Source organism: Periophthalmus magnuspinnatus, chromosome 1 (assembly GCF_009829125.3).
Source record: "Periophthalmus magnuspinnatus isolate fPerMag1 chromosome 1, fPerMag1.2.pri, whole genome shotgun sequence".
NCBI lineage: Eukaryota > Metazoa > Chordata > Actinopteri > Gobiiformes > Gobiidae > Periophthalmus > Periophthalmus magnuspinnatus.
This window is the reverse complement of record NC_047126.1, coordinates 16277758-16349393: the sequence shown is the minus strand read 5'-3', so window position 1 is coordinate 16349393 and position 71636 is coordinate 16277758. Positions and strand designations below refer to the sequence as shown.

At 37.9% G+C, this 71636-nt stretch overlaps 6 protein-coding genes across 8 annotated transcripts in view; 4 read left to right on the top strand and 2 right to left on the bottom strand.

Annotated features, from left to right (window-relative positions):
- LOC117375792 (insulin-like growth factor-binding protein 4) overlaps window positions 1-8065 on the bottom strand; it is a 23615-nt gene extending 15550 nt beyond the window's left edge. Inside the window, exon 1 of the mRNA XM_033972117.2 lies at window positions 7252-8065. Coding sequence (XP_033828008.1) covers window positions 7252-7597 — 346 coding nt within the window. The 5' untranslated portion in view covers window positions 7598-8065. The remainder of the gene's footprint in view (window positions 1-7251) is intronic.
- Window positions 8066-8623: 558 nt separating this feature from the next.
- Window positions 8624-23289, top strand: LOC117378064 (zinc finger protein Aiolos-like). Its single transcript, XM_033974605.2, has 9 exons — window positions 8624-8667; window positions 12503-12567; window positions 13378-13438; window positions 13601-13675; window positions 16527-16913; window positions 18918-19085; window positions 19802-19918; window positions 21526-21636; window positions 22420-23289. The coding sequence occupies exons 1-9, from the start codon at window positions 8661-8663 to the stop codon at window positions 23001-23003; spliced, it is 1575 nt and encodes a 524-aa protein (XP_033830496.2). The 5' UTR covers window positions 8624-8660; the 3' UTR covers window positions 23004-23289.
- Window positions 23290-26113: 2824 nt separating this feature from the next.
- On the top strand, window positions 26114-55312 carry LOC117371764 (protein AF-17-like). Its single transcript, XM_033967424.2, has 20 exons — window positions 26114-26566; window positions 27359-27438; window positions 27538-27592; window positions 29058-29167; window positions 34226-34329; window positions 35731-35824; window positions 35904-36014; window positions 36663-36758; window positions 36825-36969; window positions 37844-38632; window positions 40027-40292; window positions 41087-41204; window positions 44497-44563; window positions 45238-45386; window positions 47373-47579; window positions 48415-48491; window positions 49151-49521; window positions 51152-51248; window positions 52151-52339; window positions 53004-55312. The coding sequence occupies exons 1-20, from the start codon at window positions 26458-26460 to the stop codon at window positions 53037-53039; spliced, it is 3270 nt and encodes a 1089-aa protein (XP_033823315.1). The 5' UTR covers window positions 26114-26457; the 3' UTR covers window positions 53040-55312.
- Window positions 55313-55942: 630 nt separating this feature from the next.
- On the top strand, window positions 55943-61696 carry LOC117373258 (CDGSH iron-sulfur domain-containing protein 3, mitochondrial-like). 3 transcript variants are annotated; one of them, XM_055221226.1, is made up of 3 exons: window positions 55943-56193; window positions 57835-57951; window positions 60899-61313. In XM_055221226.1, the coding sequence occupies exons 1-3, from the start codon at window positions 56107-56109 to the stop codon at window positions 61082-61084; spliced, it is 390 nt and encodes a 129-aa protein (XP_055077201.1). In that variant the 5' UTR covers window positions 55943-56106; the 3' UTR covers window positions 61085-61313. The 3 variants fall into 3 exon arrangements, with proteins under 3 accessions (XP_055077201.1, XP_033825094.1, XP_055077204.1); XM_033969203.2 differs by lacking the exon at window positions 60899-61313 and adding an exon at window positions 58898-59406 and having other exon boundaries at window positions 55952-56193; XM_055221229.1 differs by lacking the exons at window positions 55943-56193; window positions 57835-57951 and adding exons at window positions 60138-60289; window positions 60714-60824 and having other exon boundaries at window positions 60899-61696.
- Window positions 61697-62059: 363 nt separating this feature from the next.
- On the bottom strand, window positions 62060-67410 carry LOC117375683 (polycomb complex protein BMI-1-A-like). The gene is made up of 9 exons (XM_033971999.2): window positions 67017-67410; window positions 66315-66442; window positions 66072-66168; window positions 65880-65935; window positions 65669-65798; window positions 65497-65536; window positions 65194-65292; window positions 64508-64588; window positions 62060-63195 (listed from the first exon to the last, which is right to left on the bottom strand). The coding sequence occupies exons 2-9, from the start codon at window positions 66430-66432 to the stop codon at window positions 62803-62805; spliced, it is 1014 nt and encodes a 337-aa protein (XP_033827890.1). The 5' UTR covers window positions 66433-66442; window positions 67017-67410; the 3' UTR covers window positions 62060-62802.
- A 622-nt stretch (window positions 67411-68032) lies between these two features.
- LOC117370773 (phosphatidylinositol 5-phosphate 4-kinase type-2 beta) overlaps window positions 68033-71636 on the top strand; it is a 17181-nt gene continuing 13577 nt past the window's right edge. The window contains exon 1 of the mRNA XM_033966309.2: window positions 68033-68637. Coding sequence (XP_033822200.1) covers window positions 68494-68637 — 144 coding nt within the window. The 5' untranslated portion in view covers window positions 68033-68493. The remainder of the gene's footprint in view (window positions 68638-71636) is intronic.

Here is a 71636-nt window from a genome sequence, read left to right as displayed (position 1 = left end):
TGTTTTGGGTCAAGCATGGTTCAGCTGGACGAAAACAAAGCTTGTTTTGGAAAATAAAGTGTAACATGATACCCTCTCCCCTGAACTTTAGAGTTTAGGAGAATTTCTCAAATCAATACAGTATGGTTGTTGTAGCTCTTAAACATGCTTTGATCACACAGTACACGGACACTGAGTCTAAACAGAAGTCTTTCCAAATATGCACAGAACTACACAATTACAGATTTATTGTCTGTAGTAATTGGGGAAATTCTGGCACTGACAAACAATGGCTCAAGATCAATCACTTTGTTAGTTTCTACAAAGAGAGGGGTAAATTGGAGCATGTTATTGGAAGCTATTCATTTATCAAGAAGTAGAAACATGCTGTCTATATTCTCTGATTAACGACGATTTCAGTTAAATATTGATAAGGTGCTGATGCTATTGCTGACCCGTTTGTTTTTGTGGGTCACAATCAAGCAAAAAGTTTAAATTTGTTTTTTTAAACTTTGTGCCAAATGCACAATTAACTCATTTGTTTTGTGGTTTTGAAAGCATAAATACTGCAAAATTATGTGTTGAGGGCATGAATAATATGGTAAGAGGCACAAGCACATACATCTTAAGCATTTCTAAAAGTACTTTTACTATTGGCTAAATGTAAACTAGGGAATTTTGATGAATTCTCATAGAAAAGTCAGTTATTGGGTTAACAATTGACTACAGAAAAAAATATAAGAATTGCAGAATTTGGATTACCATTATATTGTGACAGAGGGACAGATATGCCTACTACTTTCACATGGGTTAGTGATATTGTTCTATTATACAACAATCAGTTTGGACACCTGTTTTGTTTATGCACAAAAATGTGTTGTACTACAATTGGTCTTTCACTTTGCATTTTAAACCTTAGATTGGATGTCTGATTTTACATATGTCAGTTTTCCATATCATCTGAGCTTCTTGTTGATCAAAATAATAATTTTTGAGCTCTTTTTTCTCAGTATATAGATTTGATGACTTTATTGAAAACTAAATTCCAATGATGTTCAATGTACAATTTTTCTTGCTTGTTTTATTTTAGGAAATGGGTCAATCCCAGAGTTCCTGGTTTAACTGTACTGCTTATGGAGGGATGATGTTTGGCTGTTTTGTGTCTTTCTAAGCTCCAGCTTTAGAAAGGGTCTCTCACAAAGGACAGCAATTAGCTAATCACATTATCTCGTGCAGCAGAGGCCCAGCTGAACAAATGCAGCTCTGCATCCAATGTAAGCAAACAGACAACAGTGGTACATCTGTGCACTGTGTTTTAGGAAACTCCTCTCTAAGAATTAACAGGAGGCCGTGTCTTTAACCTCAAATGTAATGAGGTTTGCATTAGGGCTCAGTTTTATTTTTTTCAGCTTACGTTTTTTCTCAAATAGTTAAATTTCAATTTTCGATTTGATTTGTTTTGAATGCAGTGAATGCTTTTTCTAAAGCACAAGAAATTTCCATTTATTTGTTTTTAAAATGTTGGTATTTTTATAGACTCTAGATTCCTTTATAAAATAAAGGGAAAGACGCTACTTACCACTTAGTCCCTTTGCTCACTCTGATATTTCTCCATGACAGAAAAACAAGGATCGTCACATACAGACAGTTGGGTTTTTTTGCATAAGTATTTGCCTCCGATTACGCCATTGATTGGGAAAAAAAAAAAAAAAAATTCTGCCAGTTGTTTCTATATGGTTCTCATTCAACAAAATACCTTCTAAAATATTGGTATCTTCCATCAGTGTATTTCTTATGTAAAGGACATTTTTGAACTAGAAGAAATTAAAGTCCGCTACAGTCTCTTTAATATGTACACTCTATACTTAGACATTGTATTGGCAAAGTTGGCTCTTTATATGTTCCACTGTTTATGCAGTGAATGTGATATCAGACATCTGAATCAGTTTGTAAATAATATCATGAATCAGGAAGGAGGAAGAAGCCCATGAACTTGACACCGGGCCGGATGCAGACGGAACCAAAAACATGCGCTACTTTTTTATTCCCAGAACCGAAACGAAGAAAGATTCAGTGAATGGGAAGCATAGACATAGACAGCATAGACAGAGAGATCAGTATTACTGTGGAAATAAATTCCAAAGTTGAAAGAGGCCAAGTGAGTGCAGATCAAGTTTAGACCTGGTTTCAGCTTGTTTAATACAAGTACTGGCTTAGTCTTGGGGTAGAACTCACTTGATCCTGGTTTAGAGCTAGTTTGGTGCTTGTTTGATACACTATTTCATTTAATCTCATTCAGTAATCATTCTTTTAGGTTGTTTAGTTTAGATCTGTGTTAGTCATACCATTGTTTAGACCTGATTTTGCATAGGTTCCATTCAAGTTTTAGTAATAATAATAATGCATGTTTTATATAATGCTTTTCCAGACACTCAAAATCACTTTACAATACTGTGGTGGTAAACTACTATTGTAGCCACAGCTGCCCTGGTGCAGACTGACAGAAACAAGGCTGCTAATCTGCGGCAGCATCAGTTACTCACTCAAAGATTAATATACCTTCATCTGTGGGTGAACAGTATGCACTATAGAGCCACTGCTGCTCCACTCATATGGCACCTGGTATTTCCAGCGGTCTCCCATCAAAGCACTAACCAGGCCCAAATTGGTAGTATTGTTTAGTCCTTGTTTCAATCTACTTTGGTCCTCTATATATCATTTTATTTAGTCATAGTTTGCAATGGACAGATTTGTGTTCCTGGTTCCTGGCTGTATTCAACTTTTGGACTGCTGAGTTTCTGCTTTATTCTCTTGATTTTTATAGTTTAGACTCTCATAGGTTGTACGTACTGTGAAAAGTTTTAGAAATATACTTTTATCTCTTTTTAATGACTTTTGCTTGTGAAAATTTTATTTCACCAACCCACATTCAAATTCACCATTTCAAATTCTCCTTCTCCATGCTTTTCTCTGTCTTTTTCATTACGAATTCTGTTGGTTTTAAGAAACACTCTTTCTATTTTTATTCCCGTTCGCTCACTGTTGCTAGGAGTGGGGCAGTGTGTATTCAGGAGGTGCACCCCCTTGTTTAATAATGCATAAGTACTGGTGAAATGTGCCACAAAGGAAATCTAGTGCTTCAGACCGGAGTTTCTCCCCTATCCCCAGAGCCATTCTGATTGTCTACAGCCTATGCACATTATATTAGTTTACATTGGTTTATACTGGTTTACATTCTTATACAGTGCTGCCCAGAAGAATACATTTACAGTGTGATTTAATAGGCAGAGCTCCTTGTTTTGTTATGACAGACTACACTGGATGAGAAGCAGCATTGAGGTCAACAAACCCAGCACTCTGGTTTTGTATTTTTAACACACCTCATGAACCCAAAAAGTGCACAATATCCAAGCTATAAATCAGTAAGAAAAGTGATTTAATTATAACTTCACTTATTTACAATTTGGATGCTAAATTTATTTTTAAGTTAGGATATTCATAATGTCCATAAAAAATAATGTTCTAGCAAGAAACAGCTTGATCCAGGCATATTGTGTCAAAATACTTGGCAAATAGGTAACCGATGTTCATGCATTTGTACTTAGAGCTAATTTGCAACCCCCATCCCTGGTTAGGCTTTTAAGTTTATAGACAACAACAGGTCTAAAACATCAGAAAATGATGGCAGAACAGGCTAATAGACTGCTGAAAGCTTAAAGAAAGTATGGCCAAAATGTTAAACATAAGCAACTTGTGTCTTTGGGGAAGATGCTTGACTTCACCCATCTTGTCATTGTATAAATGTGTGTGTGTCTGAGTGGCAGTGGTTGGAGGGGCCATTGTCAGAGACTAATTGCCATACTTCTGTCAGTCCATCCCTGGGCAGCTGTGGATACATACTTACCACTGCAAAGTGTTGTGTGAATAATGCTAAATAAGCTGCATTGAGTATCATGAAAGGCTCTAGAGCAGGGGTGTCAAACACATTTTCACTGAGGGCCACATTAGTAAAATGGCTGCCCTCAAAAGGCCAGATGTACTTCTTTTTTAATTTGTTAATTAACTGTTTCTATATTTATTACTTATTCAAATTACAAATATTGCATATGCATTTGCGTAGATGTAAAAAATATGGCTGTGTAACTGCGTATCTCCTGATAAAATGACATTTTAAGATCATCATACCTTTTAATTTACCCTGTCGAGGGCCACATAAAAGGATGTAGAGGGCCACATTTGGCTCGAGGGCCTTGAGTTTGACACATGTGCTCTAGAGTGTATCTCCAAAGTAATATCATTATTATTATATTTACAGCAATATCAATTATTAGCTTAACTTAAGCCCCAGTAAATGAAGAGGTGACTAACTATAGCCAAAAAAATTGTCTCAAACATTTTAGGATGTTATCTTGCTAACTAGCACACATAGCCTTTCCATTTATAGCAATTTCTAATACCACACTGTAACATTGTAATGAATAGTTGCATTGAAACCAATTACATATGAGACCTTTAACTCAAAACTCTTATGTTAACTGAAGAAGCGTGAATTTACAAAGCTGAGCCAAGTGCGCCCAGCCTTTAGTTTTTATCAGTCTCTAAACAGCTTTCCTCTTCTTTCTGATTCCATTTAGTCACGCTATGTGCCGGCCGAACCTACCCCGGCCCTGTGCACGGACCAGAAGGCTCTCATTTCAACTCTGGCAGTGAGAGTGGCGATGAGCTCATCCTTTTCAATGGGCTGGACCATGTTGTAAGGCTTGTTAGTTAGGGCTAGTGTTGTTGGGATGGGTGGGGGTGAGGAGAGTGAGAAGGGGGTGGATCCATAAGCCAGAGGGGAACAGATGCTACACTGGAGATGAGCGCCCTGGGACCTTTATATGGCACGAGCTTAGCCAAACCTTTGGTGTTCTTGTGTTGCCGAGGGATAGCCCCAAAACCATTAGCAAGTGTGTGGGAGAGCACTAACTAGATTATATGGGAGATATGAAAGAGACATCTTTGCAGGAAACACATTCAACTATTGACGTATTGTGTTTAATGGAAGTCAGATTGTAAATTATAGAGTGAATAATACTTTTGATGGTTCATATATATATATGGTATTGAACTCATTTGTCTCCACAGAAACAATAGGCATCCCACCAGGGCGGAAGTTACAAGTCAGGTCTGTGGAGAAGCCACTCTGTTGACAAATGAATGCCATATATTTCAGGCAAAGCAATTACATCTCCATAGAGACAAGCAGGTGGTTGCCCCCTCACCAGAAAACATACATAGTTACATAGTGCACCTTTAAAGGTCATAGACTATAGACCCAGGTGTCCAAACTATAGCCCTTAGACCAATTTTTATTAGCCCTCAGGCCTTCTGCTAAACTGGCCCACCTGATCATAAGCAATAACTTTTACAGCAAAATGTATGTGTTTGTACAACTATAACCTCAAAAACAGAAATTGGTGATTCAAGCCTTATTACAAGTATGGTGGTTCTGTCGAAACCTGAACAATCGACTGTATTGACAACCAGCCTGTGGTCAAAGATTATACTGGCTTCAGTGAAGTTCTGCAACTTCATTAAATTCAGATGAGACACTCCACAGTGGAAAATATAGAAACCTTTGCAAGAAGAGGAATTTTGTAATGCAGAACTGGCCTTGAATAGAGTCGATAATGAAGATATGACATGGGATTATGAGTTGGACATGTGCAGTAACAGCTAAGAGAGGGAGAAAGAGACAGAGGGGGAGAGAGGAATGAGAAAAAGAAGAGTGGAGAAAAAGGGAGGAAGAGAAAGAAAAAGAGGAGAAGGGAGAGGGAGTAACACAGCGTTGGTGAAGGAGCACAAGTGAATTACTGATTGCAGAGAGCTCTAATAGCCCCAGACTGGCCACACTCCATTACAGCCATTTCATAGGGCAGCTTTTATTACCCTCTCCCATTACCAACACACACACACAACCTCATACTTCTACCACAATGCCTCTACCTGCACATAAAGTTCAAAGGGGTTATTAACCAAATACACACTCGTTATTAAAATGTATACACTCATAAAGTTTCATTACATATTAAAATACAAGGGCGTCCACAGCTGTCGGCAAAGCCAGTACTGTTTTACATGGCCCCCTCTCATAGTGGTTATAAGGCTCAGAGCTGACCTACCATTATAGGGGCTGGAGTGTGTTCACGCTCTGTTTAGGAGCTAAGCTGTGATTAGGGTAAACAAGCAAGACATTGTCACACCCCCTGAACTTTGACCCCTAAGTGCTGCAGGTAAAAGCCATATAGAGTAAAGGCAGGAAAAACAGCTGAGAGCAGAGATGTGGATATGTAGTTTGTTTGTTTGTTTGTTTTGGAGTTATTTTCATTGTAAATATACTTTTAATAGCTCTACTTAGCCTCATCATGCCTGCACCCAATGTTTTGATTATGATGGTGTTTTAAATAGCATAATAATTGGATTCTGAATTACAAATACAGCTTGAATACAAATTTACCTCACTGAAATATTTTAGATGTTTTCAAATTGGGTAAATTTTGAACAAGCCAAACATATAAGAAGGGCATTTTCTAACCAAGGGTTCATAGATAGTGTACAAACAATGACTGTCTATTAAGACAATTGAGAATAGCAAAACACATACTTGTATTTTGTAACTGTTTAATCCACATAATAAACTGAAGCATGTCGTGATGGTAATCTAAAGTACACATGACAGGTTACACCAACAATTTCATTAAAACTTTTCCTACTTTGACAATTTTGGTGAGGTTTATAATTTGACTTCCTGGTTGGAAAAGGCCAGCACCATGGGTAGGGGTGATTCCATAACTGTTACCTATACGGTAAACAATGGCCAAAGCTTGTCTCATTTGTACAATAGTTACTATTTGATTAACAAAAATATATGAAATATATGGCATCATATTAATATTGGTAGGTGAAAGTTTAGACTGCCAGAGAAATTTGTTCCTTGCCCATAACTTTCACCTGACTTGTAAGGATGTCATTTTGTTCTATTTGGATGTAGTACCTCTATGCATCAATATAACACGCCACTATGTAATGTAATTTAAACGTTTGGTTTTTTTTTGGTTTTTTTTTTCAAACTTTCCTTCAAAAACAACCACTTGACCGGTGAAAAATAGGAAACATTGAACAGTTATGTTCCAACCAAATTAAGTAATTATTAGAAAAACATAAAAACCCAGTATATGAACTTCAAGTCTCTAATACAACTAAACTATTTATTATCTGAATGTGTCTCACCTGAGTTGTCCTCCAACTCCCTTTCGTCCGTGCACACCCCCTGACCGTGCATGAGCAAGTGCAGCGGTCTCTCCACTCCTCGGGGTGGGTAACAGCGGAGCCCTGTGCCACACCGGGGAGAGTACACCCCGCAATGCGCCCCTTTGGGCAGGGCACAGGTGGGGCAGCACCCGCACCCAGGCTCCCTCACTGTCTCCTCGCACCCGTCTGGCAGGCGACAGGTGGCTAGCTTCTCCTCTGTGCAGATGGGACAGCGTATAGCCTGGTCCGAAAAACCCAGAGCGGCAAGGGACAGCGCAAACCAAAGTGTCCCTAAGCTCCAGCAGGACGGAGCTCCACGCGTCATGGCAGCCCCTCACCTGCGCTCAAGCTTAAGATAAGGTGAAGTAGATCTTCTTTTCCTCCTTCTTCAATAGTCACTGATTCTTGCACCAAAAACGATTAAAATACAGTTTAAAAGAGCACTGCTTTGTCTCTGATATTTTCTGAAGGTCTCAATTACAGGGACACAATGCCACAGCTGTGCTGCCACTTTTGCTCCTCTGATTCAGTTTCACAATTGAAATTGAACCCGACGCTTGGTCAGACTTCGCTGGTGAGTACAGGTGACACCAGCTTCTTTAATCTTGTCATGGGCAGTTGCAGAGTGGTTATCCTATCCGGCATGCACAGGCTAGTCTTGCTTTAGAAGTCAGCTTTTTGCAGAAATCAAAGTCCAGTTGTTAATGTTGCAATAGCTGTGGGTGAGTTATCTTGCTGGTCTGTGCAGAGCAAAGGACTGGCTCAATGTGAGTGACTCTGCTTGGACTTTATACTGGTCTAAGGACACACCCCTTTTGTATGAAGTGAGAGAGCAGAGGCAGTCTATTCCCTCTACCTCTCTTCTGTCTCACTGCTGTAAGAGAAAAAAACACTTGTTCACATGCATAACCATCTAACCATGAATTTTATTATTTTTTCAAACCTCAGATGTCTTTTTAATGATTGCTCTAAGCTTTCAGATTAATTCTGGAAAAATAGCATGTCATTAGCAACAACAAAATTCCTCCTCCTTTAATCAAGTCCAACTGGCTCACACATGTACTGTAATTGCCTGCGGGGGCAAAAACCTCGTCAAGTGATCAACCCCTTTTAAAAACCACATCCCCCCACCACCTATTCTCATTACATTGTCTCTCAGATAGCTCCTCTGCCTTTTTCTTTCTCTCTGTCGCTTTCTTTATTTTTCTTTGTCTCTCTGTCTTTCTCTCTCTTTTTCTGTCCTTCCCTCTCTCTGTATCTTTCTCTCTTTTCCTCTCGTGCTCTGTCTCTATATATTCCTTACTTTCTCTCTCTCCCTCTTCCTTTCTCTTTCTCTCTTCTCTTCTCTTCTCTCACAACTACCATGAGCATGCAGCTATAAAAGGGAAATGGATGGTGAGTATACCCCCCTTCTTCCTTAACTCTCTACCTCCTAAATAGCCTCTAAAAAGAATAGCTGTATAGTATTTTTTTCTGCAGATTTTAATATGTGTGCACACTTGAGATCATGAAAGACTGTGTAAATCCTTGCTCTACTTTGTTCTGCCTGTGCTAAGACCTCCGCCCCGGCCTTCAGAGTCCCAAATCATAAGCTTTTATTGGGCTCTCTCTCCTCTGTTCCTTTGCCTGCACTTTGCCATGGAAACCCAGCATGCATTGTAATGCTTTTGTGAGGGTGCTTTCTCTCTCTCTCAGGCTTTCTTCTTTCTTCTTGAAGCTGATGGCCGGTTGCCATAGGCGGATCATGGGCCGAAGCCAGGAGAGAGAAATTGAGAGAGAGAGAGGTAAGAGGGGGGGGGGCTGGTTGTTCGCACAGGTGGGTGCAACAATGCGAGGTAATGACACAGCACCCACAGTTAGGTCTTCCATGGATCAGCAAATGAAGTAAGAAAACAAAACATTTTAATGATTTATAAAAAAAAAAGGATGAGATTTCAATGAGGTTTCAATCGTTGTATTATGTACTAAACCAGTGTTTCTCAACCTGTGGTATGGGTTCCTCTAGCAGTTGTGGTCTTATTTTTGACCCGACCTTGGCCAGTGAAAAACCTTATTCATATTTGCAGTTGCTTGGAAAGTCATTAACTTAATATTTTATATGTTTTATGTCATCCTTCTTTCTACCCTCATTTATAGTTGCTATATCCCATTTAAGGTTGGTTTAGTCCTAGTGTAGACCTGATTTAGTCATGTTTTAAAACAAATTCAGATTTGGTTGTTCTTGGTAATCCATTCTGTTTTTTTTAAGGGGATATTTGGTGGTACACATTTGAGAACCAATGAGGTTTATTTTCTATTTTAGATCAAGTTTGATGAAGGAGGCAGGAGTACTAAAAACACTTTTCAAGTACTTAACTGTGAGGTAGGTTTTCAAAACAATGATCTGTTTTGTCAAGTTGCAACATCCAACCAAATGTTCCTTGTTGTTGACTTGTTGTGGCATGTCTGCAGTGGCTGCATTTGTGAACATAAATCACCACAAACTCTTTAGACCTGCCTATTGCTTCAAACTTGGACTGTGCTGATAATGACCTCCTGTGGGAAATTTAATCATCCTTAAGTGTTTCATAAGCCTTTTTCACAGTATATATAAGATTATGGACAAAAATGTGTAGGAATAAGGCAGATGGTCATTAATTCCTTAACTAAAAACCTGCAATAAGTAAATACCACAAAAACACTTTTTATGTTTAACTATATTGAGACATGGATGTGTTAAAGATGCGCTATGTACATTACATTTTCTGGTGGAAGGCCTGCCACCCGTCCATGGAGATCAGGCCGGTCACACATTTTGAAGCATGATATATTGTTACAGAGAAATATTGTGATATACGATAATAATGAAACTACTTTATGCCATTGACATGAAGCAGGGTAATCCCAGTAAACTAATTTTTAAATATACTGTATCATTAAACTGCCTGAGCTGTAATACTTAAATAGCAGAATTACAAAATAATTGGCCACAGCTCAAATCTACGTTATTACATAAAAATGGCCCACTTTTGCACAGAAACTGTATACACAATAAACCTTGATCCCCGAAATATACTGGTCCAAGGTTCACATATTGAACTATAAATTGATATAGTAATTACAGGCCTAATGGAGATGCTTTTGCTTTGTATAGAATGTTCTACAGTATGGCTTTAAACATACATATTTTGCAATTATTCAATTTACAGATATTTTGATTACTAAAAATTACTTTGTAAAACTTTGCACGGGGTCACCTCTCCGCTGATCTGACATGTAATCTGTCCTAGTTTGATACCATACTATTTAACATTCTAGGCAAGGAATAACAAGCAGGTGGCAAACCTTCCACCATAAAAGTTACATAGTGTACCATTCATAATTTGACTCCCTAAAGATCTCCTGTTAACGTAAATTACAAAAAAATGACAAAAGTTACTGCAATTATAAACAAAAGTACATACAATATATAAGTGAACATAGTATTTTTTGTGACAGCTCTACCAGAAAACATTGACTTATATCCAGGCAGTTTTCGGTAAATGGCCTTAATGAGACTGTAGAGTGAGTGTACAGGATTTGTGGTAGTTAGTGGACAGCCCACTGTTTTGGGGGCTGGAGCGGAGTAGTTTATTGGTGAACTTTATGAGGTGTCTCCGTCTGTGTGAGTGTGTTTTTGGGGCAGAGGGGGGCTCTGCAGGGGACTCAGAGGGGATCACTCCAGGGTTAACAAGGGGTAATAATGTAGAGTTTTACATTGGTTTGATAATGAGCTTGTTTTGCTGGTTCAGTGGTTATAGTAAAGCATGTTAGTTAAAGATGGTACATTCATATATAAAATAACTACATTTGGTTATCCAAATATGTACACCGCTCGCTTGTCTCCATGGAGACAATATTGCTTTGATTATAATGTTCCATAGTATGGCTTTAAACATATCTATCTCCATGGAAACAAGAAGGTGTCGCTACCAGGTTAAGTTACAGGTCAGATCTGTGGAGAGGAGAACACGCTCACAGTAAGAATGTGAGTAAGTTTTTACAAGGTATTTTGAGTTACAAAATCATCATCTGCAATGAAAAGACTCTTAATATATACAGCAGAGGTGTCCAACCTATGGCTTGCGGGCCTCAGACCAGTTTTTATTGGTCATCAGGCCTTCTGCTGAACCGGCCCATTTGATCATAAGCAGTACTTTTTACATAAACTTAAACTACCACTATAACCTCAAACATCACATTGCAGTGATACAGACCTAAAATGTATGTGTTTTAAACCTTATTAATACACAGCGGCTCTGTCAAAGCTGTGTATAAAGCACCGCAACGCATTGATCACTGGCCTGTGGCCCTCTGCTTCAAATATGTTTTGAGATGTAGCTCTCGTTACAAAAATTATGGGCACCTCTGATATACAGAGATACTATTAAAAAAAACTTAGTCAAAATATGACAAATCTAAGGTGAAGGTAAGCAATGAAGAATAATTGTTACATACAATCACTCTAGTGAACTTTGTTTAAAATAAACTCAAATGACTTGAGTAAATGTTGAAAATCTGTAAATGAAACAAATATGTACAGTATTTAAACTGGTGGAAAGTAGTTTGTAGAAATGGACAGTTTACTTTTTCTGTAAATTGTTATTTATAGTAATAGCTTGGCAAAGTGACACATTTACAGTAGATATATTAGTGGTGATGGTAATATGGGCTTCAGCTTTGTGATATAAGTGACATTTTGAGGACTTTTCACCATTCAAATGATATAATACTTAGTCTAGTTAATTGAACGGTTGATTTTTCATCATACTGAAATCCATTGTTATTTAGTAAGAGTTGTGTAGCCATTATAGTGGTAGTAGTACATAGCACTAATGTTTGCAAAGGCAATTCAAAACATTTACATGATAAGAAATATTTCGTACTTCAGACAAGTTCATGTTCAGCCACAAGATGGAGGTGTAGCTCCTTCTGCAACTCTAACAGATCAGCATCATGTAAAACATTTATATGAAACTATGCATCTAATTACTTGTTTTACATTGAATACACAGTTTCTAACTTTTCATTGCAATGTTTTCAGAAAGTTATAAAAAAAAAACTATGAAACAAAATAGTATACAGAGTACCATGCAGTTGTATTGTAAAGTGTTAACTGTTGTTGCTCCACCTTGTTCTAAACCAGTTCCTGTTCCTTTAAGGGATTTCTCCAAAATTCAACTGAGTGATGTTTCTTTTATTCCATATTCAGATCACGTCCATTCGAGGAGCGAGGAATCTATATCGACTTATACAGACACCTGCTCACCTGTGAAGGTAAAATTTTAAAAGTTGAAAATTCCACAGTTATATTATAGTTCATGATATGATACTATTACATGTTAGTACAAATAACATATAAAGTTACATTAATTAAGTCTGTTTAAGATTTTGTGGGAGTGGATTTTCTTACTAATTCCATTGGTCCATGCAATATAGCTTAAAGTTTTCACAATCTGACATAGCCTTAGAATTATTTGTTGTCTCTATATGTAGAATTATTGTACATTTCTAACTTCAATAACTGTAAATTAAATATCTATATCTATATAATTTATGTGAATACAATTTGGCTGATGTTATCTTTATCCATTGACACAAATTGCACATAACATGTTCATATGTTTTCATTATTGTTTCATTAAACTTTGCCTGTAAGTTTTAGCGTTGGAGATGTGAATAGCTGTTAGCATATGAAGCTCTTTTCTCTCCTATCTTCAGAGGTGGCAGGAAATGCAAGAGCGGTGAATAGCATTTTTTTCTCACTCCGCTAAATGTAGAGACAAGGTCGAGCAGCTAACCATGGGCTTCTACTTTAAAAACACATTTCTATATCTGGTCTTAACAGGAACAGTGTAGTCTGCAATGGGTTGTGTGTATTTGTAGGCATGCTTTTTGCAGACAGATCTTTACAGAAATAGGGTAAAGGACATTATACTAAGTTGTGTGTCAAAAAGCACAACCACAATCCCACCTTTTCTTATTGTCGGTCTCTTAGTTTTGTTCTTACTTAGTTATATAATACATTAAGAAAAATACTTATGCTGCTAAATACTTCAGATAATATTGTAATTTATCTTCTTTTAGACAATCTCTATAATGAATACAGACAAGCATGAAGTTAACCCCCAAGAGGAAGATGGGATGGGTAAGTCAATGTCCACAGTTAAAACCAACCAAACAATACTATAATTCATAATAGATTTCATTCACCAACATTGTAGAAACTGAGCACAGAATACAGAATGGTAGTATGTTTTATGTTTTGCATCTACATTTTTAAAGGACTGTAATCTTTGCTACTTTATAGAAACCTGTGATGAGGGTGCAGACATGAAGGCAGACATGAAAGTCGAGAATGAAGAGGAGAAACCGGATCCTGTTGGTAAGAACATATATATATATATATATATATATATATATATATATATATATATATATATATATATATATATATATATACACACATGCATATATACATACATACATATATTTTATTTTTTTTAATATACATACATACATACATGCATACATACATACATAAATACATACATACATACATGCTTACAACTTACAGTACATACTAGAGCTAAATCAAATGACTTGAGGGTATTATCAAACGTTTGGCATAAACAACTATTTTACATAGATTTCTCTCTTTTTTAACCACATCCTTTATAGCTAACATATTTTGAAATATTAAAGTTCCTGTTACCCCAAAGCAACCTACTTTTGGGTCTTCTCCACCATCTGGCAACCACCAACTTAAAGCACAACAGTTTTTGAGATTTTTTTTCTGATTTGCTGTCAATACACTGTCTACCTTACATTATATTAGAGGTATGTACAATAATGTTGATTTCACAAGATGCTTGTTCTCAGGAGGTAAAGTACTCATCAATTAGGGTTTCATTTTGGAATATACAGTTAACTAAACACATTTGGTAATATTTCTTAAAGTTTTAGTCTTTGTATATGCATCATTTATATTGAATCACATCATATGCCCTTAGTGTATAAGTTTTGAAATAATGCAGTGCAGCCAAAGGCGGTTTGCGGTTCAGTTCTGAATTGACTCTGTACACTTAGTGGTTCTTCACACATAAAAATTCACACATATTTTCCACCTGTCTATTTATAACAGGAGTTTACAAGGTCTAATCTAGGACCCCACAATGGACTACACAATATATTTCTGAATGGATGACCAAGGAGAACATAGACATACTAGAACTGCAGAGGCTCTAGGTATAATGAGGTGCTGGTTATACCTGTACCACAGTTCAGACAGTTTTGAGAAACACACAATCAATTAAAGTTATGTCAACTTTAAGACAAAAAATTACTATGCTAAGAAACTACAATTAATTATTCATGTTTGCCACTTTAGAGGAAAAGTTACATAGTCTAAAACATATAATCTGCATCTCACAGGTTTATTTCTACCTGCCATCTCCCCCACTGCACTTCTGTCTGAACAGCCTGTGGTTGAACTCTAATATTCTGGACTCTATATCTGTCCTCTCTCTCGCTCCTGTGCGTGGAAACTTTCCATAGCACCTCACAGCGTTTTCCTCCACACACTGTGCTCTTCAGTCACACCGCTCAGACCACAGCGTGTCTGGATAGAGGCAGATGCACAGGCCTTGGTTGACACTTACCAAAGGGGCTGCAGCTGCTGCAATGACATGGTTTTGTTTATACATTAGTGTTTTTTTCTAGTGTATTTTCTCTTATATGGGACTGGAATCCAATGTCCATGAGAAAAAAGACATGAATGTGACATTTTTACTCTAAAGTTGTTATTTAATTATTCCAACAAGGATTACTCAACTAACTGTCAGACTTTGTCCATTATCCAATCATGTTTATCTAACCACTTAATCAGAATTCAATTAAATATTACCAAAATGTTGATTTGACTTCAAACAATCAGCAACACAATATAAAAGCGATAGCCCATAAGATATTTAGTGGTGGGCACTCAAGACCAAGTTTCAGGTCAGATCTGTAGCAAACCCACTCACAGTAAGAATGCATTATTAAAGGTTTTATGAATAATCACATTTTTGGTGGAATTTTACTTTGGAGCTTTAAATGATACAATAATTTACTGCATGTCATATCAATCCAAAAACAACACTGAAGCAGTTTTGAAAAAACTTTGGTGTGTGCATGGGGCGCCTCTTGTCCTGGTTCTACTTTCTGTGTCTTCAGAGGAAATGCCTTGCCATTATCTGCAGCCCACATCTCAGAATCTGTATGTGACATTATAGACTGGCCCAAATGCATCTCAGTTTAGCCTGGAAATATGCTAGCACTGATATCAGACTATCAAACAAAATATACATGCAAAAGCACAAGTTGCCTCAGCTTTTACTTTGGTTTGCACTATATTTAGAGATGAATATAAACATAAAACATGATGAAGACAGATTAGGCACAGGTTGTAGATGTTGCTAAAAGGAACTTAGATTTTTACTGCACCTCAAATTTGCTGCTATTCTCACTCAGGTAGTTAGTTAGTTTATAGTTAGGTGAGAAAGGATGTGTCATTGTGGCATTTGCTTACCTGAAAGTTGGTTTGATCCCCGTTAAAAGCATGGCTTAATGTTGTTGTGTGCTGCATCAGGCAAGTGTGTTACTATTTGCTAAGGGATTCTTGTAATATTTTTTTTACATTTTTCCTTGTGTGTCAGTAAGACATTGTACACTATAGCTAAATTGACCCAAATTAATTAAAAAGCTTATATTCATCAGTACTTATTACAAAAACTAAATTTTTTAAGAGCACTAAGAAGAGACTTTACAAAATGCTTAAATACACATTGCATCCATTGTCTGGAGTAGGCCCAACTCATAGGGACCTGTTAATGGGTTTAAAAGATGTATAGGGTTTCATAAAAAAATTTGGTGGAAGCTATCCAGACTTTTTTTGTAGAATTAATAAAACATATTCCTGTCTATAAGCGATATTCACAAAAATGAATATCTCAGTATTTTTATAACAATATTCAGCGTTCTGATGGTGCTAAAATGAGCCTGTAAATGTCTGTTTAAATATCACACAAAACATGCATGGGCCATTAACCACAGCAAAAACACTTTTTATTACATTTGATCTTGAATCACTTGATATTTAATTTCATGATATAGAACAACTAATGCAATATTTTTCTCCCACCTGTATTCTTATCATAGCTTTTTTGTTTTTTTTTGTTTTTGTTCTTATTTAGGCAACATAAAGCAGGAGTTAGACAAAATGGAAGATACAGAGCCTTCCATAAAGGCAGAGAAAGACGATGACATTGTCCCAAAGGAGGAGCGGGACAGGGGCAGCGAGGACAGGATGGAGGAGGGCTTTGATCAGGAGAAAACTGAAGAGGAGGAGGATGAAGATACCCTGAGCGAACCACAGGACTTGTCTCTGGCGGACTACTTAAAACGTTATGACAACATTGGTCTTACTGACGCCCACACTCCTGCTGACTCCGAGGGAGGGTACGTGTCCGGAGAGCTGCCCCCACAACACGCTTCATCTCAGGGCAAACTGAACTGTGACATCTGTGGCCTGTCCTGCGTCAGCATCAACGTGCTGCTGGTGCACAAGAGAAGCCACACGGGTAACGCACAGGAACACAAAATTCTAAACACCTCAAACACCAAAGAGAGAGAGAGAGAGTTGTGCAATCAAACACCGCACAATACACTGATGCATGCTGTTTCAAATGTAGACAGCAACTCTGATAAACACATTAAAGGCTTATTTATTTATTATTTTATTTTATTTATTTATTTGAAGGACAGTATGCAGATACATTAAAAAGATGGCTGCACCAGATTTAGCAAAAAGCTCATTTCCATCTGTACTCCTTGATATTATGTAACTTTTCTAGAGCCCCTAACCCAACTCCTACTGAATAATACACTATTTGTTCATTATGTATTAAGTAATTGTTCAGGCTTTATTAAGACTTATTTCGCTGTAGTTATTTTAAAGTGTTACTAAATTTACCTAGTTTAACAGGTGACACCACCAGAGCAAGTTGCAGGCCAGATCTGCGAAGAAGTGACTGCACTCTTAGTAAAAAATATCACAGAACTGACATAAACAGAAAGATTGTTAATCTGTCTATAAGATGAATAAATTACCTGACCAAGACCTTGATCAATACTTTGACAAAACTCTACAAAGACGTCTGGGTCTGGAGCCATATCCTGTCTCCCTGGTTTCAGTTGGGTGTGATTGACAGGCGGATTAACCAGTCCGAGAAATGCATGGTCCATTTGTGTCAAAACAAACATGGCAGCTTACGGGGAAAAAAAGGGAAGTTGCATATATATGTAAATAAAGATACACTTACAACACATTGACAGTGAGTAAATGTAGATTTTACAGAATTCACATTTTATCATTTTGTATATGGTAATATGGGAATTATAAGTGACTGTGGGAAAAAGTGTGATTGTAAATGAAGCTTGATAAGTGGGTAGTTTTTTCTGCTTATGTAAATTCTTGTTGTATCTCTGAACTATAGCTACAATTACACATTCTTCAGGCCTACTCTTTCCAGCACTTCACTCAAAAACAGAACTGGAGATGCCTTGATGCTTATCAGAAACTTAGAAACTATGTTGTCATTGTACAAACCACACAAGTAACAAGCTACGTGTTTACTTCCCATGTTAAAATTTAAGTCATAAGTTCCATCTGAAGGCGGACTTTTCTGCTTTTTAACCATTTGCACATAGAGAAAAAAGGACAAACATTACAAATCGCTTTTTGATGTTGATGAATCCACAAATTGGTGCCTTTCAGCTGATGTCATCAACATTCATTGGAGAGGCACTGCTCTGTTTGAAGTTCTGTTACTCAAAATAGGCTTTAATCTGAGCTAAAAGAGCTGATCAGATTTAAAGTCTTTCTCAAATAACAATGTCAAGCTAGTTAGCATTAGCATTTATTTAGGTAAAAGTAGAGATACTGGAGCAAGAAATCTGCTTAAGTAAAATATTTAATTACTTAAAACTCCTTAAAAATGCACTTAAAGAGTAAAAGGTAAAAGTAATTCACATAGACTTTGAGGTCTAATAAAGTTCCAATGTAATGATTTTAACAAAGATTTGAAACAATTGATTTTCTAGTTGTTTTTTGTATATTTTTGTTTGCTCAAATTATTAACTTGATAAAAAATAATCCATCCAACCTTTTCAGCAGATCTCAAACACTCATAAAAAATACTTTTAATTTTCAGTCCTGTTAAAAAATGTAGTATAGTAAAAAGTACAGATACCTCCTCTCAAATGTAGTGATTTAAAAATAAAAAATAACTTTAATACTTAAAACTTTACCTAAGTACATATTTTAGGTATGTGTACTTTACTTAATTACAGTACTTTACTACTTTTCTTGAGTTTCCAGACAATCTATACTAAAAACTTTTCAGCTTCTGTTTGCAAATGTGTGAATTGTGTCACCGTGGTAACAGCTGAACATTCCCCTATAGACATCCATACTGTTCCCCCTGTCATGATGTTACTGCAAAGTATCAATAGTGCACCTTTAAATGTATTTGTTAAGACACATAAGACAAACCCTGTTGATGGTGACTGTGGTTGTGTATTAGGAGAGCGTCCCTTCCACTGCCCTCAGTGCGGAGCCTCGTTCACACAGAAGGGGAATCTGTTGCGCCACATAAAGCTGCACTCAGGAGAGAAGCCCTTTAAATGTCCCATGTGCAGCTACGCCTGCCGCCGTCGGGATGCGCTGAGCGGACACCTGCGCACTCACTCTGGTACCACAACAAATCTCTCATATTTGTATACATGCACCAGTCAAATATACTACTATTGTGCTGTTTTATTTTTTTTTTTTGAAAATGTATGAGATAATCTTGAATATGAAAAGAAAAAAGTGGCAGTTTTAATCCTATTTTAAGACTAGACCATGATTTAATCTGAATAAGGTTATACTAGTGCCTATTTTATGCCTGGGCTATATTGAATTAACAGTTTAGGCATGGTTTACAAAGTTTAAAGTTTTGGTTTAGACGCGGTTCAACCCAATATTTAGTGCTAGTTTAGTCCATGTTTGAGTTATAGATAATAACTAGTTTAGTCCTAAATTAATGTTGGTTATATGCTGCTTTACACTATGGTTTAGGTTTAGTCCTACGTGAATCCCCATTTGCCCTCTGTTTCTGTTTATAGTTGTACCTGAGGGTAATGCCTTTTAAAGAAAGTTCTTTGAATTTTCTTGTGGGAAAGTTTGAGATGACAGAATTGCTTTGTGTTGGTTTTGGTTTTTGTTCTGGTAACTCATTTTTAATCACATGTAATATCCTTTTAAACTTCCAGTAACAGCATCATAAATGTTAACTCATTCACCTCTGGGAAACTTACTCATAAAGTTTCAGTCCTTGTGTAGTTTTATGTGAAATCCTGTGCTATAAAGATGTTGGGGTAATGTTGCTGTACTTGTATGAATAATTTTGTTTAATGAATTTCACAGTGGAGAAACCGTTCAAGTGTAACCACTGCAGTCGGAGTTACAAGCAGAGGAGCTCCCTGGAAGAGCACAGAGACCGATGCCACCTGTACATCCAAAACAAAGTCAACAACGACAAAGGTAAGATACTGCTGATTCTGCTAGATTTATCAACATTGTAACATACCTAATTTATCCAACATATCCAAATTTATAGCTACCAACTGTTAATTACCATTGTGAATTGTTATTTTATTATTTATTGATTCCAGTTCATTTCAAAAGAGAAAAAAAGAGACCGCCATGTAGTAACTTTATAATAACTACACTTAAATTAGCCTCAATAAAGTTTGAACAAAGACTTATTAATTAATTAATTAATTCATTATGAGATTTTAAATGATTCTTGCCAGCATTAAGTCATGATACCTCATCAAAAACATGCCTGGAGTTGTGTTTTGTTTCATTCACACATGTTTGAGTAATCCTTGAGTTATTGGGCTGTCTACATCTCCAAAGCTCAAAATGCTCTGTTCCACCTTGTGATGTCATGAAGCTGTAGTTTTCAAGTTAACAGCAGTGAAGGTCTATAGAGTTTAAAAACACAGTGGAGCACCTCCTGTACTACCAAATGCAGGCTACATGCAGCAGAGTGATATCTGTGTGAGAGAAGAACCTAAATATGCAGGGTTTGTGTGTTAAACGCGTGTGAATTAAACAAAACACAACTCTGGAAATGTTTTTGATGAGGAAACAACATTATAACATAGATCAGAAAATAATGTAATATGGGCCCTTTAAGTTGTTACTAAGCCTGAATGTTTCTAAATAAAGTCTTTGTTCATGCTTCATTAAGGACAATTAAGGTGGAGTTATTATGCCTGAATTCAACTTACAAATATAATGTTATTTTATTTGTATAGCTCATTCCAAGCTATCAGCAGTCACTGCAATGAATTTTATTGACTGAAATTTAATATAAAGATATAAAATTCACAGTGGACAGTGAAGCCAGCAACCTAGGAAATGAAAAATACGGTATGTTTTTTACTGTATCTACACAATGGCATTTTGCCCATTTGGCCATCCTTTATAAATAGCTAGTTGCCCATTTGTTTGGTGAATCCTGCATGAGACTGCCAAATTCTTATTAGTGTCATTGATCAGACTAAAGCTGTTGGACGGGTACACGCACAGCAGTATGCAAACCCATCTAGTTTTATGGCCTCATTATCTGAACGAGCTCATAGCCGTTACCCCGTCATTAGCGCTAAATGGGTTGTAGCTTCTGTGGTGATGAGGAACAACACAATGAAGACCGCTGCTGGTGGTGAGGCAGCAAAGGCGAAGCTATATCTGCCTACAGGGCAAACACACAGAGCCTTTATCTCTCTAACCACCCCTAAAAGGCTCTTACCAATCGTCAAGCCAGTTGTTACGAAATATAGGCAAGGTTCTAGTCCTGTGGTTGCCTGGTATCATAGGTTATACTTCGCTGTGTCGATGTGGTGAGGAAGTACATCCTCAGCCTGCGGCGCCTTTCCTGGTTTAGTGAAGTCAGAAGAAGCAGGAAGTGAGGTCAATTTAGCGCTGCATCTGAAATTAATATCTGCTTCCTCCCTTATTTTACTCAAAGGCAAGTCCACACTAACACCCTATAGTGGGATGATGTGTGCTTTTCAATAGTTAAAGCTGCTATCTTGCAGTTGCTACCTTTAAAATAAGATTTGTGATTTTGTTTTATACAGAGGACAGTCCCGCATCAAGGAATCAGATGGGCTCTGAGCGTGCACTGTTGCTGGACAGGCTTGCCAGCAATGTGGCTAAAAGGAAAAGTTCAATGCCACAGAAGTTTACTGGTAAGAATGCTGTATTTAACAGAGATAAATATATACATGTTCTTGGCTTTTCCTAGTCTTTATTGCTGTGTGCTGTATGAACTGTATTGTAGAATACTGTGCTTCAGTCTGCAATATTATAAGTGAATATGTGTGTCTGAGCTGAGCATTTGTATGTCTGTTCTGTTGCCCGCCACTTCTTCTCAAACAGGATTTAACATGTGCCTAATCTCTACACCATGTGGTCAGCACGGGCCTAAATGTGTGTCATAGGTGGGTATTGGTAAATATGTTTTTGTGGAATGTAGTAATTATCCCAGCATGCTGTTTCTTGTAGTTTTAGTGATGCATGTTACATTATATTTCACACTTTGGCACACTGGGTGGTTCTCACCTTTCTGATGGGGTCTTTACACAATTTTGGTTGTAGTTTCACAATGAAGTGAAGCTGCTGATGAACACAAAAGTACTAGTGCTTCTACATTTCCACCAAGTTCACAAATTATATGCACTTTTTCAATATGACAACCACAAGGGAAAGAGAAGTCATGTCTGTGACCACAAGCCCTGAGAGTAGACACAGAAACGTGAGCAGGTGTCTGTGCAGCTGCTGCCTCTGTCCTGCTCAACTCTGCAGGGCTCCACACTCACAGCTAACAGCTCACAGCTAACCTGTGCTTTACTTAATCTATTGCATTTCTAACCACGCACCTCTGTAGCTCCTATTTGCATGTGTCCTTTGTGTCTAAGTGATACTTCCCTCAGATTCAGAAATGACTTTGTCTCATTTTATGGTGGATGTAGGTGACAGTGGAGTTTGTCTGGACCTGAGCTTTAACAAGGAGGTGGCCCATTCAAACATCAAAGACCCTCCACCCAGCTCACCTGAAGCCACCCCCCAGCTTCCAGCTCCTGAGGGGGACCCACCCCTATCCCATCAGCCCTATCCTTTGGTTTTAACTCGAAATGACCCCAGCCCCCTAGGTATAACCAACGGCCACAAGATGGGCCCTCCTCTGCTCCCTCCTACCTCCCAGCCCTCTGTTGGCATGGACTCGTTCAGTAGTGACATGCCTAATGGCCTCTCCTTCCTGGGACAAGTTATGAGGAGCATGATGCATTACCAACAGGCCCAGCCGGTGCCTCTGTCCCCCCTCGAGGCCTTACGAGCAATGGAGGCAGATGGAGGAGCAGTGTACCCTTGCGGCCACTGCAAGCTCCTCTTCCTGGACTACGTCATGTACACCATCCACATGGGCTGCCATGGCTTTCGAGACCCCTTTGAGTGCAACGTGTGTGGGCACCGCAGCCGAGACCGTTACGAGTTCACATCCCACATAGCCCGCGGAGAACATGGCCTGAAGTACAATAATCTGAAGTACACATGAGTATATGCGTAATGCAGAGTCAGCCTTACTCATCTAAGTAGCCTCAAGATTCAACAAAATGAGGTAGCAGTTTTTACACTGTTGGGTGTGTTTCTGACTGGATAGCACTTGGTCTTTATACAAAAAGAGAAGAACACAGGTAGAGTATTGGGAGAAGGTTTTAAAATGTTTTTGTGAAATGTGAATAGACTGTTGAACATGGTCAACTGGATACATACTATTTTAATTTGTATATGTTATTGTTATGTTGTTTTTGCATAATAAAACATCGTTATATTGTTTCTCATCATTTTGCTTCTGTGGAAAAACTGAAAGTTGCAGATTGCAGATCCTATTGTCTGTAAGGTCACACATCTGTGGTTTTCATAGGAGTGCACCTCACAACTTCAAACACAGCTCTGTAGCTCGAGCAGTTCTCGTTCCTCACTATACTGTCAGTACATGCCAGTATATTGTTTATGATTTCATCACTAGACACTAGAATCACAGTATTTTTTAGTTGTAATCAAGTCATATCAAATGTTTTAATGGTAAATAAATCAATTTATAAGGAATGTGTATGCAATAACTGTGTATTTTGCAAGAAGTTCATCCATTCCTTCTGAAATGACCTTACGCCACACTGCAGTAGTATTATAATTTACATATAAACCATGACCGATAGTGAAAGCAGTTGTTACTATAAAGTAATATTATTCTGTAGTCATTTGCATCATAATTAATAGTAACTACACTCCCACTTACCAATTTCTATCTACTGGCAAGAGATAGATGCTATGAGTATTTAAAAGAAGATCCAAATCGTCTTTCGAAAACTGACTTAATTTACACATACTCATTTCAAGCCTCCCACACTATTCATCCTATTACTAATTTGTCTGGCTTTGTGGATTGCTCTTTGCTTTGGCCTAACTTCATGTGAAAGTGGGGGCTTGGTCACGGTTTGCTGCTGTCAGATCACTGCAGCGTGTTACTGGCTCTTCATCCAGCTGGTAAAGTGCACACTATCTCTAACCTTCACCAGAGCCAGTTCCCTTTTCTGTCTCTGAGGCCCAACAGAAGTGACACTTGTGAGACAAACTGTTATCACAACTTCATGTCCATATGTCAGATGAAAAGGCTCAGTCATCCTTTTCAAAAGTGCAACCGCTTCTCTTTTCCAATTATAAGGCTGCTCAGAATGTTAGGTAGAGAGGGTTATAGTGCTATGATTATAAGTTGAACTATAAGTATGTGGGCAAAAGGTATTAGTCATAAGATAAAAATGAGCCCAATATGTTTTTGATAACACGCAGAGGTGGATTTACAAATTGCATTGAATGAATAGAGTCAATTACAGAACAGTAACTTAAATGAATGTGAAATATGTGGAAAATTTCACATTGTACAGTCACCTTATTTGATTTCTAAATTGTTTTGTTGGTATGCATTTAGGTCATGATAAAATTGAAAATCACATCTTTTAAAGACAATTAAATAAATGAATTTAATATACTGATTTAGTGTATATGTTGCAGGCAAAGATATCATTGTATAGAATGGCTAGGCATTCATACAGTGATCTGAAACTTCAAGAAATTTAATCCAAATGTAAACATGCAGGAAAAAAATCTCACAAGATCATTTTCACGAGCTGCCCCGTATTAATACGGGGCAGCATTAATGCACAGGCTTACACGAAATCTTGCAGCATGAGATCTTGTTCTTCTTTGTTGGCCCTATTATGTCCACTAGGTCTATTTTTTATGTCTATATCATTTTTTATATAATCTATCTTTGGTTATCCCATTAATACTGTTAATCAAATACTTAAAAATGCTGCTAAAAACTGAGGAATGAAACAGCAGTGAGTGGCATGAAGTAGAATATTCATAAAGTCATATACAACTGGTAAGACATGCAAGTAACAGTATAAGAGCAAGCATATTTATCAGTGAAATAAGGATTGCAAACCGTTTACTTTAACTTTTCCAGAGTTTCTGTGATTTGCCTAAAAGCCTTCAGGCATTCTATAGAGGCAAAGTTCATTTCCTACATTTTATAGAATACCGCATTCTGCAGAATACTTTTCCTGTAACAAATACATAGGAATATTTTAATCATTTTACTTGATTGTGGAAACTATTTACATTTTAATTCTTGTTCCAGATATTAAACCTTGAGAAGTCAAATGTAAAAATGTATATTAACCATAACAATAAAGCCTATTGTTGATTTCCTATTCTTTTTAACCATATCTACTTGTACTGTAGATGATATGACCTATTGACATGTAGTACATGCAGCTCTATATGTTCTTATGTGTAACTAAAGTCCCATTTCCACTACATAAAACCACCAGACCAGAGTTTACTCATTTACTTCAGAGTACAGTCATAAAGCTACCACTGTGATCAGCAATGAGTTTATATATGATCTAGTGACATCTGCTGACAAGATCACTCGACCACATATAAACCAAAGAGGTTATCTAATTCATTTACTACAAACAATGCTAAACGAATCTGTAAAATTGGTAAATATATAATAAAAGTTAAAATGTTTATGAACAATATATTTTAAGGGGGGACATAAACATCTCTTGTTTATGTTCCATACAACCCCTCACACTTCATATTTTACAGCTACTCTGCTTGGTTATGATGAAAAAATGTATTTAAGATATTTTATGCTGTGTGACTTCATAGTATATAAAGAGACAGACCTGTGTCTGTTCATGCCAAATGTACACCATAAAGTAGTTAATAAAGTTGGCTCTTGAGTTTTGTTGGGTCTCGACTGTATAACTTATAACATATATCATAGTGGTTTATAGGTTAAGTGTGATTTTTTGGTGAAAAGACTTGTATAGCAGAAAGACTTTTAAAGGTCGTGTTCTAAAAGTACAGGATGTTTTTCACTTCCAGACACTGGCTGGTGAAACACTGTGTAATATTCTCCAGCTGTTCTCTGTTAATCCTGAAGGTGGCGCTTTAGTAACAAAATTGTCCAGCGATTGACGTACACCAGCCAGCGGTTTTACGACCAATCCACATGTTTTATGACTTAATTAGGCACTAGTAATGACACAAGGGTTGTTTAGTTTCACTTTCAGATAAATGACAATCTAAAAATATGTTTTAGCTCAATCCTTCGCTGATGGAGGCGATTTTGACCACAAAGAACTTGCTATATCTTTAATGTGACTTTTATTCCGACCCAATGAAGCACATATGAGCATGCGCACTGCATCGGCTCTATGGGGACGGGGAGGACATCACGGAAAAAACGTAGCAGCAGCACCACAAACCTCACGCCGAGATTTGGTCTTTGAGCGGCGGCTTGAAAACTGCGCACGTAGCGCGGGCACCGATATGTCCGCAGGGTCGTCAGAGCGCGGGACGACCCCTTGACTGGCCTAGTCCAGCTCCGAGCCGTTCCGGGAGGAAAAGCCAGTTCTTCTTATGGGAACAGCATGCGGGAAATGGTTGGAGGTTGCTGCGTGTGTTCAGACGAGCGAGGCTGGGCTGAGAATCCGCTGGTGTACTGTGATGGACACGGCTGCAGCGTCGCCGTTCACCAAGGTAACGTAGCCGCCGCCGGTGCGTCTTTACCGGGCAGCTGTGGCTGAGCCAGCGGGGGGCTGGCCGCTACAGCTTCAGGTGAAGGTCTGTGTACGTGCGTGTTTGTGTGTGCCGTGTGTGGGAGGGGTGGGGAGGCGTGCAGTTTGTTGTTTCCTCTTTGCGCACATGATGAAGGCTCAGGGCCGGTGACACCGTCTGCGCGGCGCCGCGGTGCCACTTCAGGTTATGTGTCTGCTCCTTTAGTTTGGGCTTATACGCACTGCCTTTACACGGGCGTGATTGAACCACACAGGGCCTCTCTGGACACTGTGTTTCCATGTATTCACTTGCTTTGTTGATTTTATACGTCTAAAATAAGAACATGCTATTTAAAAACACAGTACTCTTGGGAAAAGCCTTGACTTTTAGACACTTGTTGGTTTATAGACCTGCTTGATGAGCTACATGGATCTATGTCCAGCTTTACTCTTTAGACAATGTAAATGTGATACCATACAAAAGTTGACAGTTAACACAGTCATTAATAATGTTGCTATTATTATAACGTTGATTTAAACCTATAAACACGCTGAAACCAGCCATGAATAAAACACATTAATCTGTTAAATACTCAAATGACAGGCAGGTCAGTTCATTTATGTCTGCCTTCATACTTCAGAAAATGCCAATATAATACAAAAGTTGATATTGTTGTCTTTAATGTTATTACTAATGCCAGTATGCCTATAAAAGGTAGTAATGTAGGCAGATAGGTAGGTAGATAATAATGTGATAATTGTGTGTTTGTCCCAGCGTGCTACGGCATCGTCCAGGTGCCCACCGGTCCCTGGTTCTGTCGGAAGTGTGAGTCACAGGAGCGGGCGGCACGAGTGGTGAGTATTCTGCCAAACTCCACATGTCTCCACCCGGCTCTGCTGCTCTTTGTGTTTAAATCATTCACACCTGCTGATTCTTGTCCTGTCCTGCCTCAGAGGTGTGAGCTCTGCCCCCACAAAGATGGTGCCCTCAAGAGGACAGACAGTGGGGGTAAGTGCCAGGTTACTTTTGGTCATTCGTTTGAGCACCTAGAACCCAAAGTATGTTTCTGCTTCATTCCCTGCTACTACAAATGCATACTGCCATTTTTTCCTTGAGCAAGACACTTCACCCAACATCAGTGCATGAGAGTGTGAGTGTATTGATGCTAGTTTAATTTTGGTCATTCATTTGACTATCTGTTCGTGCTGCAGTACTTAGAACCCAAAGTATGTTGCTGGTTTCAGTTCTTGACACTGGCAATGCTTACTGCCACCTTTCCTTTGGCAAGACATTTCAGCTAATGTGAGTGCATAAGAATGTATAAGAGTCCTTTAAGTGTAAATGTATATTTGCTTTCCCTTCTTTCTTGTCCACCATACTGAAGTAGGTTGCCAGCTCAATCCCCACTCCTGATAATCCATGCAGCTGTCCTTGGGCAAGCCACTGCCCCTATGTCCATGCATGTCAGTGGGACATCTTCCTTGAGTTGAGTTAGCACTGTCAGAAGGCCTAGGTTGAGATACACATGCAGAGCAATAACATCTCACAAGTAGGCCTGTCACACTACCACATTTTGAAGTACGACATATTGATACAGAGACATACTGTGATAAACGATATTATTGAAATTACTTTAACAATAAAGCAGGATAATCCCAGTGTTGTGGAATTTCTAATAGTAAAAACCTTACAAATATAAAATCAACAGAGAAGTTGTCTTGAATAAAAAAGACTGGTTGATTGACTCAATTGTGCACAATTGAAATCAAGATTTAGGGTAAAGAAGGCTGTAACACTAGTAAACTGTTTTTAAATAGACAGTATCATTCAAAATGCATAAGCTGTAAAAAAAATATACATACCGGAATGAAGTAATAATTAGCTATAGAAGTTATTTATTTATCTCTCTACAGTCAAATCTTATTGTATTGCAACAAAAATACACAAAGTCACCACAATTTTACAAATTTTACATGTACACATGATAAATATTGAACCCAAAATATATTGTTTCAACTTTCATATATTGAACAATAAGTCAATATAGTGATTATCATGACAGGCTTACTCATAAGTTTGAGAACTGGCTCTGCAAATGTCACTCCCCACTCTTTACCTTTTTTCAGCCTGAATGCTGTGATTACTGAAAAAAATCAATGTGGTCGTAATTGAAATAATTTGAAATGATTATTTATACTGTCAAAGGTTAACCTGTCGAGGAAGACTTCATTATAATATACAATGTTTTGTGATTTATGTTTTAAAAGACCTATAGTTGGTATATAGTTATAGTTACCTATACCTATAGTTTGGCTGCAGGTCTAATCCAGCAGAACAAGCCGCAATATTGGTTAGAAAGCAAATCATTAAAATGGCCTCATTGCCTGGTTATTGAAGCCTATGTGCCAAAAGTGTTTTAAAATATAAACATGAGCATTTGAATGTAATTTCTAACCATTATGTTTTATTCTAGGCTGGGCTCACGTGGTGTGTGCTCTCTACATCCCTGAGGTACAGTTTGCCAATGTCCTCACAATGGAGCCCATCATCCTGCAGTACGTCCCACATGAAAGATACATCAAGGTAATTACACACTGATAGACAGCTTAAACATTTTCTATCATTATGGATGTTGGAGAAGGTTTTGGGCTTGATCTAGGGCTTTGCGAGTAATCAAATTATGATCAAGATCCAGCATTTTCTTATGGTCAATGATCAGCTTGGGACTGGGATTTAGGGTTAGACTAGGGTTGACTTTTTGGTGCTATAAGGTAATATTTAAAAGTTTGTGTTGTTTATTAATATTAGTTTTTAATATGTTAATGTAACACAGAATCAAAAATTGATCAACAAGAAGCAGCAAAATTGTGAGTAAGCCCTAGCCCAGGTTTGATCCCTGACCCATTCTTTTCACTATAAACTATCTGAGTGGATTCATCATGTCCTCCCTCAGTTAATGTGGGTCTCTCAAAATACTCTGAATTCCTCTGACCATCCAAAGTCTTGTGTGGTGTTGAATAATTGATAGTCTAAAAGGCATGCAGGACAATATTTTTAGAGGAAAGGTTTTAATGTCAAAACTGTGGTTTAATCATGATTTACTTAAGGCTGGGAAAAAACTCAGTAAACTCAAATGTTTACGGCATTCAGAATTTTACATGTGATTATTGACCTTGTTAAATATACATAAGCTAGAATGTTTTTCTATTTATTAGAAATAAATTACATCATATTCTTTTTATTTCAGTATTTTAATTAGTTAATAACCAAGATTAGAGGTAATAACCCCCACCCCCCCTTCCCTTGCTCCCATGTAGGCCATAGAAAAAAAAAGAAAAGGTAGATAAAATAGGTACAATTTAGACATTAATTTCACATAATAATAATAATAATAATAATAATAATAATAATAATAATAATAATAATAATAATAATATATAATGTTGGATATATTGTCTATCATAACTCTCAAAATGCTTCAAAATGAGTTGATTAAAAGATTTGTTGAAAATAGGAGTGTAAAATTATTTTTCTCCACTTTTGTGGGCAACAGTCTTTTCACTCTTGTCTGCTTAAACTTCATCTAATAAAGTTAAAGACATTTCTGTTGGAATGGTAAATTCCAGCAAATTTACTACAATCTAGATTTCAGTCCTTAACAAAACAAAAGACCACGTGGTTTACCCCCATCTTCACAATGGCATTTGAATAACCCATGATGCAATACAGCTCCAGTGTGTTTTTGGAAATACCTCAACAGCAATGTGTTTCATCTCTCCTCCTACACATCCCGTACGAACCGTCACAGAGCGCTGTGGTGAGTGAGGCATCGCCCGCTCTGGGGGGAGAGAGAGAGAAGGGAAGAATTGAGAAGTTGAAGTTAAGAAGTTGAATTGATGAGTCTTATAGAAATTCCCACATTAATTAGTTTGCGCTAGTGGTAAGAATGTGTGTGTGTTTCCCATTAGTTCCTTGGTTTACCATAAATCGTGTATTGCATTGGTATTCTGTTGTGACTGAATGTAAAGCATTTTGGAGCTTGTTCAGTTCCAAAGTAAAAAATAAAGGATATTATTATTGTTATTATTAATATTATTATTATAAAATGATCACACCATTAGTGTCACATATCTGACCTGAATTCTCTCTATGAAAAAGCCACATGGAGGACATTTTAGACAAAGCAATAACTTCTCCAGGTAGAGAAGCAGGTTGTGTACCGCACTCCAGAAAAGTTACTTCAGTGTACCTGTCTCACTACAGTCTCTGTAGAAAACACTGAAATGATATGAGTTAAAAAGAAGTGATGGAGAGGATAGACCTGGATTAAAGCAGATTCCCTTGTTATATTGTACTGGTTATGTCCAGATTTTATCCTGGTCTAGCGCTGGTTAAGATTTGGGTTGATTGTGGTTCGAAGCTGGTTTGGTCCTGGTTTATAACTAGATTATTTATTTTGGATTGACAAATTATTTATAGAATGAGTTCAAAGATGAGCTAAATGCAGAGAGGGTTTGGGGCCAAGAACGATGTTTGGCAGAGGGTGTTGCTGCTTTTCAATTGCTGTAATTCAAAAATGATGGGACCTCACACAGAGCTGTAGTACAAGGGCCAAGATATCTATCAACTTAAATACACGTCCTGTAGAAACCGACACTTTCAATGGAGCCTGCACTGTGTGGGTCTGTTCAAGCCATAAATAGTATGGGATTTCCAATGGAAATCCCATACTATACTGAATACTTGAAAATTATGAAAGTTATCATGTTAAAGGTGCCCCATGTAACTTTTCTGGAGAAGGGTACCCCATCAGCTTGTCGCCATGGAGATATTATTGCTAGAATGATCCTAGAATGATCCACAGTTTGACATTAAACTTATCCACCTTCACATAGGCAAGACATGGTGATGTCACCACCATGTCTAGTTACAGGTCAGATCTGTGGAGAGGCATCCCTGCTCACTGTAAGAACCCATTTTTTTCAAAGCACTAAAAACACCTGTAATTGCATAAATCCAAGATGGGTAAGTTTAAAGCCATACCGTGGAACATCTTGAGAAAATCAGTAACATAACACATCTATATCTGCATTATGATATTAATATAAAACCCACCATGTGTAATCATTTTGTAAAACTTTCACTACCCTCTTGAATGTGCTTTTTCCCATTGCTGATACTATACTGTACAAATGGCACAAAAACTGAGCAGTGCCTCTTTGCATTCAGCCACCTTTTAAAGCAGGGAGTGTTGCAAAGAAATCAATATTTGCAAGGGCTGCTGCCACTCTTCTCCTGTGTGTGAGCGTGCCTGCATATAAATGTACACATGTGAGGAGTGGTTTCATATTACTCTGTCAGCTACAGTAAATTGCATGCAGCTTTTCTCAGCCAGGCCCATTCATCCAAGTCCTTTGCCGCCTGCATTCCTAGACAGCGTTACAATGGACAGTGAAAACCTGAGAAGCCCCTCACAAGTCCCCTGTGTAGCCTAGTTTTGTCTATGGGAATTTCTGTGAGCTTACATCTTATACTGTATGTGTCATTGGGTCTTTTGTAGCTAAGTTTGGATTTTTCATTAATGTTAAACTTTGGAGTCAACACTTAGTAAAGTTAAATTGGTTAAATGATGATTGCTGTGGCTTACTTCCCAAGGCAATGCAAGGCAAATGTATTTGTACTTGTAACACTTTGTACTCAATGTAATTCAGAGTGTCCTGGTTCAGACCTGGTAGATCTGATTCAGTCCAGATTTTGTCCTAATGTGGTATTGTTTCAGATTTGCTTTAGTCCTGCTTGAGGTGTCCTGCAAGGCCTAGACAAGTTTTTGGGATTTTGGGAGAAAAAAATCGAAATGTGATTTTTCTGACAAGTATTGTTATTGTTGTTATATTTGCAAATTTGGTTTTAAAATCAAAATTCAGTTCACAATTTGTTTAGTTTAATGATTTAAACTTCAAGATAAACTCTATTTTCCCCCAAATAGATAAAATATTTGATTGTTTTAGTGGATATTCTGTTACCCAAAAAATTACGACGTCTGCGATTTGGTAATTGCGTCAATTCAAATGGTGATTTCTATTAAATAATATATCGGGATTGATTATATGGAGCAATCCTACTGTTTTGTATGATTTATTTTGTTTCCAGTACAATTTACTTTAGTTTCAGTTTGGTCCCTGTTAGACCTGATGGAGTCTAATTTAGTCCAAATATTTCCAGAGATGGCGCTCAGTGTGAAGAATTTGAGCAGAGGCAGAAAGGTAAAAATCCTGCTGTTTCTTTGTCCCACACCTGTTGCTAGGCCTCTTTTGCCCCCTCTCACCCGGCCGACCCACTCGGCGCTCACTAGGGAATCGCTAAGCAAGAAGTACAAAAGCTTGAGTTGTTCATGTCATTTTTTTAATATGATTCTGTGAACATATAAACTTTTTCACTATTTTATTTGTCATAAATCTTTATGATAAAAATATCACTCATATTATTGCATTTTGATCTAAAAAATCTGCACATAAACAATCTCACACTAGTTTGATTGTGGATCAACACCATTCAAGTACCATTCAACTATTCAGGAAAGGTACAATTTTGTCCTTTTATGCTATTTTTCAGCTTAGATACATGTTCAAGTCAGTATCTAGTGTCAAGACTTGTTTTAGTATTGATTAGTGTCTTGGTACCAACATTGGCAACTGTTGTAGTGAAAGAGTGCTGAATGTAAACCCCAAAGTAATATACATTTTTGTACCTTTACATTTTGTTCCTTTCCTTTCTGCTATCCTTGAAACGTTTTAAATAGCCCCTTTGCAGTAATTGTTTTGAGTGGCTTCTTTCTTCTGTAATGTTGTGGTGCTACTTGAACACTACCAGCTGCACATGTACACAAACATCTGGCCAACAGTTTTGTGCGAGCAGACTCTAAGCTCAAAGCACCACTGGAGAGCCCATCTGTCGCCATGACAAGAAAAACTTCCTCATCTTCCTCATCAGATGTGGTTAGATAGGAATGCAGGAGCTATTTCTCTTCTCACCCTCTGTAATTGGAATTTCATTCACTGAATAATGTAAATGAAACGTTTTTTTATGGCAGGTCCTGTGAGTCCTTCAGGGTTTAGAGGCAAGATGGGCAGAAAATAATATGATTTTTGGTGACCCTTGAAAACATTGCCGTTACAGTTAAGGTATACTTTATTAATCCCATGTGAGGGAAATACATCCTCTACATTTGACCCATCCTTTAATCAGTTAGGCCAGCGGTGGCAACCTGTCAGCACTTCGGAACACATCTCCACATCTTAATCTTGGCTTGTTCAGGACCATCTAACTGGAGGATTTTACCTATTCTGTATGAGGTTATGAACTTAAAAACCTATATAAACCTATATGAAGATGGAAGATGGCCACAGGGATGTTCAGAAGCCATAATTCAATTAATATCGCCCAGCCCTAGTTAAAGCAGCATACTGTGTGTATATATAATAGAAATCACAGAGGAGTCTGAGGAATGACATCAAGTGTGCCTAGAGTGCAGTTCAGTGGACAGTAGATATTTGTTTGTGGGGTCTTCCACACTATATATTTCAAACATTCAACTTCAGATTGATTGCACTCATGATTATAATAATATTTATGTTTTTTCAGACATGCTACATCTGCGAGGACCACGGCAGAGAGAGCAAAGCTGCATGTGGAGCCTGTATGACCTGCAACAGACAAGGCTGCAGACAGGCCTTCCATGTTACATGGTACGTCTGTCTCTGAACAATGATTTTACCTTTAATAACATCATTAACTATTGGCATTTATATTTTTTCATCAATATTTGTCATAGCATTTCCACCATGTGCTTGACTTTATTTATGATGAATATGAAATGCTGTGGTTAGCCTAAGTTTGTCAAATTTAAGATATTTAGGGTCACGGCATATGAAATGCTGTGGTTGGACCAAGTTTGTTGAATTTAAGGTATTTAGGGTCACTTTTCCAACTGTTTTGGACCCAAGACAGTATACACTCTTAACTTGACAATTGTCATTTAATCATTGGGCTAAAAAATTACACTTTCGTCTTTATTTACAATGGGAAATGGCATGGTTGGGAAGGTTACACAAATATTGTGTATTATTACTATTATACTATTGTATGATATTATAATACAATATTTATGTAGATGTTTGGGTGTGCTGGTAAACTTGTAGAGGTTTCAGTAACATTCGCAGCAGGAGCTGCTCTGATATTACATCCACAGAAGAGATTTTTGTCTGGTCTAAAAAAGGAAATCTAAATTTAGCACAAAGAGTTTGCTGCTGGCCAATAAATTCTTATTAAAATTCTATTGTGAACATATTTGCTGTTAGAGGGAGGTCAGTGCTGTTGCCTTTGGAGGTTCTGGGTTCAATAATTATATCTTCTATTCATGACATAGGGAATTTGTCTGTGCTCATTAATGTCTCTTCATCAACCCTGTTACACCATAGATATTTTGTTACACCACCTACTGTCTGTAATTGCTTGTTGTAAAAAAAAAAAAAAAGCTAAAAATGAATAAATGAATGCATGCTGGCAATCACTAAATCTGAATCTGAAAGACGTCACTAACTTAATTATATTCTGTTGTGCTGCACTATGGTCAAGGGATTTGGTTGCAACACACAGGCTAGGATTTGTGCCAGCTTCAGCATTATGAGAATGATAATCGGCTCTGACAATTTTTTGAATGTCTTTCCCTCTTTTCACCCACACTTTACACTGCTCATTGTGCTGTCTAACAGGGGTGGGTGGATGATATGCCAAAACACTTAAATCATATTATTTCATTCTTTTTACCAGTGCACTTCACACTTCACTGTGGTTGGTTAAAGCCACCTGTCACTCATTCAGAACCTGACAGAGATAACCAGTAGGAGGAGTTGGCATGGAAAAGTGTCTGTTTGAGTATAGAGCTGCATTAGTAAACAGACCATTTGTGAATCATGGTATGGAAAATCCACTCTAAAATCAGATTGTCACAAGGATCCAACAATTAGATTTTTATCACCTCTCTCCAGAGTTAGTTTATTTCTATTACAATATTTCACAGCAAAGTTAAACAGTGTAATTTTCAGTATTTGTTTGGTAACATTTGTCTTTCCCTTGACCCTGCTCAGTGCTCAGATGGCTGGTCTACTGTGTGAGGAGGAGGGCCCAGAGGCTGACAATGTGAAGTACTGTGGCTACTGCAAGCACCACTACAACAAGATGGTATGATGCTTCACAAAGAAATAAAACTGTCACAATAATTAATACATGAATTAACCTAATTGTATATCTTGTTTGGCAGCAAAAGAAGTTACGCTCAAGTGAAAACACAAGCAGTTCTTTCAGTCATTCCAGGGGGCGCCCTAGCTCTCCACCGCCAGATAAGCACCATCACCATCATAAACCCAGAAAGGTAAACTATTTGGGTACTGAATTGAAGTTTTTGTTTGTGTATGTATTTATTATAGATGCATGATTATACTTATACTAGTATCATGTTCAATCCATAAGAGGCAAAGCTTATTCACACTTAAAATATTTGTCCAGATGACAGAATTCAATTTTCTGCCCATTTTAAAATCAGACATGGTTATCTAGTTCCTGGTTGGTTGTATAAACTGTATTGAAAGGCTATTTACTGGCCTCTGTTGACACTGAACCTATCATGGAGTTAGTATGTGCTGTTGCAGAGTTGCTGATAAAGAGTGTGGTGGTAAAAGTGTGGTGGTATTGGTAGTTATTGTGTATCAATAAATTCTCAAAGCTCATGTAGAATAGAATAGAATGCATTTATTGTCACTATAGACATGTACAACACCATACACATGCACAGCGAGATTAAAAACAACCCTCCAATACAGACAGACATGGGACACTTACAACACAGTATAACTAAAATAAGTAGTGCCAGACATTAAAACATTAAAACATGTCTGGCACTAGTTATTTTAGTGTGAGTATCAGCATATTAATTTTAATTACTTCCTCTCTGTTTTTTGTTGTATTTCTTGAAAATGTCTTTCTTTGTCTTGTTTATTGTTGTTGTATATTGTTTTACCAGAGTCATAAAGATAAGACTCGACCAAAAGATAAAGACCGTCATAAGAAATCTTCAGACAGTCTGAGCACGTCTGTAACCAGCAGCAGCATAGAAAAGGTAAGAAATTAAATTAATTAGTGTATGCTAGATCTAAAGATTAACTTGTAACTTTTTTTCTACCAGATTTCTTCCAGCCACCACATCAGCAAAGACAGTGAAAGTAAATCCAAGAAGCTGAGTTCACACAGTCACAGTCACCGTAGTAAGAAACCAGGAAGTACAGGGAAAAGCTCCTCCTCCTCCTGTTCTTCCAGCCCTTTCAACACAGGTAATACATAAAATGAAATAATAGTGTTCAACTAATCAACAAAGTAATGTTTAGTTACCGCAGCAACTTAAAAATATATCTGTTCCTCTTTCACATTTCCTACCATGATAATGTATTTCCTGTGTTGTTATACAGTACAGAGGATTGTTTTCTTATTATTCTTGTAACTTCTTGAGCTAATTTCTTACTAAGAAAGATTGAGGATCTGATCCCAAACTCACATCATACACAGGTTTTGAACCTATATTGTCATTGTATTTTTGTCTTGGGTGTTAGAAAATAATTATTATTACCACTGTACAGTCTATATTGCCATTTATAAATGTGAATCTCATCTTATCTAAAATATCCCTGTATTGTTTAGAGCAAACACTCTCTTTTTCTTTTAGTATTCATAGTCTTGCGTATTTCACTATAATTTGTCATCACTGCTGGAAATTTAACCAAGAACTGAATAGAACCAATGGCAAAAAAGTTCCTTTTAAGTAGTAGAGATGACAATAAATTGTGTTGAAAATAGGGGTGAATCAAAATATTGAAGGAAATTTAGTTGCAATTTTTTTTAAAGCATTGCAATTAGCATTAGATTTATGATTTCTGTTTTGAACACATTCAGGAACGTTAACATTTGAGAGAGCACTGAAATTTGAACTGATAAACTAATACAAGAATCCCACCTATCCTCATCTAAATTATCAAAAAAATAGCTGTCTAAATAATTATTATTTAAATAATTGCTGTCCTTGCAATTTGCTAATTGTGACTACTATGATTCAATTGTGATATATTTTGCAGCTGTCCTGGAGGTGACGAATCAATCAATAAAAAGCATATCTCCTTTAATAAAATCTGTATATGTTTGTTTCTTTTGCAGCTGGCTCTCTGTCTACCTCTCAGGACTTCCACCAATTTTCCTCTTCCTCCTCTCGACACGAACGGGACCGCGAGCATGACCGCAGCGCTGACGACCACCACAACAACGAAGACCGAAAAGAACGCCATAGAAGACCAGCTGTTCGTGAGGAAGAGGAGGATGAGGAAGAAGAAGAGGAGGAAAAAGAAGAGAAAGATGATGACGATGATGAAGAAGACTCAAAATACCACAAACCTCCAGCTTTGACTCCTGCTGATGGGCCTATAGCAGCTACACAGAGTCATGACAGAACTGAACGGAACTCTAGCAGTCCATTTGAAAACAAAGTTACTATTTCTACAATTGGCTCCATTATGCGCATCACATCTTCATCTGGTACCAAAATCCGAAAGATCTCCTCTTCGTCGGTGGACTACAAACCCTCCAAATCCCTCAAGGTGTCCCAGCTGAGCACCCCTCCCATCTTGGAAGAAGTAGACAGAGAGGAGGAGGAAGAAGATGGCAAAACCACACCCCCTCCGCCATTGCCAAGGGAACGGAGACACAGAGGAAGCAAGAAAAGTCGACATGGCCCAGGACGACCAAAAGGAAGCAAAAACAGGGAGAGGAGGGGTGATGAGGAGCACCATCATCACCACACAGCGCCCCCTACTACCCCAGCTTTGAATTCCCATTACCAGACAACCACAATCTCTAGTGCTGTTGTAACATCTTCCTCTTCAGTCTTCTCTTCCTCTTCATCAGCAGGCAGTTTTTCCACAAGTCGAGGCAATTCACTCCTAGGCACTGGTGAGTCAAAAGGTTTTGGGTTTTTTTTGCTTTGTTTTGCTTTGTTTTTTTACAGATTTGTCCACTGGGGCTGTGCAATTTATTGAAATGTAATTGGAATCAATTCATCAGTCATCTGATGTCGCCAATGATCGGCTTGGATCTTTTTTATAGAGAGATCTACAGCCAATCCTCTGTCAGTAAAATTCAAAGCCATTTTGGTTAGTTTAAAATCATAGAATCAAATAAAAATTTAGATCAATCGACAGGATGAAAACAATGTGTTTGTGATAGCGCACTGAAGGAGGAGTGATTTAGTGTGGAGAGCAAATGGAGGGGAGACTTAAATTTTATAAAACATGTCAATACATAGTTTTTGGTGAATATAGCATTTTCAAAACAATAAAAGTTAACAATGATCTAAACTTGTAATATGTTAGCAGTTAATACCCCATAGACATAAAACACCCTCTCTTAAGAAAAAAAGTTGCTGAAATATTGTAATTTCATCAACCAGGTAGTTTTCCTTTTACACACATACTTATTTAGAGAATGCATTTGGTTTTCTCACTTATCAACATTTACATTTGTCAAATAGGAAACACAGAAGTGTTCAAATACTATTTCACTGCACTGTATGGTGAGTGGGCATGTAGTCCTCGTTCAGCTTCCTCTATAACAAAGACTGTGTTGTCTTTGGTTTGCACTTTGCTTGACTTTTCAATGAAACAGAATGAATGTTTTCCCACTATCTCAACTTTTAGATGATTTTTAATTTTAACTGTATACTCTTTTATACACGTCACATGTTTTCACCAATTGTGGTTTTGTGTGTTATCTGACAGAGCATCTTTGAGGCCTGTATTTCCTGTCCTACTTACAATACGATACAAATATTCAGTGTTAAAGCAACAGCCCATATAATTTTAGAAAACAAAGTCAGTTTGTTTGCTAGTCTCTTAAAAAGGTACTGTTTTCTAGCCTAATATTTTATTTGATCTTCATTAAAAGATTTGTTGTGAAAAACGTTTGCATAGTCAACATTTGTATAAACTATTACCCAGTAAAACATAAAAATCAAGATTTTACCTTCATTAAAAATGTTAGATGTTTGTATTAATCTCCTATTAAATAAATAAAATAAAAAAGAACTTGAGCCATGTTTTGCTAACCAAAGCAATCTTAAATTTTGTGATTTTCTCCTGCTAATCCCTATTTTTCCATTTAAATTTCATTATGAACTATTTTACTTTTGCATCCAGTTGCCTCCATTTAGAACTTTTTTTTTTTTTTTTTTTTCAAAATCTTAAAGGTTAGCCAATTCACCTTTATGTGGATGCCTTTGGATAAATGGCTGAAGCTGTGTAGGTAGTCTTGTATGATAAAATATGTGATTTTAATCTGCCTCTGACCAGGAATCTACTCCAGCCTGAAAGAGCCTCTCACTTTGGGCGGGGTCGTCTCCACTGCCCCACTCTCTCTGGGTGGGGGGGTCTCCTCTGCCCCCCTGTCTCTAGGTGGAGGGGTCTCCACTGCCCCCCTGTCTTTGGGTGGGGGGGTCTGCTGCACCTCTTTGTCTCTGGCACCAGGTGTGTGCAGTACCCCTCTCTCCTCTGGACTGCTCCTGTCCCATGCCTCATCACTCACACTACCAACTGTCAACTCAGTCTCCAGCTCTCAGGTATTCAGTCACACTTCAGATAGCACTGCCTCCTGCTGCTTTGTTCTAACTATCTCTATGTCTGTCTATAAATAAGCCCAGACACAGATATTTATAGCATTTTAGTCGAGCCAAGGGTTGTTTCTAATGAGGCCAATAATTATTCATGTGGTACAATTGTTAGACATTTTCACACAAATATATTCAATTGTTTTATTTATGAAAACAGAAGTAGCATAAAGGTGCCCTATGTAACGTTTCTGATGGAGTCTTCCACCTGCTGCTTGTCTCCATGAAGATGTTATAGCTTTGACTTGATTGTTCCACAGTATAGCATTAAACATATTTATCTTGCTTTGGCACAACCTCCATCAGAAAAGTTACAAAGGGGACATTTCAGAACGTTTGATGTAATTAGGCTGCTCACATAATAAAAACAATGATAATCTATTGAGCATGTGAATGAAAGAAAATGCAAGGATTTCACTGCTGTTTGGTCATATTTCTTAATTTATTGGGCGTCTTAAATCAGTTGTGTTCTACTGTGCCAATCAATGTTTTATTGTCTAAATTGCCTGTTGTCTGTGTTACAATTGCACACAGAGTTTCCCTGTCCAGGAACAATAAAGGTTTATGAGGTTAATTGATTGATTGATTTAAATATTGTCAATAGATATGAACAATCACAAAATTGGATTGAATATACTGTTTTGCATACATCTCTAAAATCATCCTTGCGCTTTGCCTCTCATCACTGGAAACCATTTGTCATGTGTGTGTCATATTGTGTGTCATGTTGGGTGTGTTATTGACAGGTGCACCCGGTCTCCAGCACCTCCTACAGTTTGGCCTCCTCTCAGCTTTTCTCCAGCTGTCTGTCCTCGGCCTCCACACTGCCTCCACTGCTGAGCCAACCACACACCTCTCTGCCAGGTACCACAGCATTTCAATTGGGCGCATTTGTGTTATAGAATTGGATAATGTCATAATTTCGCATGGAGGGCAAATGCTTATATAATGCAGTTATGAAAGATCTATTAAAACAAAAAATCCACAATGTTAAATCAGACCTTTTGTATTTACATCTACATTAATTTGAAATCTACAAGTTTTTTTTTTGTTTTGCTTTTTCCCATGGCCAATGCCAGTACCAATATTTTAGAATCCAAAGCGAATGCAAATGAAGTCTGCCAATATTTTGGAGCCAATATATCGGACCAATTTTGATAATTTCCTCCAAAATATAGGATTTCAAATGACTATAAACTCAGTTAGTGTCTATACAATTCACTACTCATAATAAAAGTTTAATAAAATGTATTTTTAGACATCCACAGGCCGGTTACATTTCTAACCATGACCAAACGGAGCAGTGTAATCACATTTTGTGGAGTGCCCTCTTCACAATGTTAATCTTATATCTTAAAGTTTTTTCAAATGACAACAATTAGGGCTAATACTTCTGATGCATTGGAAAAACACTTTAATTAATTTGTGCAGACAGACAAGCCTTAAACTCATGCCCTGGAAATACACATATGTTAACGATACTAACTAACTTTTAACTATAAACCATGTTGAAACCATTACCTTTCGTCAGTTTAAATGCAAATTCATATAATCCTTACCTAACCTCCTGAATATTATGATCCCATGTGAATGCATCATATTTGTTTAGGAAATGAGGCTGATTTCTGGGCGAGGCCTTTTATGTCAGTGAAAGTAGGATAAAGTAAGGCAAGGACAAAGCAAGGCAAATTTATTTGTATAGCATAGTTTGTACACAAAGTAATTCAAAGTACTTTGCAGACTAAGAAAGACATTAAAATCATCATAAATCATAATCATCATAAAATGAACATTAAAAGAGAAGAGTGCAGAATAAAACCCTGTCTCACATCTTCAGGAAGACTGTTCCAGGTTTTAGCTGCATAAAACTGAAATGCTGATTCCCCACGTTTAGTCCTGACTCTGGGCACCAGGAGGAGGCCAGTCCCTGAGGTCCTCAGAGTGGGCCAAAGACTATGACTTCAGTCTTGTCTGAGTTTAGTTGGAGAAAGTTGTTTGGCAGCTACACACTGATGCAGTGGCAGAGTGAATCCACTGGTCCATATTCATCTGAGACATAGATCTGAGTGTCATCTCCGTAGTTGTGGTAGGACATATCATTGCTGTGTTTTAATTGGCGTATTGGCAGCATGTCGAGATTGAACATCAGGGGTCCCAGGAGTGACTGCTTGGGCATCTCACAGGTCAGGGACATTTTATCTGAGACACAGTTTTCAATTTCAACAAAGTACTTCCTGTCTTCTAGATAGGACTTGAACCAGTTTAGTGCAGTGTCAGAGATGCCCACCCACTCCTCTAGTCTCTGTAAAAGGATCCTACGATCGACAATGTCAAAAGCAGCACTCAGATCTAACAGGGTCAAGACTGAGACTTTGCCTGCATTAGTGTTCAGGCGAATGTCATTTGTCACCTTAATAAGAGCAGTCAGAGGTTAAGTTGTTGATTTGGAGAAAGTTAATGGGCTGTTGGTTTAACAACTTTTCAAGGAATTTGTGTAAAAATGGCAGATTTGAGATGGAGCGGCAATTCTTCTGTACTGTGGCATCAAGACGTTTAGGAGAGGCTTGATAACCAAAATTTTAAAAGCTCTTGAGAAGTGAGTGGTGATAGCACACTGTTGAGCACAGACTTTGGAAATCTAGTTGGTAACACATTGAGGCCGCATGAAGATGAACTCTGGTGACGATCTCTACAACAGTTTTGACAATTACAGGTGCAACTGTCATTAAGGATTAAAGAATACTGTAAACCCATTGCACTTAGATGTGGAAAGTAGCACCAGAGCTAAAGGGTTTGTTAATCTATTTACTGTTGCAAACAGGACATGAGAGTTGTTTCTGCAATTTCCAATAATGTCAGAAAATACTTCTCCCTTGTTTTACATAAACTGTGGTACTGTGGCACCCCTTTTTCAGTGCCCTGAGTCATCATTCCTCCATGGTGCTTTCAACTTATCTTTAACTATTTTAATCTTCATGGGGCAATGGTGTTCAGAACATTGAAAACACTCAAAATCACAGAGTTCAACAAATAATCGTTAAAACATGAGGCACAAGTGTATCATTTCCATTGACAGTGCACCTATCAATAATGTTTCCTTAAATGGCCAGCCGGTGGTTTCGGAATAACAAACAGGTCAAAGAAGACACAGAAATGATTAGACAGAGGAATGTTGACCACATTTGAAATATTATCCCTTACATCCAGAACGCTGCTGCTCAGGTCCTGACGAGAACTAGGAAGCATGAGTACCTAAGTCCTGTGCTCAGGTCTCTGCACTGGCTTCCTGTGGCTCAGAGAATAGACTTTAAAGCAGCTCTGCATGTGTACAAGTTTCTCCATGGCCTAGGACCAAAGTACACCCCTCACATGTTAGTGCCATATGAACCATCTCACACTCTGAGGACTTCAGGGACCAGCCCCTGGTGCCCAGAGTAAGGACTAAACATGGGGAATCAACAATTCAGTTTTATGCAGCTAAAACCTGGTACAATCTTCCTGAAGATATGAGACAGGCCTCTACTTTGACAATGTTTAAATCCAGGCTCAAAACCGTTCTGTTTAACTGTGCATACGACTGAAAGATTTTTGTTCTGCACTCTTCTCCTTCAATGTTAATTTTATGATGATTATTTGTGATTATTTATGTTTTGATTTGTTGTATTATGATTTTAATGTCTTCCTTATTCTGGAAAGGACTTTGATTTACCTTGTGTATGACTTGTGCTATACAAATAAACTTGCCTTGCCTTGTCCTTTAGCAATAAGCAGGTCCAGAGTGTGTTCTCTGTTGTGGGTGCGCTCGCTGACATGCTGATTCAGAAAAAGGTTTCAGCACTGGACAGCACTGAGCTCTTTAGCGTTTTTGTCACATACATTATCCACATATACATTAAAATCACCTGTAATGACAAAACCATCAAAGTCTGTGCATACGACTGAAAGCAAAATCATCAATAAAACTTTGACAGTTCTGGGAAGGTTTGCATATAACGAAGTAGAGTATGGAGGGTGATTAATTTAGCTCCATTTTAAAAGACACATACTCAAATGATGAAAACACCCCAAATGACAATGACAAAAAGGAAAATGGTGAATGTATTTGATACTGTTCTTCACTCTTTGGCTTTAAGTGATTTTTTTTTTTTTATTTCAGAGGTAGAACTTGATGACTGTCGCTTCCCATGTCAGGGCAACTCACCAAGAGAAAGTCTTTCCTCACAGTAAGTACAATATCCAACTTACTCCAATGTACTTTGCACGTTTAGAATTTTATATTGTTTTATTTGCTTTGATAAAAGACTTTCTACACAGTACTTTATCATTATCATTATCATTACTATCATTTTTTATAACACAGACGTTAGTTTTATACACAACAACATTACAACAATATTACACCACCACACTGACCGTTTTTAAGCTTATACACATTTATGGTACAATAAGCCAGTTGTTTATGATTGTCAGTGAATAAAATAATAGAATATTATTGCATTATATGTTAAGTTGTGTATGTAAGATGACTTTTAAATTTATATGAGAAAACATTTAACTTTTTTTTCTTGTCTGTATTTTAGTTATTTCTGTCTTTGGTTTGCTACATTCAAGTTTATTTTTATCTAATGAAGATGTATAATTTTTATCACGTCCCATGGGACTGGGTAAAGCACTTCTGTGGGGTGATCTTCCTTATAGGATTTATTCAATACACAGGGTCACACCTCGGACTGATTTATAAGATTAGACAATTCCATCCCTCACACATAAATTACAATGCTTGATCAGCCTTGAATTTCCTTTGGGATCAGTATATGTATCTCTCTACTATCTCTCAGTCTGTCTAACTCGCCACTGATGTACTTCTCTGCCTTCTCCCCCACTATTTTTCCTCCAGGTCTCCCATGAGCTGTCTTCCCCTGCTGTTTGAGCACAGAGATGGTTTGGGGGCAGGGTCCAGGGCACGTCCCGAAAACGTCCCACCGGCCAGTTCCCACATCGAGCTCCTCCTCGAAAAACACGGCAACGGAGAAATGGGAGTCAACAGTGAGTCAATCTGTACACGAGAGGGCACCTCACCTATGTGCAGCAGCATGGTTTAGTTGTGCTGATTATTTAAATGATTGAAACTACTACACTAATAGAAAATACTAGATAATAATATTTAGTCATGCAACTTTGTCCTTTGTACCCAAAATTGTACTTTAAAAAATCATTAAGTTTTCTGTAGTAGACAAATGTTACCAAGTTTACAATTGGACAATGCATATTACATAGTGTTTTTGTTGTACAATGTGAGTGGTAAATGTTTAGTCCTCACACAAGTTTTGATGACCACTGCAACTCAAGTCTAACTTAAACCCAGTGTGGGCCTCACCAGCCACGGTAACTAAAAACACCTGTGCTGTGTGTGTGTGTGTGTGTGTGTGTGTGTGTGACAGACAGAGAGAGGGAGAGATGGAGGGGGAGAAAGGGGAAAGGGGAAAGGGGGGGAAGAGGAAAGATAGATGTAGAGTAGAGAGGGACAGGGAGGGAGTGAGAAAAAGAGGGAGAGAGACAAAAAGAGAGGGATGGAGATAGACTGGGGAGAGGGCAACTGGAGCTGTTTGTTGCTCTGTGGCACACTAAAATTGATGGTAGGATAAAGTTGAGTGAAAATATTTTGATGGTCAACTAAGCAGATAATCATTCTTTCTGAAAGGTTCATTTCAGTACTCAAAATGCAATTCAAAAATTAAAAAAAGAATATTCATGTTCGTTATGGACAAACTGTGGCTAGCACACAAGTCCAATAACAAAACACCACTCAGGTTCAGATCAGGGAGGCTGTTCTTCCCGATCACGCCCCTCCAGGTGTCACTGTCGTTGCCCACATGGATGTTGAAGTCCCCAGTAGAACAACGGAGTCCCTGGTCAGTGCACTGTCTATTACCCGTCTGAGGGACTCCTAGAAGGCCGGGTACTCTGCATTGCTATTCGGCCCATAGGCTACACAACTGTGAGAGACCTGTCCCCGACCCAAAGGCACAGGGACGTTACCCTCCTGTTCACAGGGGTAAACTCCAACACAAAGCGGCTGAGCTGTAGGGCAATAAGCAAGCCCACACCAGCTCAGGGTGGAGCCCTGGTAACGCCAGTCCGCAACGTATCTAGCCTTGTTGTAATCGTCATGAAAGGCTTTTGAACCGCTCTTCATTAGACCCGTCCCCAAGGACCTGTTTGCCATGAGTGACCCTACCAGGGGCATGAAGCCCCTGACAACATAGCTCCCAGGATTATTCTCAAACTCCTTCACCAAGTTAAGGTGGCGGTTCAAGGAGGAGTGTGTCTAAATGCTAAATAAGGTGGGGTGTGTCTAAATGCTAAATAATCTAATAACATTTCATATCATTATTAAAGTATCCTGTCTTTGTTTAACTTGTTTGTTTAACACATCCAAATAACTGCACTAGAACAAGGAGTAGCCATAATCGCCTTAGGCAAACATTGGCACAGCTCTACAAAGTCTGGACTTGTTTCTTAGCTCCTGGTTTGGATCTTGTTCAGTCATGGTTTAAATATTGTTTTACACTTGTTTTAATTTTGTGTAAAAGCATTTTTAGTCCAATTTTAAACCTGATTGTGTACACGTTTTTCTTGCTTTGTGTTGCACTATGGTAAAGGGGTTTAAGGCTCTACATTGTGAGTTCCCTGTGACAATGTTTTGGTAATAATGTCATATAATGATTTACTTCTTTTGTGGTACATGAAGCTCTCCTCCTATCGGTCAATAATAATCTGTGAGTGACAGGTGGGTAATTTAACCACAGTGAAGTATGAACTCTCAGAAGAAGCAGATAGTTACAGTTACAATTTAAAGACAATTAAAATCCACTGTGTCTTCATGAATTGTGATAGGCTTTAGAAAATTGTTACTTACTGTTCTGTTTCAAACCTGTAGGCTAAAAAAAAAATAAGTAGTCGGTTTGATCATTTGTAGATTCTAACCTTGTATTGTGCTTGTATTGTAACCTTGTATTGTGCTATGTGCAGTTGTAGAGATGCTCCAGTCCCTCCATTCGCTGCAGCGGGAGAACCAGCGCCTCCAGGACCAGATCCTGAGTCTTACAGCCAAAAGAGAGCGCCTTCAGCTGCTTAACACAGAGCTGGCAGTGCCCTTCCCTCCACAGGCTCTGAATAACACTTCTACAACCTCATTGCACCCCTCTGCCCAAATCAGCTTCCTGTCTGCCTCCCAAGGTCAGACCATGCTCCATATTAAACCACCATAAGGTTTCAATTTATTATTCATATGTGTTGGATTCCCAAAGTAATATTATACACTATTACTGTTGTTACGATGCAAAAATTTCAAACTCAATTTCAATACTAAAGGAAAGGCTCAATAACCGATACCAATTTTAATATCACAATGGTAATACAAATCACATTTTTTGGAGACAATAGAATAACATTTTCAAACCAAAAAATATTTGTACAAGTAGTTTCTTTAATATTACCTAGTGGTCTTAACTATAGCTCTGATCTGTAAATTTTTAAATACTGATATGTTTTAATATGAGTATCTAGTTACAATACCAGTTTTAGTATTGAGTGATATCTGGATAGTTCTGCCAACCCGTCCCAATACACTATTGCGCAAGATGGAGTTGAAATGCATTTTACATTTCACAATAAACTGACGATATCCAGTGCATTACATTGAACTGGTGCGTCATTATGTTGCACTTAATCAAAGGTGATTATCGTCACATATAAAAAGGAAAAAGTGATGCATGACCATTACAAAAATGGTTGTTTTTTTGGTTACACATGAGTTTTACAAAAGCATGGATTTTTTAAGCTCATATAAATCTTACTAACTATCTCATTATCTGATCTCACATCTTTCACATGAAAAGTATACTAACACAACTAACAGACATAATAACCAATATCCTGTTGAGACAGGATATTAGTTGTTATGTTTGCAATGTCATTTTTATTTCTCTAATCCCAAAGCATGTTGATTTAGCAAATATATATGTTCTGGATTGTACATTTTACTTTGTTTGTGCACCTCTCTGTTCCCCAGACCCTCTCAGCTCCAATAAGAGCCCCCTGTCTAAAAGCTGCTTCCTGAATGACACCTCATTTGTTACCTCCTCTGAGGTGAGAAACTGGAGATATTTCTGTTCATGACGCTATAGTAGGACTGCCAAATATAATGCTGTATTTTTGTCAGTGAATGTAATATAATCTATATGAGCACCAATGCGAACATTTTTCCTTTCACTTTTTTGAGTAAGCTGAAATACATCTAATGAAAGTGTTGAAGGATACAAGGTATCTGCAGGTAGTATTAGTCTGCACTGGTTTGTAGGGTTCAGGACTTATTTATTTACTGTATTTATTTATTTCAAGAACAGTGCACATTAATTAATATTTCTGTAAATATGCCAAAATACCCAAGAAGGTTATTTTTCATCTGTAGTCCCATTTCATAACTAATCAGAATGTAAGTGTTGCTTCTGGTGAAATGAAAACGTTAATCGTTTGATGCAGTCATCAAGTGTGATTCTTAGTAACAATGTGCCTGATTGGATGAAAAAGTTGACCCTGTCAGTAGTTTCTATAATCGTTATTTCCTGAGAAAATGCTATGTAAAATTAATAGATTATCATTTACAGTCTCACTTTTTTTTCATTTTTTAGCAAATTTTAGCATACATTGCATGATGTTAAGAGCATTTATCTTGACATTGATTAATCAAAATCAAGTACAGGCCCTTTAATGTGTACATTGACTGATTCCTCTTTATCTTTATCTAGGAGCTTCACTCTGGCAGTCCGTCCCGCAGTAGCTCCTCTCTCTCCTTCCAGAGCACGCCCCCGCCTCAGCAGAGCCCTGCCTCCTTCGGCCAGCCACTGCTCAATGGTCTCAGTCGCGGTCTCAGTGACAGTTTGGGGACTCTGAACCAGTCCGGGGGGTCCAGTCTTCCTGCGGTGGGCGGTCTCATTGCGTCTCTAACAGGAAGTCCTCAGCTCAGCATGAACGGGGTCCTGGGAAGTTTGAATGGTGTGATTCAGTCTCCAGTCCACAGCGCCCCCCCGCCTACACTCCCGGCACTGCGCCCTCAACCTCCACCACTCAACCCCCAAGCACTGGTCCAGAGCTTTCAGCTGCCCAAGAGCGTCAGCCCGTATGTAATATACTATTTAAATAAGATAACAATAGCATTTACTAAGATTTGATGCAGTATTTTATTATTTCTTATCATATTTTTGTTCGGACTTTATATTTTCTGAAATACTAAAGCACTACAATACAAGTATGAATGTGTGTGTTTGTATAAGCAAAAGCCCAGACACGCGGATATTCTACTTTTGCATATATGATTTTTTTTTTTTTTCATATTTTCCTCATTTATACCTCTTGTCTGTGCAGTGTTTTTTCCATTAGATATATGTCCATTATAGTTGATGTCCACTGATCCCTTGAGGACATACCGGTATATGTTTTTCCCCAGGTCCTAGTTATTGATTTTTGGCAGCTAATGTCATCACTTTGAGCTGATATATATCACATTGGTGAATAAATATATATAATATATAATATAGATTAGCCAGTTCAGATGTCAAAGGAACTGAATATTCTGGCATTTGACATAGTACATCATAAGCCATTTACCAAAACACAGTTGGTTTCTAAAATATATGACAATGATCCACAACGATTTTCCTGCATTCACACTAACAAGTCTGATGCATCTTTAATTGTTTACTCTTTAGTTTAGGGGTAATACAAAATCTAAGTAGGTTCCTCCAGACAAACTCCCTCTGTGTTCGAGAGCTGGTGGTGGTGTGCTGATGCCTACACATCTTTAACCTTTATCATCAATTTTTATGTTACATTATTTTCCTAATTACCCTTCACCTTTTATCATAATACGTTAGGGCTTCATATAATGCTGATTATTTTATTATGCTACAATTAGTGTCTTTGTAGGCTTTTGTTGCTGTTTGAATTACACCATTCTCTCATTTGAAGATACCTGAATAAATCGTGTTGATATTGCTTTGTTAAATTCTGAAATCTCACCAGCTGCCCGTTTCTCTCCAATACAAGTATGAATATGTGTTGACATGCGTGTACATGTCTATAGAAAAAACATCAAATGAGTTGGAACACCAAAATAATGGTATTAAAGGATAAAAAGGTGCCACTAATACCAATTTACCTAGACTAGGTGCTCATTGGAATTACTGACATAATTATTATTATTTGTTATGAAATCTTATGGCACAATTCCAGTGTTTTACAGAAAGAAATCACACATGATGAAAATATAATTCTAATGATTAGAACACTTATAATTCTAATGATTAGAACACTTAACGGGGGTGTACTTGATTTCATTTTAAACAGTTTGCCATGGTCCAAAGCACTTTTACAACTTTCAGAGATCAGACTGACATTTTGTCATGATAGTAAAGCCAAGTGTTAATACGCACTTCCTGATTATCTGAAAATAATCAGGAATTATGAAATGCTTATACTTGCTGTATAATTAGATGAAGACAGCACACAGTGGACATATTTTGAGTTTATACTGTATAACTATACTGGGACATTTTTTTTTCAAATGCAGGGCAAGAAAAAAAGCTGTAGTATTGTAGATGTTAGTTGAAAGAGATCTTCATTGCACCTGGTAAAACCTAAATATAAAAAATGGTAACAAAAATGTGTGTTGTTGTTTTGCCCTCTAATGCATACTATAATAGTAAATGAAGATGTTATAATAATTTCTCATGCTCTTTGTCTTTCTGCAGGTCTTCTCTCCTCTCTGAGCAGCAGAAGCAGCTTCTCCTGGAGCAGCAGCAACAGCAGCAGCTTCAACAGTTCCTGACGTCTCAAAACTTCACACCAGTAATGACACTTTACTGCCTCCCACATCCTGTTACCTCACTTAGATGCATATTTGCACTTTTCAAACTGTGTGGGATTTTCAGTGACAAACACTCATGACAGAGCTGCACCCTTAATTTTGATCACATCCCAAAATCATAGCTTTAAGTGTGTGTTCCGTTCAAAATTTTACATACGCACACATTTTTCCATGCTCCTTGGGGACATTACATTGACTTAAATTCATGTCCTGGAGAATGATCCTAATATTAACCTGTCACTAACTGTAACATTAACCCATGCCTAAACTTTAAATAATGTTGTTGATCTAATAATAAAGGATGTATGTCATGGGGACCTGATTTTTGTTCCCGTAAGGGAGGCAGATCCCTACTGACATTTAGTCATCCACAACAAAACTGGATTCAAATTGAGATCTAAACCTGAACCAGACCAGGACTAGAACAGGACCAAAACATCGTGTTCCATTGTAAGCCTACATCACGACTAAACTGGGCTAAAACCATTGTGAACTTTTTTAATTTGATCTTAAATCTTTTATAAATTTGAACTGGAATGCTGATGCTTAGATGAGATTAAACAAGATAAATGACTCTTATTCTAACTAACTCTTAATCCAATTAGCAATCTGCTCAACCTAAACAAATAGTAACCTTTACTGAAAGGTGTGAAAGTAATATAGTTGTATAGTTCTTTGTAAGAGGAAAATGTTTGGCAAAAAAGATACAACTTTTATGTCACATTTTAAGAAAGAAAATTTGTGTACCATGTAGTCCAAATCTGTCCTCTGTTTGTGATTTTTTTTTCAGTATTTATACTTTTTTCAAAGTTTTAGTACTTATTCATATCTGGCTATTTATTTTTTGACAACCCTAATGTAATCACTTAACTGTCTGTCTTAGGAGCAGCAGGTATTGGTGTGTCAAATGCTACAACAACAGAGACAGAGGGAGCTACAGCGCCTCTCTCTGGCCGGAGCACTCTCCTCCACCCCAAACTCCCCCCTCATCGCGTCCTCTGCTTCCCCCCTGCAGACAGGACAGGGGGGCAGCCTCTTTGGTCTGCAGGACAACGCACTTCACAAAACAGGGGTGGGTCCCAGAAAGACAGAAATCATTATCATTTTGTTGATTAGTTGTAGTTGCAAATATATGTGGAAATATGTGGATTGTAGTGATAATGAATACAAGTGGTGACCCTTTTTGTTGGGTTTTACATCATCATATCATGGTGGTACTGCAGGGCCACAAATAATGTTTATATTTGATTTGGGTGATTTGGAGGTTCAATCCCAGGTGTCACTGGTGCATACTGTCACTATGTCCTTGCCTCATGTGTGTAAATGGGTGAGTGGTTCCTTGATTAAAGCACTTTGTATGCCTATTCACAATACAGATCAGGGATAGCTAAATTTAATATTGTTTAGTTGATTTTTGTTGTAATGTAGAAAGTTCTAGGATATTGTCACTAATAGAAGTGATCAGGTTAAACATTAGTGAATTTCTGGAAAAATATACTATGGGTCCCACCAATTGGAGGCAGTAAAACGCTATATAAATGTGACCATGTATCATCTGTTGCCCATCTTGTCTTGTGTCTTTCAACAGAAGAGCAGGGGAAAAGCTTGTCTTGTCAGATTTGTGAACTGTCTGAAATATAGTTCCAAAATAGCAACTTGATTTTTACAACATAAGTTACAAAATCCTTGCAAATTCTTGTTTTATCATTTGATTAACTTTGTACTTGTACTTTCAGGGCCCAGGAGAAAAAGGTGGGGATAAAAATGGCTGACAACTCTTCAAACTTGCAACTTATTTGAAATGAGGTCCTCTTTTTTGTCGTCTTTCTCTTCAACCTCTCTATGAATGTATTACAAATGTACTTTTTATCTAGTGGCGTTTTCATGTTTTAAATTTCAGAGTTTCTTCTTATAGTTTTGTTTGTTTCTTTTGTGTAGGCAGCTTTCTGAGAGCATGAATGTGGTCTCATTTTTTTTAATTGCACTAAATTGTGAGCTCGACCAATGGCGCCCCCTGGCTTTTGGTTGTAGTTTGAACTCTTTGGGTCTGTCTGACTCCTAGCACTGACCGTTCATAGTTCTCCCCTAGGCTTGAACCAATCTATTTATACAGTTTTCTGCCACTTCTTGCAAACATTAACCGTCTTCCTCAATATTCTGCCTTTCTGTCGTGTTAGTTTAAAATCTTGTTTAAATTTCACCTCACACAATACTGAAGATGTGGAGGTCCTTTTACTTTGAAGTTTGTGGTTACTAGTGACATTTTTACCTGAAGATAGTTACCTCAGAACTTTCTACCTTTGCGATACTTAATATTTCATTGTAGACAGCTGTGGTTAATATCTGTGATGATACATTACCAAGATAGCCTTCACTGGATACAATTGCCCACTTAAACTGTAATCGCTGTTTACACATTTACTTATGTGAAGACAGCATTCAAAAATGGCATTTTTAATATGAATCAGTTTTGTTTATTACAGACCGCAAGAGTTTATAAGACTTTGTACCTTTCCAGTTGCTATCGAGATTATGCAGACAAAACCAAACATTTGGGGACTTCATTAAAAAGTAAATTGTTTGATTTTCTTTTTAAAATAAACAGCGCACTTTTTGCATGTTAGATGCTATCAAAGTAAATTAGCCATTGACAAAGTACCTTAAAAGGAGGCTTGGTGCTGACCAGGCCATTAGGGACTGACCGGTTTCTCATTGTTCATGAGTATTTTGCACTCTGTCCTGAAATGTTTCATGTTCATACTTTTAATGTCCTCCAAATAGTTGTTCTTTTAGCAATACTGGATAGACAATGCCTTAATAATGTTATATACAGAGAAAAGGGTGAAAAGGCCTCCTAATGTTGTCTTTCTTTGACAGTGTTTTTATCTTTGGGTACACGGAGGACTCTTCCTATAACTGTTTATACTTTTGATAGTTAATGATCATTTCTGCAGAAACATGTGAATATAGTGGTAACTATAGTCTTTTTTAATGTACTTCTTTGTGTTCAGATGCTTTTTGTTGTTTGTGCTTCAGAGAAGTGAGAAACAGGATATAATGGGACTTTTACAGACATAGGAGATGTAATATTAACATGTATAATTCATAGTTTAGCTGTAACAGAGAGAGGAGAGCAGTGACTCGTCATAGTACTTATATTGGCTTTCACTGTTGGGTTTAGTCATTGATAAGCTTATCTGTCCATCAGTTTCATCATCACAGTTTTACTAACACAGTAGGTCACTCATAAATACATGTAATCAATAATCTGTAATATTTTCAATTAACCTTTCCCTAACATGTGACAATATATCTTAGATTAATTTAAGTAGCACTTAAGCAGCTCACTTGATGGTCATAAATACTGTAGCAGAGACAGGAGAGTAAATTATATGAAAGACTTGAGCCACCTTCTTGACACGACTCCGAACGGGAGATCTGCAATTTATCATAAGTGTTTTTTGAGTCCAGACTGGACCAGGTCCTAGACTTTGGCTGAAGTGCCAAGGGTTTCTGAAGCGGTTTCTTTATGTTGCACTGGGGCATTTGGGCCCACTTGTAAATCATTTTAGTCCCTTTTTTTCAATTATGTTGGATAAAAGTTTTTTAATGTTTGTGCAAAACATTGAGCTTTGAAGTTGGGCGACCAAGAAAAATCCATATTATGAATGTTGTACTGTGTATCTTTTATGTATTAAGACATAAGCACCTGGTTCTGAATGAGGTTAGATGGAGAGCAAGCTAAATACTGGGATATGAATTGCATGAAATGCAGTGAAGTCTCTCAAATGTGTTGCTAATTACCAAGTAAAACTATGCATAATTTTGAATGCATTGTTCCCTGAAAAGTTTAGAAATGAGCACTGAATTTAAAAGGACAAGCACGTTGTCATTGTACAGTGTATTGTTTTCAGAGAATTGATCAAAACTAATTTGACAAATATTGAGATTAAAATCCCTGTAAAGTATTTTGATATTTTTGTGTGTAAAAATTAAAGGCTTGAATAAGACATTCTTTTGTTAATAAATGCATCCTTCTGTGTCATTTTTTTCAGATTTAACTTAAATTTCTGGAGAGTCAACTAGGTCTACAATAATACACATTTACAAATGAATCCATTCACACTTGGTTATCTTCAGTTAGGGCCTGGATGGTTTTCAGTATTAGGCCTTCACGTGTCATCTATAATGCTATGCCTTTAGATCAGAGGTGCCCAAACTTTTTTTTATCAAGGGCCACGTCTCAACACATATTCAGAGTGGAAGGCCACAGACTGGTGATCAATGCAGCGCAGTACTTAATACACAGCTTTGACAGAGTTGCTGTATAATAATAAGGCCTGAAACACATTAATTTTAGGTCTGTATCACAATGCAATGTGGTGTTTGAGGTTATAGTGGTAGAAATGGTTTAATTTGCTGTTAAAAGTACTGCTAATGACTGGTTTATGACTGCTATGGGCCAGTTCAGCAGGAGGTCTGAGGGCCAATAAAAACTAGTCTGAGGGCCACATTTGGGCCCCGGGCCATAGTTTGGACACCCCTGCTTTAGATGTATTATCTCTGTGGAACGAAATGACCATTTTTTTTATTTAGGAACTATAAGTTTATCAAGCAGTCAAACCCTCCTCTTCTGAAATAAACTTCAGTGGGCGGGGAATGAGACTCAACCGCCAATCACAGCACAGGAGCTGACGTAGAGAAGGGGCCATGTTAGGACAAGTTGCGTTTGTTCTGCAAGTTCAATGCTTCTAGTAGTCTGTATTAGGGATTCTCTTGTCTGAGTTCTTTCATTTAACACATTTCTAATATTTGTGGGGTTTTAATCCGTGGATACAAATGAACACAGTCAGTGTTATCGTGGCGATGCAGAGAGGCTGCCTGCAAACCTTCAGGCGACCTCAGCTCTGGGCTTCCTCCTCTGTGGTAAGTCCCTAATGTTTACAACATTTCAGTAGATTGCATTTTATTTTACTTTTATGGTGTTAAAGTAATATATTGTAATTACACTGTAAAATGTACATTATGCTATATATGATATAACAACATGTTCTACTCTTAACTATTTACACGCCCAGACACACCTTCCCTTTACCCTTCACACACATACTGGCCCATTGTCAACCTGTAGTTTATGTCTCCACCTGCATCTGCAGAGAGTAGATCTGTCACTATTACAATTATTATTGCTATTAACGTATCGTTCAATACATTAAATCTGGAACTATATATTTTAGGGCTCAATATTTATGGTGGGGACTTTTTCTTTGCAATAATGGACATTTTTGTTTTTTTGGTTGTAATACGATAATATTTGAGCTGTAGAGTTTTGAATAAGTAACTTTTATGGCTAATTATTGATTCCTTTGTTGCCGCTCATGCCTTTTTAAACCTATAAATACTCTATCTTATCCAATCCTCACTGCCTAAACCCCAGCACCTGCAGCCAATCATTAATCAGTGCATCCTCTGCTGCAGTATGTATGTGTCCATATACTGAGGATGAGAAAAACTTGTACATCAGCTTTACCACTGGCAACCCATGTTCAGTTGTGATTATAGCATAGTGCCTTTTTAAAAACACAGCGTAGGCTATATACAGTTGCTTCATTTTACTTTACTTAATCACCTCAACACCTATAAGAACGTGTCCAGTTCCATAGGACTAGATATAGTTGCAGTAAATAAAAATATGTTGGCCTATATTTGGACAAAGAGAAAATATCCTCATACATCTGATGTAAACTGTAGGATTGCCTTCCTTTGACTACGCACGCTGATGATAATATGAATGCGATTCTACTTGTAATAGAGGGTGTATTTCCCATATAGAGGAGACTAACTTCCAACTTCCCTACGAGGATTGTAAACAAGTCTGTAGGCCTCTAGTCATTTAGTTGATTAATCAGTCGATGGCTTCTTAGTCAACCAAGTTTTTTATTGGATGACAGATTATTTTATAAGAAGAATGTACATGGACCAAAGCTGAAAGGAGAAGCAAAATATTATCAGAATGCATGGGGATGTGAATTTATTTTGGCTTTTTACAAACAAATATACAATTTACTTGTGCTTTGTCTTGTTGTGTACTTATTTTATATTTTGTGAGATCATAGAGATTTGAGAGCTCACATCCCTTTTTAGTTGACAAATTGATGCAAAGGGCACGTCTACTTGACCCTACCTTAAACTAAACTTAATATCATACAAAAGGATGACAATCTTGATGAATATTACTTAGCGGTGATGAGATGAGATGCAATTTCAGTAACACGAGACACAAAACTGGGTCCACAAGAAGAAAAGACAAAATATTGACATAATTTATAATAAATAGTGCAATCTAGTTCACAATTTTGACCTCAAAACTTCTTCATTTAATTTCATATTTTTGCAGTCATTATAGCACTGCTTTTTTGTAACTACAGCTTCTCCGGAGGTTGAACTTATCAGCATTTCATCCTTTTTGTCCAAACCAAAAGATCACATGTGCATAATCTTGTGGCAGTTTTATTGCATGAGATCTTGTTCTATCCCTATCATTACACATTCTATCTGGTTTTGTAGGTACAGTGCCATCTCCAGTCCACAGACGTCATTGCTGCTGCCCGCATACCTTACAGAGTGAAGTTAAAAGCTGGCAAACGCTATGCCTGGTGTGCGTGTGGACATAGCCAGAAACAGGTCTGTAATCAAATGAACCGGGTTCAGATTTCAGGGGCCTAAAGGGGGCCAAGCACAGGATGTAAGTCATTTAGAATCCATTCTCTGATGTTTACATTCCTCCAGGCCTGACACTTGGCTTTTGTGAGGCAGCTTGTTGGCAGACATGTCCCGGGTTCTTAGACTGAAAAACATGTGATATTGGGTAAGACCGTAGAACTAAATGTGAGAATTTTAGTTGTATGTTCTCAAGGGTTGTTTTTATTGGCTACAACTAAGCTCAAGATGGTTCAAATTAATTAAATTTTCATATACAGCACTTATTTGGACCCTCAAAGATTCATTCATTCAAGTGGTAAGCTGCTTTTATAGCCACAGCTGCCCTGAGTTAGCCTGGAAACATGGCTGCCAATCTGTGTCAATGGCTTCTCTAACCACCACCAATCACTCACTCTCATGTTAGTAATTTGGGTAAAGTGTTTTGCCCACGGACACAACAGCAGTATCCACTAGTCACTATGGTTGAGTGTGGTTATCTTATTGGCAAAGGTTAGCAGTTTAATGCCAGCTCTGACGGAAGTGTACTGCACCAACAGTCATTACAAGGGTACTTTTTCTTTGCTCTAGTGGGACTTTTTTTCAATAATATAAGATTTGAGTAGTTGAGGGTTGAATAAATAACTTCTATGTCGCATTATAGGTTTAGAATAACTAATTCTGCTATTGACTTATTACAGGTTATTGTGTGGCAGTCAATAAAGTTTCAGTGTTATCGCTAATTCTCAACATTTTCTTCAGAAATGTATCACTGCAAATTTTGTTTATCGTGACAGACCTAGTTTGTAGGCTTGTTGTTGTCACTTAGCCTTAGGGCAGCTGCGACTACATTAGTAGGCCTATCTTTCTTCATCGAACAAGGAAAATGAATGAAAAATGCAAAGCCAATGCCTTATATATTTGTCTGCAGCCTTTCTGTGATGGAACTCACCGGGCCAAAGCACCGAATATTGAGCCGATGCGCTTCACTGCTGAAAAAAATCAGACTGTCCTCCTTTGTGCCTGTAAACAAACCAGAAATGGGCCTTATTGTGATGGAACCCACATAAAAGTAATCTTCAATGATGTAGTAAATTATGTGAAACGTGCATTCAAGAAATAGAGAATACCTGAAGTGTTTGTGGAGCTCTATTAAAGCATATCTGTCCATTGACAAAGTCATGTAAAACTGAAGAACTTAGTCATTTGTGTGTGTTGGGAGATTAGTACCTGCATGTACTGTATTTATGAATATGAGAGCTGACTATATTCATCTTCACAACAAAATTCACAATTAATTTATTCATTCTCACTCTAGAATATATGTGTATCCTAGTTCATGTTTTGAATGTAATCATGCAAGATGTATGGAAAATAGGCCTAATCTTTTATTATTGATATTTTTTTCTAAATGAATAATAAATGGCCTATGCATTACCGAATTTAAAGCTGCAATGTGTATTTTTTCTGGTGGAGAAGCTGCAACCCGCTTGCTGCTCAAGAGTTTCATAGTATAGCATTGAACTTAACTAGCATTAATTTATGTACAGGTGTTTTAATACCAATGTATTATTGTTATAATAACAATAATAAATTGTTATTATTGTATTGCTGTTATCATTATTATTATAAAAGATGAGCATTCTTGCAATGAATGGGCTCACTTCTCCAGAGATCTCCAGAAGATACTTTCTGTGGAACACTGCATGCATATCTCCATGGAGGCAATCAGAAAAGTTCTGTAGTGCATGTTTAACCTGCTAGGACCTGGCGTACACATGTGTGGACAACACATTTTGGGTTGTCTTGGCCACAATGCAAATTTTTAGAAGAGAACGGCAAAAATGTTCAATTTAGAATATTTTTGAGAGTTTAGACTGTTCAGAATATTATTATTATTATTATTATTATTATTATTATTTTATTTATTTTTTTGTAAAGACACATGTCTTCCTGCACTTGTTAGCAGCACTTCAAATGAGCCACATTGTTCCATGAGGCAAAATTGTTGTTTCTCATTTTGTTTTACATTTTAATTTTACAGTTGTTTGTGCTGTTCCAGGTTTCTGTTATATGCAACATTTTTAGGACTTAATATTACCATTTTATGAATTGAGTATTTAATGTTTAATGTCAAATAGTAAAGCACAGGAAAGTGGTTGGTTAGAATTAGTCACGTGATCCAGGAAGTGTTTTGACTAGTGGCAGAGCACAGGCAGCTGAACTGTCACCTCTAGACATGCAGACTTTAACCAGATTAGATCACATATGGACAAATGTTACTTTAAAATGCCGGTGGAAAAGAACAACGACAGCCTTCAAGGTAAATAAAAGCTGTTTACTGACCCATGTTTTTGTCAATGATGGTAATCAGTGACAGCCATAGAATACTAGCACCACCTTTATATTTAGCTATCTATTATTAACCCAATAGGATGTATTAGTAGCAGTATTAATGTGTAGCTTGTATTAGAGTAGACATAATGTTATAACGACAGGATAACGTTGTCAATGAACAATTCTTGTTATTAGTAGTACATATAATCTGTGTGATTATTATTTTTATTTATTACTTATGACTTTTAGGGCTATAATTTGAATAAACATAATGGCTTTTCATGGGGATAAATAAAGTTAAACGATGTAGCACAGATTGTGGAATAAATCTGTTAATACGCCCCCTACAGGACATGGGCAAGAAGTGATGCCTCTGAAATTGATTTCTGTCACTTCTCTCGTTTTCCCAGCTCTGCACATATCCACCTGAACCTGTAATCCCAGTCAAGAAACCTTTTAAAGTGGATGTTGTTGGGGGGAAATGGTATTCATGGTGCACTTGTGGATACAGCAAAAAGCAGGTAAAAAGGTTAAACCTTTAAAATTATTTTTGAAAATTGATATGCTTTTTCGCAATCCTCCTTTTCTCTTTCAGCCTTTCTGTGATGGAGCCCACAAATTAAAAGCACCAAGTTTCACTCCTTTACGTTTTGTCCCTGACAAAGACATGACAATATATTTATGTGGCTGCAAATACACCAATAACCCACCCTACTGTGATGGCACGCACAAGCAGGATTTCATAATGTCTGCTCCACTGTATGAAGAAAAGGACTCTTAACATCTATCTAAATGTGGTTCAATTGTCTCTTAGGTTGTGTTCACACTTATACATGCCCCACATCAAAATGCTGACTAAATTATTGCACTTGGACTCGACCATGACTACACCAAAACCAAACCAAATCTACAATATATTAGGACTAAATTGAGATACAAACAAGTGTGAATCCAGTCTTCTTAAAATAGTTTTTTTAAAAGGTTGAAAATGAAAGTACATGCCCCACAATAGAGAAACCTGTATAGTATTTCTAGCCAGTTGTTGGTTAGATTTTGTGCCATTGATATCATGTATCCTGAATGTTTGCACTGGTACAAGAATGTTAAGACAAACTTTTTATATCGCTAGTATCCAAGATTCATATTGGTTTGCATATATGATGATTCGGTCACACTTTAAAGAAAATGAAAACGTGATTCACAAACTGTTTATCGTGAATTAGAAGCTTCAATGTTAAAATGTGTTTCTAGTCAACAAGCACCAACCATTAACCTACTACCTCACCTCAGTATTTATTTCATATCGTTTGTGTATGCTTTTGTTCATAATATACCTAATGAAATTAAGTTGGCTAATTTACTTGATGCACAATTAAATTTGAACAAATGTACCAACATATGTGAAGTAGAAACTCTACTATGCAAAAATGTAAGTACACTTTTCTGGTGGAGGGTCATTCACCTGCTTGTCTGTTACTGCTTTGCCTGGTGTATATTGTACCTATCATGGAGACAAGTAGCAACTACTTGGCCAAGTTACAGGTCAGATTTGTGGAGAGGCCACCCCACTATATAAAATATAAAAAATGATCAAATGCAAGATATTTGGGCTTTATGCTATACTATGGTCCTTCCAGGCAATGCAATGACATCTCCATGGAGACAAGAAGTTAGTTGACCCTATTTTAATAGTCAGAGAAAAAAATATTTAATAAAGATAACCGCATTGTGGATTTAATCAGAACCCTTAGGTCAGAACTATTAAGTTAACATTTTTATTGACCTAAAACATGCATGTACGGCCAATCCAAATGCCCCCATGTCTGATGTAAAGAAAATGCATGGAATGTTGAAATTTGAGGAGCTACAACAAACGTACACAGCCAAAATTCATATCCCTTTTGAGGTGGTGGGCTGCCGTAAAATGCAATTCACAATTTTCTAACAGACATAAAACAGTGGTAGTGCTTAAAACATTTGTTAAAGGATAAATGCCTTCTCTGGCTTGAAAATAGTTGTTGGTTGTGTTATGAAAGTGCATTGTCAGTTAAGAACAAATGAAGACTATACCAGACACTTATACAGCAGTTATTAACATGGAAGTTTAAAGGCAAATATCTTAGCTCTTCATGTACATCCAATAGCTTTTGACTCATGTTTTACCAAAGCCAAATAGATGAAACCTATGGAAATGGGACAGACACACTGCATATACAATACAAAACAATTACAATATCTTGTATAAAAGATAAGTTTATACATATTATGCACACATGCTCACATTTGTTACATACTATACAGTTTGTATGTGTGCACGGGTCTAGTCTAACACACAGAAACACACACATACAAGTGTCTATTTGGCCAAAGAACCAGTCATTGTCAGCAGATGGAAGATTCTGCCACAGATTTGTCCTTCAAATTCTGGACATTTTGCTGTTTAAAAGAAAAAAAAAGGATGCAATTGAAAATTGTCCTCCCTTTGAGAATATAAAGGGGTTAAGTCATAGCCCCACTCTTTTCACCTCCCCTGCTTTCTTCTTTGCCATTTCCGCTACTCGTGCCATTGACAGTCACCTTTCGTGCGCTACTGCCCCCTTGTTTTGAGGCTTGAGAGTGTCGCTGAGAGGCGGGCACAGTGGTATTACAGTTGGAGGAGGTTTGTGAAGAGGGTGGCTGGTTTTTGGGTGAAGATCCAGACTGTTGTGAGGTGCCTCTGGGTGTTGATGGGGTACCAGATGGGGGACTGTGGAGAGCTTTGTCGCTGTGGGAGTCACTTTCGGATGCTGGGCTCGTGTTGATCCCGTCCGAGTTACCTGCTGCGACAGACTGGGACGGCCTCCTGCGCTTCCGGTTGGGTTTGACCAAATACTGCAGTGGAATGGGCCCAGTCTGAAGAATAAGAATCAGTTATGAATTGAGTGTTACAGCTAAAAGACTACTGATATTAACACAGCTGGGTTGTTATATGCACCTTAAGCATATAAAGAGAAATTGAGTTTTTAAATGAACTACTCAGTTTTAAATGAAAGACTGATCATTTTTTAAACCAATTTTAAAAGGTCCACTATGTAACTTTTTGGTAAAGGGTCTGCCATCTGCTCGTCTCCACTCAGATGTTATTGTTTTGCCTGAATTGTTTCATGGTATGGCAATGACTTTACATTCTGGAGACAAGAGGGTGACACCAAGAAACTTATAGGTCAGACCTCTGGAGAGGTAAATCTGCTGCACAATAAGAATGCATATTTTAAACAATAAAATAAATGCAAGATATGTTGTTCACTTTAATGCCATACTGTGGAACATTTTAGGCAAAATGATAACATCTCTATGTCCATAGAGGCAAACAGGTGGACATCCTCTCACCAGAAATATTATTCCTTCAATTTTTAGGTTCAATATGGAATTTTAAGGTTATACAAAAATAAAAAATAAAAATAATATCACAATATTCTGCCTACAAACTCATGAAAATTACTCAACTGTTTAAAATACAACAACTAGCAGTTTAGATTATTACAGTACTAAATTGCAGTATAATGCAATGGTCATTTTCTGGAGTCATGCAAAAGTAAGCATCTGCAAACTTTCAAGGAGGGCTTTTCACCTCTTGTTCAAAAGATTTCAGCTCAAATTGAACTTGTCATAGACTCAAGTTGAAAGACTAAAACTACTTCCAGATGGAAACATCACAGTAAATACAATGTTAAATGTTCTTAAGAAACACTATTCAATTCAATTCAAAATTTCACTATACAGGAATAACCTACTTCAGATTGCATAGATTTTTGGAAAACTTTTATTCATAAAACCCTTCATTGCATTTCAGGATTTTTTTTTTGTTTCAATTTTGTCCAAACGTTTTATCATCCCTTGTCAGAAGAGCTGCTCAGACATACCTTAAGCATGAAAAGGCATGTATCTTGCCAAAAATAAACTTATTATTATTTATATTATGTATTATTTAATTAAGGATCCCAAATAGGCTTTAAAGCTAATTACAGCAAATACTACTCTTCCTGAGGTCCACCACCTGACCTGACAATTAGTATTACTTGACTTGTTTTGATTTGTTAATTGCTATGGTAACATCCTATTTTGTCATCACTCCGAAACCTTCTTATCTTTACTCAATGTGAGATTATTGGCAAGTGTTAGCAAAAGACACCCATTTACATTATGATAATGTAAAAGTACTCACTCTTCTCCACTCATAAAAGTAAGCAATATCCATTAGTGTGTAGTAGTCCTTCAAGGGTTCATCTCCATACAACACCTCCACCTGAAACAACCAAGAGGCAACATTCTGTTTTTACTATAGCTCAACCCACTTTTAACTCAAAAATCAAGTTTTTATTGATTTCATGTATACTAAGAGACCAATATATGTAAAATGCTTAATTAATTTTAATTGCACCACATATTTGGGGGTACAGACAACAAATAATGGGGACTTAAAGTTGTACTAAGTAACTTTTTTTAATGGAGGGTCTGCTTGTCTGTATAGAAATGTTATTACTTTGCCTGGAATGTTCCACAGTATGGGGCTATTAAATTTATCCATCTCCACGCAGACAAAAAGCTGATGCCACCAGACCAAGTTACAGGTCTGTGGAGAGACGACCCTGCTCACAGTAAGAATGCATGATTGTTGTGGTGTTGAGCAATATAAACATCTTTTAAAACATAAAGATTGTTGATTGATACATATAATGCCATACTGTGGAGCATTTGAGACAAACCAATAACATCTCCAGGGACACATGGGGGTGACGGACTCTAAACCTGAGAAGTTGCATCTTGCAGCTTAAAAAAAGTTAGCCATAGAAAAATTTACAATTATAAGATAAACTAAAGTGGTAGTGTGTAGCTAAAGTGGTAATTTACCCGATAGTTGCTGGGTATGTCCATCTTGCTTCTGAGGAACTTCGCTAAGTGCATGACAGACATGGCAGCAGGGCACTGCAGAAACCGTTTACCATTGGACTGAAGACAAGAGCAAGAATCCACAAATCCACAATTAGTATGAATTAAAAAAAACAAAAACATATAACCAAAACAAGACCTCCTATAACTACCCAACTACTTAAGGTGTCATTAACTAAATCTGAAGATACTGTACATATGTACAGTAAAAATATAATATAACCCATCACCTATTCTATTAAATTAATAATCTATTAAATATACCTTATCATTGTCCACTTCTGAATGCTGTTTGTCCTTATTTCTGCAGAATGAAGTAGAACAATATACAGTAAAACACAGGTATAAATTAATTACACTTTGGAACAAACAATATGTATTTGTTCTATTGCAGATCTTCACAACAAACAGACAGTTCGGTGTCCTTGTGACTCACTTGTTCCTCTCGTAGAACTGTATGGAAAGACTGATGATTTCATCCTCTGCGATGTTAAATGTCTCCACTACTTCCCCAGGCTCCAGCTCACGGTTTTCTGCATAAAAGTCCCGTCGCCTCTTCATCTCATCTGAACACATAGAAACACATGCAGATATTAACCTTCTAAACTAGTTTTGAAAACAGCAGATCATACAAGACAAAATCATACCTTTGAATAGCCCTGGGACAAGCTTATATACAATATCTTGTAGGGTTTTGTCAGCTCTTAAAAAAAACAAAAACAAATTATCAATAAAACTGGATGATAATAATTGCGTACTTGCAGTTTCATCAGTAACTGGCATCACAGATGTATAATATCATATGGGAGAGGGCTGAGTGCAAAGAAACTGCTGCTCACCTGATGCTGAGCTGTGGACACGTCTTATGAACCTGAACGTCACATCGAGGACAGAACTTATTTGTCTCCAAAAAGGCAACGATACATGTTTTACAAACTACAAACAGAAAAGAACATCAGGTGATCAGAAAGGCCCCTTTACCAGACATCTATAACAGGACCATGTCAAAAGAGACCAGCTCTAATCTAATTTCAGCCTGGGGTAGAAAGACATGTAGGCCAATGGCTGACCAAGAAACTTACAGGAGTGCAGGCACTCTACAATGGTGGTGGCATCAACTAAGTAGCCAGCGCACAGTGGACATGTGAGGTGTGGGTTGAGCTCCGTGATTTTAATCCGGCTGGGCTGCATTTTCTCCATCTGGACTGGTCTGTGGAGAGAGCGCACAGAAGGTCTTGTTACACAGGGCACGGAGTGGAGAGGTCTGCAGGGTCTGGACCATCTCCCATCTGGTCAATAAGCGGCTACTCAGCGCGCAGACAATGTCTGCAGCTCGTCCTTGGGACAGCCGGTGAGTGAAACACGACAAAGGGCGCTTGTGGTCGATATTCCCAGCAGCAAATACATGTCGGTGGCCACCAACTAGTGGTAAATATAATGTTATGAGCGAGACAGAGCCGGGGATAAGACTGTGAGCTGCTCAGAGCGCAGCGCAGCGGCTCAATGGCCCCAGTGTGGCCTCATCCAAGCATCGCTCCAACAAAGAACCTTCCGCGTCCCGGAGACCACCGACCACAGACCCGGGCACATCCAGAGCAAACAGCCACTCGCACATACAGCCCACAGCAGCACAAAGCAGCCATCTTACATTCACTGACAGGGCTATGGGCTATATGAAGAGGCGAACAAGAGACACTCAAATGTGACACCGTGCACTTTGTGTGTCCCTCCGCGAGCAGCGTCGCGTCGCCGGACAAATATCAGATTTACCGCGTTGTTCCTACCTGATTACACATCAAAGTCCGCCTCTGCTCCACTCACGATCCTGCTGAATTATTGGGACTTCTCTGGATTTTGCAGCAGCGCCAGAAAATGGCTTTTTTCAGCCCCGTCAGAGGACAGCCCATTTTTGTCACGTGACATTATTTTGTCGCCTCGGTCTTGGGCTCAGGGACAGGGAGGCTCTGCAGGCCCTGTACTTTTCTTTCTTCAGTATTTTTCTCGTGTGTCCCCGCACATTCACGTTTAAACCGGCTCTGGCCGCTTTATTTTACGAGCAAAATCGAGGGGCCCTCTGTGTGGCTCCGCCCCCCGCTGCTCTGCTCCTCTCGGTGTAATTGATTTAGCGCTGAGCTGAGTGCGGCCTGCAGGCCTCATGGCCCAGGGCCCGGAGTGGGCCACAGACCTCCACTACTACAGCTGTGTCTGTGTGGGCTCGCACTGCGCAGGCAAACAGAGCCAGAGAGACCGAGCCATGAGAAGCAATGAGAACGAAACTATTGACTTTTATTTAAAATACCATTAATGGACATAGTTTAGCAGGCCCACAGCCGAAAGTTAAAGCAAATATTTTGGGACAGCGCCTTTTAGCTCCACACGTAAAGAAAATAACTATAATTTCATTACTCCAGGGAACGAAGGTTACTAGACATTTTCAACATAACATTCAGTTCTTCGTTTTATGGTTAAAACTAGAAACAACTCAGAATAACCATAACTACTGATATTTTTCTTCAGTGTTTCTTATGGACTAACTGTTGATGGTGCACTTGTTAGGATACGGCAGATTTTCGACTCTTTTTTTTACTTGAGGCTACGTGATTTAACAATATCCGATTCTGCTTTATTGACTCACAACTGATGAAAAAACATGACTGTTGTTTGGTGTTCTACTGTGTATTTGTTCAGAAACCTTTAAATCCATCATTCATCATTACAGTGTATCACTCTGACCAAAAGGCCTGTATAATATTTATTTCCCTGTACTTTTAACACCTCTTGTGTTTCCACATGTCGGCCAGCTGGGGGCGCTGTTGACTGTGGAGTGCAGCACAGACGCCATCTTGAGGAGACCCCAGTGACTGACAACAACTGGAGACAACATCATGATGGGGTTACCGATGTCCAACTAAAGCAACATCACGTCACTTTGAGGGCTGCGGACGAAGGCGAAGCAGAGTAGCTGTTGGCCGAGTGTTTGAGGCCGAGGCTGGTTGTTCCCACGCCGCTGCCTGGAGCTCCATGGCCGGCTGAAGGCTCGTCTCCCGCGGCCTGCTCTGCTCCGGAGGAGGAAGGGTGGTGACGGCGCAAAATGCTCCACCGCTGACCAACAGCACAGTTTACCCTCATCCAGAGACTCAGCGGGCTGGACAACGAGCAGGATGCACTTATAGACGTTTAAAGCTCTTAATTTCACACGTTTCTATAGTAAAAGCTTTGAACGACAGCGATAGTCGCGCGGAGCTGAATTCATCCGGAGACATGTCATCCAACTGCACCAGCGCTGCGCCCGTCAGCGCCAGCAAAACCAAGACTAAAAAGAAGCATTTTATAGGACAGAAAGTCAAACTATTCCGTGCAAGCGAGCCTATTCTCAGCGTTTTAATGTGGGGAGTCAACCACACGGTAAATATTTTCTAAATTCCTTTGTTTTTACCCTGTTTATGCTGCTGTTTTGATTTTGCTAGCTTGCTAGCCAGCTGCTATAGGACTGCACTAAAATTTGTGATTGTCAGCCATATAGTCATTTCAGCGTCTATTACTATTTAATTAACTGTGCATGTAGTAGGGTGCACTGTCTCGGAGTTAACCATGTCGTTTGTGTAGTTGGTTCATGCACAATTCGGTCGCATGCCTGTGTACATTGCAGAGATTTTCTAGCGAAAGGCAAAAACGCAGCCGTAGGTGTGACTCTCGGATTTGCGTGCTTGTTGTAGAATGGGCAGAGACAACAATCTGACATCATGAATCATGTATGGGGCTGTTTGGGAACCAGGTCGTGAGCTGCAAGGGGCAACAGGGAGGGGTGTGACCGCAGACGCCACGGCTACACACATGCATACGGCTAGACAGAACAGAACGGCAGCATCTTGAAGCGAGCAAACCTGCACGTAATTCTCCTATGTAGCCTATGTAGATATTCTTGCTACTGTCTATTATTGCATCTTCTCAGCATTATAAATGGCGCAAGGGACGTACACTATCGCATTGCCTTGTGGCGTTGGCACCCTTAGACTATTTAAGCATACTGAAGGACAGAATGCTCCGTGTTGATGGATGGGGAGGTTTTGCACCAGCAGCAGTTTTGTGTTCTTGCCCACTGTGCAATGCATTACACCTCAGCATTGGCTTGTCCGTACGTACGCACACCCAAGCGCCGGGATACCGCCTCTCTAACTTTGAATAGAGAAGCCCCCAGCCATGCAGAGTGGGTATTAATGATCCTAGATGAGTCTTACTAAAGCAAGAAACCAAGAAAAAGCAGCATACCAAGTCTCCAGATAAGAGATGGTATATTTAATGAATTGTAACAAAATAGTAATGATCTTATGTAGGTCATTTTTTTTTTATCTTCATGCTCCGGTCTTAAGTATTTGCATATTATTCATCACTATTATTGAACGTATTAGATATGGGCTGCTGTTGTGTCCATGAGCAAGACATTTTGGCCACCTTGCTTGATTGTGGTGTGTCAGTGGCTGGTGGCGTTCAGAGAGGATACTGGGGGCTAAATTTGTGTCAGTCTGCTCCAGGACAGTTTAACTGGCCAGTCAAAATCAGACACTTGCCAAAGTCATATATCCTGGAACTGTATCCTTCCTCCAGCAGTGACTGACAGGCAAATTAACCAATCAGAAAAACACATTGGTTATTTGAGAGATGTCTTGTGCATTTTAGAGTTGTGTGCTACAAATAAGCTGCTGTGATTGGATCAACTTAAAATACAACAGTTGACTGATACACTTCAAACAGAAAGTAGGAGGGACTGGCAAGTCAGTTGTAGATATAGTAGATCACCACTGTATGTGGGGAGTGAATGAATAATGCCACAAAAATTATGTTTGACTGTCAAGAAAACCACAATACAAAAACAATGCATTATTATTACAGATATAACAAGATAACACATTTTAAGATATGCCATGTAAGAGTCTATACAAACCATGAAATACTAACAGCTCTGTCCCTAAGTGTAAAATGCGTGGACTAAGTATCCTGTTAATAATATGACTACCACTGCAGCAGCTCCAGTAACTCGGGTGGTGCGTGTGGGAAGCTACACGCAGGCCCGCTTATTTGAGGTGTGGGCGGGAAGTCGATCCAAGACATCAAACAGACTTTTCATCAAAGCACTTTTCTCAAACTCACAAGTTGAATGCATTTTTAATCGCGCCTCAGCTTCAGCACCAGAGAACACTTTCCACGCACTGTCACTGGTTGTTTGGCTCATGTTGTACGCAGCTTGTTTGATGTCAGTATTCTTTCTAGAAACATACTGTAGATGTATAAAGAATATTTAGAATATGCAAAAAAGAAGTAATTATTGGTAGAGTTATCTAGTTTTTCTCACTGAAGAAATATGGGGGAAAATTGGACAATTTTATTTGTAGGCAAAATCACCCAGCCCTACCTTCCAGCCTTATTATCCTTTTACTGCTTTTTTGACTCTTGTGACCACTGATGTATAATTACGTAGTGGTAATTAACACATCATTAATCAGTGATAGTAATATTTTTGCCCACTCTGCTGTGAACATAAGTTTTGCAAATGTACTCAGAAAATACATTTTAATAATAATCATAATACATGACTTTTATAGCACTTTTCTAAACATTCAAAGTTCCTGTTTTCTTTATCAGATGTTGATGAGTATAGTTTGGGTATTTTCTTTTTTATTGGCTCCTGTCTCATTGTAATTGCTTCCTTCCAGTGGACATTTAGTTCAAATTACCGTAATGCACATCAAATCTATTAGACAAATCTCAAATTACCTTTCATGGTGTTTTTCACTTCAACCATGCTTTTATGAGAATTGTCTAATGTTTTCAGTGAAGATGTATTCGGCAATCACAAACTGTAATCCTGTGTTTTTTCACATAACTTTTTCGTTTAGTCACAATGATAAAAATAAAATATTATAATAAATGATAATTATTATGTTAAAAAGACTATATCTACTCTGGTGTAATTTTCAACCCAGAATTATAGTTCCTTTAATGGTACAGTTGCCCTCTGTGTGGTATTTCTATTTATTTATTTTTTCCCCAGTACAGATTGTTCACATAATTAGTATAGATCAGCATCTGGTTAACGGTAATATCTTGTAACATAATGATAATGGGAGGCAAATCATATCGCTTACTTAAAACTGAATCAGCGTTTTGATTGTATCCCAGGCGTTTGGAGCTGATCTGATCCCCCTGCCCTTGTTTTGGGGTCTGTTGAGGTGAAAAGTTAATGATTATGGTTATAGTAAACAGACTGTGCCAGAGATTTTCAAGTGCAGATGTTTAAAATGCTGCCTCATCAGTGAATCACTCTTCTTTTAATAAGCAGTGACTCACTTGTACAAACAGTTTGAAGCTTTTGTGCTTAGTGCACACTTTGGCCTCGTGAGCTTGAA

Excerpts from the sequence above, each read along its gene's own strand:
- LOC117378064 (XM_033974605.2), top strand. Across the intron at positions 16,914-18,917 it reads GCACAAGAGAAGCCACACGG|GAGAGCGTCCCTTCCACTGC; the intron begins GTAACGCACAGG and ends GTTGTGTATTAG. Across the intron at positions 19,919-21,525 it reads CAAAGTCAACAACGACAAAG|AGGACAGTCCCGCATCAAGG; the intron begins GTAAGATACTGC and ends TGTTTTATACAG.
- LOC117371764 (XM_033967424.2), top strand. The coding sequence starts at position 26,458 with ATGCGGGAAATGGTTGGAGGTTGCTGCGTGTGTTCAGACGAGCGAGGC. Across the intron at positions 36,970-37,843 it reads TTCCAGCCCTTTCAACACAG|CTGGCTCTCTGTCTACCTCT; the intron begins GTAATACATAAA and ends TTTCTTTTGCAG. Across the intron at positions 41,205-44,496 it reads ACCACACACCTCTCTGCCAG|AGGTAGAACTTGATGACTGT; the intron begins GTACCACAGCAT and ends TTTTTATTTCAG.
- LOC117373258 (XM_033969203.2), top strand. The coding sequence starts at position 56,107 with ATGAACACAGTCAGTGTTATCGTGGCGATGCAGAGAGGCTGCCTGCAA. Across the intron at positions 56,194-57,834 it reads TCTGGGCTTCCTCCTCTGTG|GTACAGTGCCATCTCCAGTC; the intron begins GTAAGTCCCTAA and ends CTGGTTTTGTAG. Across the intron at positions 57,952-58,897 it reads GTGGACATAGCCAGAAACAG|CCTTTCTGTGATGGAACTCA; the intron begins GTCTGTAATCAA and ends ATTTGTCTGCAG.
- LOC117375683 (XM_033971999.2), bottom strand. The coding sequence starts at position 66,432 with ATGGAGAAAATGCAGCCCAGCCGGATTAAAATCACGGAGCTCAACCCA. Across the intron at positions 65,936-66,071 it reads TGTCCACAGCTCAGCATCAG|AGCTGACAAAACCCTACAAG; the intron begins GTGAGCAGCAGT and ends GTTTTTTTTAAG. Across the intron at positions 65,799-65,879 it reads TGTCCCAGGGCTATTCAAAG|ATGAGATGAAGAGGCGACGG; the intron begins GTATGATTTTGT and ends CTATGTGTTCAG.